This window comes from Chenopodium quinoa, unplaced genomic scaffold, assembly GCF_001683475.1.
Source record: "Chenopodium quinoa cultivar QQ74 unplaced genomic scaffold, ASM168347v1, whole genome shotgun sequence".
Classification (NCBI taxonomy): Eukaryota; Viridiplantae; Streptophyta; class Magnoliopsida; order Caryophyllales; family Amaranthaceae; genus Chenopodium; species Chenopodium quinoa.
In genome coordinates, this window is record NW_018742738.1 from 3568403 (window position 1) to 3640491 (window position 72089).

At 38.5% G+C, this 72089-nt stretch overlaps 1 protein-coding gene and 1 long non-coding RNA gene across 3 annotated transcripts; one reads left to right on the forward strand and one right to left on the reverse strand.

Moving 5' to 3' along the window:
* Positions 1–13770: 13770 nt before the first annotated feature.
* LOC110724147 lies at positions 13771–17771 on the forward strand. Of its 2 annotated transcripts, XR_002511865.1 has the most exons (4): positions 13771–15198; positions 15288–15431; positions 15512–15840; positions 15911–17771. It is a non-coding gene; the product is annotated as an uncharacterized LOC110724147 (long non-coding RNA). The 2 variants fall into 2 exon arrangements; XR_002511864.1 differs by having other exon boundaries at positions 15512–17771.
* An 18503-nt stretch (positions 17772–36274) lies between these two features.
* LOC110724148 (probable L-type lectin-domain containing receptor kinase S.7) lies at positions 36275–38032 on the reverse strand. Its single transcript, XM_021903538.1, has one exon. It carries the CDS (start codon positions 37679–37681, stop codon positions 36584–36586), a length of 1098 nt encoding a protein of 365 aa, XP_021759230.1. The 5' UTR covers positions 37682–38032; the 3' UTR covers positions 36275–36583.
* Positions 38033–72089: the final 34057 nt, after the last annotated feature.

A 72089-nucleotide genomic window follows, 5' to 3' on the forward strand; every position in this document is an offset into this window, starting at 1 on the left:
ATGTCGGTGGCCACACAATGCTATTATGGGGTTTATTTTTTCAAAGTTACAGAGGTTACCCGTTCAGTGTTATAGGGGTTACTCGTGTTACTCAGTTAGTGTCATATGAGTTAGTGTCTTGCTCTAGGAGTTACATACTTTGTTTTGTTGCAAGTAGTTATTCGCTGAGACCAGTTGCACAAAAAGGTGTTGTACATTTTTTTTTGATGATTAAAGAAGTGGAAAATGTTTGGAGGGTAGTCCGTAAAAAAAATGCATATAACTAAAGGGTTGGGGATATTGAGTAGTATAGTGAAATGTTGATAAAGGAACTGTATACTCGTGCTAATGCATGACATATATTATACTATGTACCAAAAAAAAAATACTCGTAAAACAAAGTGAAATGTTAGTACGTAGTGGTTAAAAAAAAAGTGAAATTTTGGGGATTTTGAGTGATATAGTGAATTGTTGATAAAGGAATTGTATACTCGTGCTATGCATGTCATATGTTATACTAGGTACAAAAAAAAACACACACACACACACACATAATGTGAAATGTTAGTAGTAGTCCTAAAAAAAATAGTGAATGGGTATTGATTTTTTTTTTTTTTTTTTATTTTTGAAAAATGATTAAAAAAAATAATAAATAAATAAAGTAGTGGGATTGGTAGTTATTTTTTCCTTCAAAAAAAAAAAAAAATCTCAAATACATGAGAGTTGAGGATTTGGGATTTGGAGGCCTCTCGTTAAGTGACTCTACAATTATAATATAGATTATGATGTAGAAATCATGTTTGGGTTGTTATTTTGATTCCTAGTATCATGATAGGATGCTTTCCTTAGTATGATGTTTAGGGTAAAAAATAAGTTCCTTATATCAATTATGATTTATGTGATGTTTCCTATTTTCTTTCCTAATATCATGTTAGGGATAAAGCTTTGATTTTTATTGTTTAGTGAAATGCTAGGGTTTGTTATTAATCTTGTTAGTATCATGCCTAGGATCTTGCTATTATTATGCTATAACATGACTATGTTTGTTATTATTATTATTATTATTATTATTATTATTATTATTATTATTATAATTATTATTATTATTATTATTATTATTATTATTATTATTTTGATGATAATTATTATGATTATTTTAATTATGATCATGATTATGATTTTTGATTATAATTATGATTATTATGTTGCATGATGCTGATTTATTGTTATTGCTTGATCACACCTTTTATGCATGTTTAAAGGGAATTTGTACTTGTAATCACGCTTAATAAGATAATTAATAATCTTGTTCAGGGTTAATTTGATTATAATTCAAGTGATCACCAATAATAATTTTATTTGTGCATTAATATTCAACCAACATAGATTAAACAGGTTTAGGGTTAAACCTAATGATTGCATGTTAGTCAGAAAGCACACATGAATACGAGCAGAATAAAGTAGAGGCCTATTATTAAGGCAGGTTCTTTCTCTTTGAGATTGGATTTGTACCTTCAATCCCCTAACTTCCAGTCTTGGTTCTAGACCTATTGGAGTTAATGATCTCCTGGATCGTTAAGGGGTGTAACCTTCATCCTGTGGATGGTTTACAAGTTCCTAAAACTTGTTGGCGACTCTTTTGCTCTTGCTACCTTCCCTTTGGACACCACCATGTTTAAGTGTATGATCACAGTGGGGTTCAAATTTGGGGTAATGGTTGAAATATTCCCTACAGTTTTTGGAAACTCCAAAGGGAAATTTGGGGTAATGGTTGAAATATTCCCTACAGTTGAGGAATTTCAATGGTTATTGAGAGATTGAAGATTCAATGGTGACAATTGTGTTGGAGATATTCTCTATTATCAATGAACATTCTTAAATCTATCTCATTTTATTGTTTTGTTTAATATTCAAGTTTGTTTGGATTGATTTTGATGTTTGATTGTTGTTTAGTGTAATTGTTCTTCATAGATTGTTGATTCTTAATTTCTTTAGTTTTTTGTTGGTTAGATGATGATGTTAGTGTATTTGTTTGCTAGGAATTGGGTGAAACTTGTATGATTGATTGATTGTGCTTAATTTGGGAATTATGTTGATTAATTGTTGAGATTAAAGTGATTAATGGAAGTTTGCATGTGTGTAATTCGATTAGGCCTTGAGAATTATGCTAGATTGCATTGCGAGTCTACATTGATACGGACCATTGAGTTGTAGCTTACATTTGTCGATTGAGCTTGATTAGTGATGCTCCTACTTAGAGTCTCTCGTAGTTGGCGCTAGTTTGACCTCTAGGAGATAGCTTGTTGACTCTTTTGATTGAGATTTCCATTTGTCTTCACAACCATTGAGTTGAATGTATTTTCAAGTTGCTACAATTTTCATGATTACTTGTTGATCCCCGTTCCTAGTGCTTTATTTATTTGATTTCTTAGTTTGTTAGTTGTTAGCGGTCTCCTTTTATCTTTGTATTCGACCTAGCTTAGGCGTATAATTGAGAGCGCTTGAACATTACCTTTCCTTTGGGTTCGACCCTTGAATTGCCTTAGGTTTGTTAAGTGTTTATAAATTATTTTTGATCGAGGGAGGATTAGTTTCAACGACCTAGTTCCACCCCTCGTCAAAATGGCGTTGTTGCCGGGGAGCGGTGTCTATGTTTGAGTGTTTTTGATTGCTTGAATCTAGGTCTTTGTATATACATTTCTTTGATTTGATTTTTGTTTTCTTTGTATAAAAATGGCATGTCTATCTTTTCCTCAATATAACAATGAGCCTTTTTATGAATATTTCCATAGACTTGAGGAATTTCCTGACTATAATTGTTGTAGTCTTTGGGAGGCTTGTGAGATTTGTTATTTTGGTTTGAATGAACAAACTAGGAATGAAGTTGAATGCATGCATAATGGTAGATTTAGAGCATTTTCAATTGATGATGCTTGGGATTTTTATGTTGGTTTGCTTGGGAAGTCTATAATAGGGGTAATCGTGCTTCAATTTTTGATGTGCAATGTGTTAATTCTTCTAATGCTAGCAGGATTTCCCATGATGTGTCACATGTTCCCATAGTTGAATCTAGAACAAATGCTTCCAATTCTATTTCCTCTTTTGTTCATGATAATGAATTGCATGCTCAAGTTAACAAATCTCATATGTTTGAATGTGCCCCTACCCCCAATGTGATGTATATGCTCATGTTTTTAATGTTGAATCTTCCAATCTTGGTTGTACTTCTTTTTCTTTTGTTGATCCTCAATCTCATACATCTTTTGAATCTCTTAATGCTAATTGGGAAGCTCTAATGGAGGAGACAAGAAGGGTTGGTGAAGAGCTAGAACACCAAATATCATCCTTGACGCTTGCTATTAAAAACTCCAAATCCAATGTGTGTGTTGAGAATGATAATTAGGATATTCATGAGAAACCAAGAGTGTGTGAGAGTCCTATTAGTAAGTAAATGAGTGAAGGAAAGGGAGTCGAGAGTGATGATGATTTTGATGATATTTTTAATCTTGACATCTCTTCCTTTGTTGATTGTTATGAGTCTCAAGTGTATGTATGTGACTCTTCTATTCATGAGTATTTGGACTTGTTTGAGGTTATGTCCAATGTGTTTATTGAGTGCCAAAGGAATTCCCATAGCCTTTTAAGTAAGTTCATTGAGAATGCTTCATGGGAGAGAGATGATTTTGAAATGAATTAACATCCATTCATGCATGGTTATGAGACTTTGGGCTTTAAGGAAGTTGAGGGAGTTGTTGTTCATGAATGTAGTGGAGGAGATTATGTTGTTCCTCTTGGAAGTTGGATGTTTAAAGGAGATGATGATCATGAGTGTTCTTCTTTTGAAGGTTCTATGATTGATTTTTATGCCCTCATTGGCGATGTGAGACCTTGTGGTGAGGGAGTAGCTACCCCTTTTCCCTTTTCTCATACCCCTATTTCAAGGAGATTTAACTATATCCCTTACACACCTATTTCTCTCCCTTCTTTTGTCAATAAGCCTATTGGAGACCCCATTGTCTATGAGGATTTTAATGTCCCTCATTTGTCTATTATTGAGGAAAAGGGTATTGTTGCCACCCAAAAATATTGTGAGGAGAGTTTGCCATCTTTTTCTTTTTCTTCTTATTTTGTTGAGTTTTCATTTAATTCTTCTTCCTTCTCTTGGAATCTCTCTCCTCATAGGTGTGCGCTAAGCTTGTTGCATGCCTTATTTTTGTCATGTGCACACTTACTTTCTTATGAAATGTGTAGTAGTGCATTTGAAAAGCTCTTGCGTTCGTTGCAATATTATTTTACTAGAGCGGTCAAGCTTGGACCTTAAGCAAGCCTTTCTCGGGAAGTAACTCGTGTTTTATTTTCTTTTATTTTTAGAATAGATTTTCTCTCATGGAAATGTTTGTGTGCCTTTTTCTAGGTACATGACTTGATATAATTTGGTGCTTCGATTTGGTTCAAGAATCAATGAAAGTTGACTCCTATTTTTGCTAGCATATGGAAGGCAAGGTTCAATTCTTGAGGAAATTAGCTTTGAAAGGTTTAATTGGGTCATTTGCGGGTATTTACACCCACCTAATATCCGACAATATCCTTCCTTGCTCTTTCTCAAGTGGATGATGACTTGTTGGATATATGTTGGTTTATTGGATTGATCTCCTTGTTTTTCCCTCCCATGGTTTCTATGATTTATGTTTGAGTGTATTGTCTCATTTAAACTTGGGGGAGGGTATTCTATCATGTTTTATGGGATTTTGATTAACATATGTCATGCACCTTTGTATATGCTTTTCCATTTCTTATATTTTGAAAAAACTCCAAAACGATTTTTGTTTCTATCAAGGCAAATTTGCAATGTATCTTTGTTTTGTTCTTGTTTTGAACATAATACTTTTGGACTTGTATAGTTGAATGCTTTTCTTCTTAAATGGTAACGATGTGCACGGTTTGAGGGTACGCTTGGTTGATTCTAGGATAAAGCATGCTAAGGTAGTTGGTTAGAACTAGTGGGACCTTGAAACCAGATTCTACTTGTTTGTGGCATGTTGGTAGTTGCTTCCTATAGTCGAATTGACACCAATATTGAGTTTTTGCTACATCCATGTGAGGTTCATTATTTTTCAAGCCTTCAACATATATTTGCATGAGCGGCATGGATCCTTGACTATTGCGGACCTAATCTAGAATCATGACTCACAATTCTCAAACTCGAGACCGAACCATCTAGGGATGACAAAGGCATCTTTTCGGGGTGGTAATTTTTCTTTTCTAGGTTTATTTTCTTTCTTTTTAGTTCATTGGGATTACATTTTCCTTCTTGTTAACCGTTTAAGCCTTTTCCCTTCTTTTCAAGCCACATCTTTAGAATTTTGTGTCTTTTGTTTCTTTTTGTTCCAATTTTGGTGTTTGTGAAGCAAATGGTCATGTTCTTGGAGTTTGTGGTACATAAGTATGGATATTGGTTCCTTTTGTAAGCAAGCTTGTCTTGTGTACGTTTTGTGAATAATGGCAAATGTATGATAGAAAAAGCCGTCCAAAGTTAAAAAAAAAAAGGCAAGGACATAATAAATGCAAGTTGTAAAAGCCGTCTTAAGTTAAAGAGGCATGGAAAATTGCTTTGAAAGTAATGAAAAAAAAATGAAAATAAGAAAAATCAAAAATATTTTGATGAGATTCTTTTCCCCTTTTCAAGCATTAAGGACAATGCTTCCTTTAAGCTTGGGGGAGAAGCGTTTACGCTTTTTGTATATATGATTGTGGTTATAGCTTTGAATAAGCTTGGGGGTGTTAGTTTGTTTTTGTTTGGTGACTTCTTTATTATGGTGTTGAAGATTGATCACCCTTTGCTTCACTAATTAGGAATACCGCCAAATTTTAAAATTTTAGCCTACCCCTAACCCTTTTTGCCCTTACGTTAAAACCATTGGGAAAGACCTTTCGACCTAGAGGTTGAGTCAAATTTCGGGGGAGGGCATTATGAGTTAAAGCCAAAGGAAAGGGGATGCATTGTTAAGACGTCGAGTAGCCCAAAATTATCTCTTTTCCTGGTTCCTTCGTGGAACTTTTGAGATGCTCACTAGGGGAAGATATGAGACTAGTAGGGAGAACTTGGTAAGACCATTTGGGATGAAAGTGGTTTGCGTTTCTCTAGTTACTATGCTTAGCATATTTATGTTTCAATCAACCTCGGGTATCTTGAAACGTGCACTTCCTTACTTGTTTAGAAAGATTTGCATTCATTTATGCTTGTACATTTTTAAAAGTCCTTTCATGAACATTTGTTTGCTTTTCTTGTATTTTGGTTTCTTTTTCATGCTTTGTCTTGTTTGTATTATTATGAGAGTTATAGGTTAATCTCTTAGGAAACCTTTATGAGAGCATCACTCGTCCTCTAGGGCGGTCTAGGGGTTTAAATTGCTTGTCTTTAGTTGCTAAAATTGACTGTGATTCCTACAAAAGTGAGTTAGTATATATTCTTGTCTCTTCTCTTCCTTTTGTTTGCTTGAATAAGCTCATCATTTCTCCCTTGGTTTTGTTTTGCTTGAGGACGAGCAAAAGGTAAGCTTGGGGGTATTTGATGGGTGTCATAAATGGCACCCATTTGATGAGCATTTAGGTTGTTTTCACCTTATTTTCATGCCTTTCATGCTTAATAAATGCTTAGTTTTATGCTTTTGGTCTAGTCTTACCTTTCCTCTCTTATTTTGTAGCTTTTGTGCATTTCTATGGTTTTTCTTGTCTTTTCTCCTTTATTTACTCTATTTTCGTGGTTGTAGGTATTATACGAGGTTCGGGTCTTGATATTGGTGATTTACTAAGGTGGAGAAATCTTTTGGAGCAAGCTCATGGCAATTGGAAAGCTTAAGATGCAAGGAAGTGGATTCTCCAAGTTGTAGCTCTTGCGCTCTCAAGCCGTGCTCTCATGAATATGGGGTGTTGAACCCACAATCATGGTGTTTAGGGACTGCCTACTTTAGTGATCATCATCATCATAATCGTGCGACCTTAGTAAGCGCACGAAGCCGCGAGAAGATCCAAAGAAACCCAGAAGTGCGCGGGTGCGCAGGCCTGATGCGCGGGCGCGCACTGTAGTTGCACGGGCGCTCCTCTACAGGTTCCGGCTTCGATCTTCTTCATTTTGCGCCACTTATAAATACCCTTTTGAACCCAATTTTTGAAAGGAAGTTTTTTTTTTAGATTTAGATCATATTCTTAGCTTAGTTGAGAGCTTCTCTTTCTATTTTTAGGGTTTGTTTAGGAGTAGATTTTAGAGAGAGAAATTGAGGAATTTCAATGGTTATTGAGAGATTGAAGATTCAATGGTGACAATTGTGTTGGAGATATTCTCTATTATCAATGAGAATTCTTAAATCTATCTCATTTTATTGCTTTGTTTAATATTCAAGTTTGTTTGGATTGATTTTGATGTTTGATTGTTGTTTAGTGTAATTGTTCTTCATAGATTGTTGATTCTTAATTTCTTTAGTTGTTTGTTGGTTAGATGATGATGTTAGTGTATTTGTTTGCTAGGAATTGGGTGAAACTTGTATGATTGATTGATTGATTGTGCTTAATTTGGGAATTATATTGATTAATTGTTGAGATTAAAGTGATTAATGGAAGTTTGCATGTGTGTAAATCGATTAGGCCTTGAGAATTATGCTAGATTGCATTGTGAGTCTACATTTATACGGACCATTGATTTGTAGCTTACATTTGTCGATTGAGCTTGATTAGTGATGCTCCTACTTAGAGTCTCTCGTAGTTGGTGCTAGTTTGACCTCTAGGAGATAGCTTGTTGACTCTTTTGATTGAGCTTTCCATTAGTCTTCACAGCCATTGACTTGCATGTATTTCCGAGTTGCTACAATTTTCATGATTACTTGTTGATCCTTGTTCCTAGTGCTTTATATGTTTGATTTCTTTGTTTGTTAGTTGTTAGTGTTCTCCTTTTATCTTTGTCTTTGACCTAGCTTAGGCGCATAATTGAGAGCGCTTGAACATTACCGTTCCTTTGGGTTCGACCCTTGACTTGGCTCTATACTAGTATATAGTTTTTTTAAGTGTTTATAAATTTTGTTTGATTGAGGGAGGATTAGTTTCAACGACCTAGTTCCACCCCTCGTCAGCATGTAAGTCAGAAAGCGCACATGAATACGAGAAGAATAAAGTACATGCCTATTATTAGGGCAGGTCCCTTCTCTTTTAGATTGGATTTGTACCTTCATCCCCAAACTTCTAGTCTTGGTTCCAGACCTTTTGGAGTTAACGATCTCCTGGATCATTAAGGGGTGTAACCTTCACCCTGTGGACGGTTTACAAGTTCCTAAAACTTTTTGGCGACTCTTTTACTCTTGTTTTCTTCCCTTTTGACACCACCATGCTTAAGTGTATGATCACAGTGGGGTTCAAGTTTGGGGTAATGCTTGAAATATTCCCTACACTACCCCTCCAGGAACAAAGTCATATAGCCCAGACTCTGTCAAAGGAGAAGACCCTGTCAAGTCAACAGACATCGCAACCACAATCTCAGGAATAAAGTAACACATCTACAGGTCTAAGGACCCCGTCGTTTCCTCTAGATAACGCAATGTCCACCTCCTTTCTAGCTAAAATCCCTGACCAATAACAAGCATCAACAAGATTATTACGAATAACATTATGCCGATGTTTAATGCCTACAATGCTAGCACAAGACACTGTATGATCACCGAAAATATCCCTAGCAAAAACCCTTGAACAAGCAGAGCACGACGTTGTGATAGAGGACAATGGAACACCCAATCGGTAGCATAGCACAGTGATAACTGATAAGTCTTGGCGTTCATCGTCTGATCCAATATTGAAATAGGACAGCCTAAAGCCAAGCAGAGATGTGATCTCTGTGCTGTGATTTCCATAATGTTTATTGTTGAGGAGTTAAAGAATAAGCAAATTCAGCAGAAGCGGTAACCTTTGTGAAATGTATATCTGCCAATCTTTTCATGAGTTTAGGGGAAACGACCTCACTAGGATTACTCAAAATGTCAGACTCCACAGTTCTATTAAACAGACTCAATGCATCCTCAAAGGCTCGTCCAAGATCAACAATTCCAGCATGCCGTAGAAGTTGTGTCTGCAACCTATCAGACTGCAACCGAGAAGCAAGAAAAGCATAGTGATGAACATCACTTGCAGAATAAACACCAAGCCCACCAAACGCAAATGGTAAGGTGACAAGTCTCCATTTCCAATCCACAAGCCCAGACCCCGAAGCAGTAACAATACGCTCCAAGGAAGATCGAAGAGCCCCATCGAAAGTGCGCTGAGCCGCCTCAAAAGTTCAAGGAGGAGAAGTATGCAATGCAAAGTAGAGTTTAGAAATTCTGGCACATGCCCTAAGTAACAACAACTCATATTAAGGATCATCCAGCATAGCAACCTTATCCATAAGGGCAATAGTCTTGGTCACCTTCTGCATCACAAGCTCACCACTAAAACAAGAACCGGAACTAGCGGGACAACTAAGCAACTTAACACCATGCAAAGGTCGAGCAATATTAGGTAGAAAGACACCCACAAGCCTGCTTCGAGGGTCTTCTGTAGGACAGAAAACTTATGTTTCTTCCACGTTAAGACATAACACAGAACGAGGTCCTTCCACCATAATCAACTATAAAACCTGCCTTACAACCAACGTGTCACCAATAATCGTGCCATCATCTAAATTTCAAGCCTGAAGACTGATGAGTGCCATTTATGGCACTTATTTGATGAGTATTTAGGTTATTTTTACCTTATTTTTATAGATTTATTTCTTAATAAATACTTAGTTTTATGCATTTTCTCTTTATTTCCCTTTTCTCTCTTGTATAGTGTTTTTATAGTTTTTCTTGTGTTTTTTCCTTTACTTTTCCTCTTTTTTTGGTTGTAGGTATTGTACGAGGTTCGAGTCTCTATATTGGTGGTTTTCTAAGTTGGAAGATGCTTTTGGAGTAAGCTCATAGCATTGGGAAAGCTCAAGATGCAAGGAGTTGATGCTCCAAGTTCTAGCTCTTGCGCTCTCAAGCCATGCTCTCATTAAAATCGGTGTTGAACCCACCGTGGAGGCCCTTAAAAACTGCCATTCTTAGGGTCTATCATCATCATACTGCGTGCACTCGAAAGACCCAATTGCGAATGCACGAAGTGGCGATGAAGTTGCAAAAAACCCAGAAGAGCACGAGCGCGCAATCCCATCTGCACGGGTGTAGGCGTCGTTTGAAGTGCGCCTACGTTAAAGCATGTGTGAATATGCTTGGCACTCATAGGAAGTGGGAATTGACATTACGATTATGGACAAAGAAAAGTAGGGAGTCGCCAACAAGTTTATAGGGAACTCATAAACCGTTCACGGATCATTTAAGGCAACCACAAATAAGGGACAACGAAGGCAACAACGATTGACCCGTGAAAGTTACACCCCATTCATAATCCATGAGATTACTAATTCCATATGGTTCAAAACCATAAAAGGAAGATTGGGGATGATGGTACGAAGTGAGTCATGGAGTCACATTCGCCCGTAAAGGCCTCTACTCCATTCTTATAGTGAAAAGTATTCCTACGATCTCAAAGGCATGCAAAAAAAAAAATCAATTTTCTCCAAACTATTATTATGCTAAATTGGTTAAATATTAATGCATCACATAATTATAAAATATCGTGATCACTTGATTAAAAACCAACATTGAAAAGGAACCTAAATCGATTGTCCAAATTATCTTATTAGTCGCGATTTTCAATTACATATTCCCTTTAAACATGCAATATGGTGATCAATAATAATAGAATAAACATTAGTATTGGATGAAATTTAATAATAATCCAACAATATAAAATTGTTAGAAAAATAATAGAAATAAAAGGAACATGATTCCTTACTTTTGCTTGCTTCCAACAACTATAAAACAATAAACAAGTTAGTAACTTCAAGGAAATAAATAAAATAATAACTAAAATTAAATTAAATAGAGTTGATTTGGGGCCAAACCCTCAAACAGTTCTACCTTTCACGCCTTGATTTAAGGACGGAACCTCGGCTAGAGTACAAACTCTTTGAAATGCTTAAAAGAAGTATTTTTGAAGAATAGGGTATGCTAGTGTTTAGGCTAGAGCATAGAAGAGAAAAGAGAGAATTAATTGATGCCCTGAACTGTAGAAATGAGGGTGTATTTATAGGGAAAATGAGATGAGGAAACACACGGAACCCTAAAAAGAGAATACCCTTACAAAAATGTTGCGACACGTCAGAATATTGCCACAACACAGCAAAATATGTCGTGACACGGTATAATTTGGTGTGACGCGAGAAAGAAACAGACTTATAAAATAAAACGCGTGAAGTCTGACACACGGGGAAAAAAGTATCATCTCGTGTCACGACATGAGCACTGTGACACAGTAAAATATTTCGTGACACGACAGATTTTCCTGTGTCGCGGCACCTATTGCTGTGACGCGGTGGACTTTGTTTCCATTTTTACGTCCACATTCATCTTAACCCTAATTACGCTCGGCATTTTTAAGTGTCGTTTCATAATTTCAGGCTATTAAGGTTTATTATTTATAAATTGGGCTAAAATAATATATAATATGAAATGAATAAAAAGAAAGTTTGGGCCAAAATATAAATTGGACTATGCTTTAACTAAACATTAGGACTAATCCGTTGACTTTTTTTATGAACTGAGTTTGATCGAATATGAATTTTAAGCACTCCTAAGCTAGGATTAAATACTCAACCCGACCAATAATGGCGGTGAAAGATTATTCATTATTGGGGTTGGTTCCGGGGAGACATTTTTAGTTGTCTACAAAAGCCCCCACTTTGACTGAGTTTGTAGAAACATCAGTTTCTAAAATGATAGTCAAAGTAGTCGATAGGGAGGGAGAATGATTTAAAACATCCTGCAATCCTAAATCATTTTGCATACGCCGATACCTGCAGAAAAGTGTTAGTTTTACAGAAAAAAGAGTAAAGGGATAGAATGCGTATCTGACACCAGTGTATCGGTGACAAATGAATTTGTAGCTTTCTATTCTTGAAGAAATCCACCAGATGATATTTTTTGAGAAACTTTCCGTGCTTGAGAAAAGTCGACAAATGAATTTGGCAGTTTTTTTGTGCTTGAAGAAATCCACCGAATGATACTTACAATGCTTGTGGAAAGTCGATAAATGAATTTGGCAATTTTCCATGCTTGAATAAATTTACCGGATAATACTTTCTATGCTTCAGGAAAGTCGATAGATGATATAATTGCTGACTTCTTCGCCTTGAGAGGTGGCAACGACCGACAAATTTCCATGTTTGAGGAAAAGCTTGTCTAATGATGAGATTGCAAGTCTCTATGTATCGAGAACCTTGCGCCGTGAATAGTCTTCGCTTAAGAGAGGATCACTTAAAATGATGATGATGATTTGATTGTCCCCGAACGTGGGCTGTAGATGGTTCACTTGTCCCCGAACATGGGTTGTAAATGGTTCGCTTGTCCCCGAATGTGGGCTGTAGATGATTACACCTTCAAGTCGACTATCTGACCGAATTAGGTGCTTGAAATACGACTTCGATACTTGATAGGGGTAAAATGGTAATTTTGGTACCATTTAAATATCAATTTAAATTTCCCTCGAATTTTCGATGAAGACATTACAATTAAAAAGCTGCGGAAAGCTATTTAAACTGGTCAAAAGATGCCTTGAATATTTGCTGACAGTCTTCCAGGAGCGTGCAGATCACGCGCGTGTACCGTTTCACGTGGCAGGGCGTCGTGACACGACAAATTTTGCCGTCATGCGACACTATTTTGTGTCACACGCTGCTTCATTCCTGTTGTTGAATTAGTCAAAAAGCTGCCAGGAATATTCGCTGACAGATTTCGCAGGTGCAGGGAACGCGCGTGCACTGCGCCATGCCATTGGGCGCCGTGACACGGCAATATTTTCCGTCAAGCGACATATTCTTGCCTGACACGGGATTCCTTTTCTAGCTGAACTAGTTAAAGTGCTCGAATTCCGCGCCCCTGACGTGTAGTTTGGCCGCGCCACGTGGAATTGCACCGTGTCACGGAGTGGTTTACCGTGTCACGGTGCATTTCGAGTGCTTTTAAATTCGAAAATTGCAGCTTCTTTTACCTCATTTCATTTTTGTTGTTGCTGCTCAAGTTCATTGCTACGCCGCTGTGGTTTTCAAGCTTGTTCTCACTCGTTTCTTCATCGTTTTCGCTCAAATTTCTTGCAATGTTCCTCATTTTCAAATTCCCACAAGGATCGATGTAAGTTCTCTTGACTTTTGTCTTGAATTTTGCTTCAAATGAGTAATTTCATGTAAACACCCTTAAAAAATCAAATTGGGGATTTTTTATTTTGAGGTTTTATGTAAAAAAATTTTGCCATGAATTAGCTGGTATATAAATTTATGTTGGTTTGTGAGCAATTTGAGACCAAGTTTGCATGATTTGGTCAAGAAATGAGCAAATCACCATTTTTGGTACTAATTTGTACGTGAATGCCGTTCTTGTTGTTCCTTTGCTCCTGAAATGAAGATAGAATTGTTGTAGATCTTATAAAATGTGCTATGATGTGCCGATATATTGTTTTTGTGAAATTTCGAACATGCTCTATTTTTGTGTATATACTACATTTTCATGGAGAACATAGTATCATGCGATTAGGAGAACTGTAGTATTAGTTTGTCATGGAGAAACTTAGTACTAGAAATAATTTTATTATTTTTCAAATTTCTAGCCTTGAGGTAAAAATTTAGTGTATAACAGAAAATGCAACTTGAGGTAGTTGTTAAGCTGTTTTTGAATAAATAACTAAATAAGTTAGGAAATGATGCTAAGTATTTAGATTTTTTTTTGAACATAATAGCATGCCTAGACAACGAGATTGAGATATTTCTACTCGTGGCCGGCGTCAAGCTTTCTGAGAGGACACTCTCACGTTTCTTGAGGATATAGATGATGCCTTGGGGACCGAGCCTCGCCCTTCTACAAGTAGGGGTAGGTGGACCCCGCCTTTGTGGACATCAGACGAGTTGGTTTTCTGTTGTGAGAATCATTTTTCTCACTGTCCACTTACCGGCGTAGTCGATGGTGTGCTTCACCATCATGGTTCAGGAGCTAGAGACTTGATTCCCCGACTATACAGGATCATCACATGGGATCCTACCACCAACGCCTTATGGGGGTCTGCTGGTTTGAGAGATTATTATTCAGTAGTTGTGGGATTTCACAGCCCCCAAGGCTGTGGTTTGATAGTTGTCCGAGCGCTGTTGGAGTATTTTTGGTATACTACCAACACTTTCCACTTCGCTTGGGGGGAGATGATGGTGACTCCTCTTGATTTCAGCATGATCAGCGGCTTGCGCTTCACCAAGCAGCTTGTTCAGCAAATTCCTGACTTCACTTAGAGGGAGAATAAGGTATTGCAACTGTTAGGTCCTGTCGTTCACCATATTAGGACTCGACTGGTGCCTTAGGGTGGTCCTAGGAGTGGGTGATCAGAGATGGCTTCTATTCTTGCCCATGGTTTTGATATACCTAATACGACGCCTGAGCAGCGAATACGAATCTTTATCTTGATTCTTATTTCTAGGACTCTTTCTCATGATAGGAGTTCTCGTGCGCTTGTTTGTTACTTGTCGTCTCTAACCGTGATTGGTGAAATAGGATCCTTAAGTTGGGCTAGTGTGGGGTATGCTGATCTACTCTCGTCGCTGCGTCATAGCTATAGGCAGCTGAACGATCAGACGCCTGTTGCTGTTTGTGGTGTGTGGAGAGTCGTAGAGGTGATGATATTTTCCTCTTCATGTTTAGCTATTACTGGTTTGGCTTATGTGCTTATAGATTATTCTTGGTGCAGTTGTGGTTCTATGAGTACTTTCCGGGATTAGCCCCTCGATGTTGTCGCAGAGCGATCCATGATTTTTCTGTCGGTTTCAACTAGCGTGACCGAGGCGAGTCACGGGTGGAGTCTGTATCGAGTCTGCGCGGGTTGTTGCATCGGGGTACCTCTAATGTTGGCGTATGGGTTTATTTCATAGTGTAGTATTTTTTTAACTTTGATGTTATTTTTTGGCATTTATTGCAATCTCTTATGGTATTCAGGTCCTTGTCGAAATCCACTATCGGCCTTGCGCTAGCATGACCATCCTTCCCGAGGCTTTGGAGCTTTTGGCGTGCCGTACTGTCTTCTTTGGTACATCACATTTTTTTTGGTACGTTAGAGAACGTGTTGTTCAATAGCACATCGTTGATCGTTTTGTGGTGTCATTGCCCCCACCTTAGTGGATGTTGCACTCACGCTTGATGGGGGAGCTGCTGGACAGGAGAGTGCGCTATAAGTTTCCTTGGCAGGAGTTCGTGGGCATGGACGTCAATTATTCTCAGGACTTGCTTTCTTACTTGGCTCCTTTGTCTCATCTTCCCGAGGTTTGCTTTTGTTTTAGAATTATATTTTGCTAGTCTCTGTTTCAACTGTCGAATAACCTGATTATTCGATCATGTTTTAGACGACTGTTCGTCGTAGGGGGAAGGTCAAGATCTCGCCTCAGTCCGTTCGTTATTCGGGGCCGATTAGCATGGTTTAGGATCATATTGCTGATGCACCGGAGGGTTTTAGACAGGCGTAGGAGTCCTTGCTCGATGAGTTCGAGCCGGTAAGTTTTCTGACAGATCTTTCATTCTTCTTAATATTTCTTGTTGTTGATTTTTTTTTTGCTTCCAGGTCACGCACTCGGATATGATGGGCTTTATGAAGTTGATTGATGCCCTAAAGTATTGTGTCATCAAGATACGACGCGGTGCGAGTTGTCAGAGTGGTTCAGACGATGTTCATGAGGTATATTCATCTATTTTCCTATGTTTACCTTTTTTACATCACTAATATCTTTTCATTTTGTCTATTTCAGGAGCGACGAAGGCGACGGAGGTCTCGCTTGAGCTCCAGGCATAGAGGCTCGAACGATGGGGAGCCTAGTCGCCGCAGACGATCCTTTGAGGTTCGTCGGCATTCTCAAACACAGTGGTAGCAACCTAAGACTTTTCAGCCATTTCAGGGGCTTCAGACTCAGTGGAAGTAGTCTTAGTCTTCTCAGCCATTTTAGAAGACTCGGTGACAACAACCTTAGCCTTCTCAACCATTCCAACACTTTCAGGCTCAGTGGCAGCATCCTCCATCTTCCAAGCCATTCCGGCCTTCACAGTTTGAGTCTAGGTCGGTCATTACTCCTGCAGACCAGGGCATATTTTCTGTTCCATTGTCTGGGACGATGCCTCCATCGACGCTTCCTACATCTTGGAGTCAGCCTACACAGTTTACCAGCTAGACAGGACCTACTTTGAGTATGTCTTCTGCTGGAGCTGTGGGGACTAGTAGGGACACTACTCCTTGTACTCGGATGATGGAGGGTCTTTTTGGTCCACCATTCCCTAACTCGCGGTCTCATGATGATAATGATCGTAGTTATAGATCTGGAGAGTTTTGACCAAGGGTTTTATTATGTACTTGGTTGATGACACTTCAGCAAATTCGGACATAACATCCGGATCAGAGGATCCGCAGGAACCCTGGGCTCCTCGAATGCAAACTGCCAGCGGACACGCTCGCCTAAATACTAAGTGTCTGTCCTCTAGAGGACTGGAAGTCCCTGATAAAGGGCCCGAAAACGGCAACAAATCATGTCAGACCGGACAGCCTCAAGGACTCCGACGATCAAACTCCAAGGACGGAGGTTGATCTATAAACACAGCCACATGAAAAATCATCAGAAAATGAATAAAAAAAAATCAAAACATGCACATGTGGTTGAAATACTCATCAACGCATGAATCGCCGAAAGGATGCTCTGGCGAAAGTCGCCTGCTGAAGTGGCTCGTTTTTTCTTAATCGTGACCAGTCGATTGCCGATAGGAAAACGAGCAGCCCCAAGCATCCTGGGGGCCAAGAAAGGCTGGTACGAGTATCACCAAGCCTAAAAGAAAACCGAAAAATAATAAGCTTAAAGGGGAAAAGAAAAAATAATGATTGTAATAAACTTAAAGCACGTACCTCAAGGATACGATCGTGCTACGTAAGGGAGATCCGAGGAACCTCAGTGGCTGCCGCGAAATCCATCACCTGGGTCGCCTTGCCCATAGCTGTAAGCATACGGGCATATGACACCTCCGCCCAACTCAGGTTACCTACTTACCCCAAATTACTAAGGCAAATAAGTAACCCGATAGCAAAACGTTCTCCCCGATCACTCAAGATAGTGACGGAAAGAACGTGAGCAATGTATATCCGAGCCAGCTGCTGATCGAGGGTTAGATAGGCCGTTAAACTACTACCCTAATCAAATTAATCATTTATATTCCTAAACTACCCTAATACAAGTATAGGGTCATGTAAAGATTCGAACCACTAAGGAAGCTCACTCATTCAACATCAGTTTTAACTAATACAAGAGTAAAAAGGGGAATGTTTTTGTTGGTTTTTGAATAAAGAGCACTAAAACTACAAATAAGCAAAGAAAATGATGATTAAAATCAAGAGAGAACAACGCTAGGGATACGGAGGTGTCAAATATGATTAGAAAGAGGGGAACAATAATGGTTATCATGAAGAACATGTCAAAGAACACAAGATTCTACCTAAACAATTCATTCTCATGCAATAGTCTAGGAAAATCAATGAAAAAGGCCTATACTAATAAGGATTATTCTCATGCATCCTATTAGTTACAATCAAATCAAGAGAATAAAGAAGCACAAAGTGCCACAATAATCTCAAGCTATCAAAAATCATGTCTTTCATCAATTTATGGCATGAGTTCAATCCAACCATCATCATTCATACAATATCAACTCATATTTTCCACCCCCTTCCCCTAGCTAAGAAATTAGCCTAGGGAAGGGAGATTAAGCTTAATAACAATACTAAACATGAATTCAAGAAGCACAAAACTAAGCATGATTAAGAACAATGAAAACAATACCAGGCCAATTAGTTCAACTAAAAAGATGAATGAAAATAATCAACAATAAAGCAAATAAATAAAGCTAAAAGAAGGGATTAGAGATTACTAAAAATGAACTTGATCAAAGATGAAAACTTGGAAGAATTGCTTGATTGAAATAAACTTGACTAAAAGTTGAATACAATAGAGAAACTTGAGCAATAATCTACTTTCTCTCTCTAAAATTATCTAATCTAACCCTAAGAGAGATAAACTCTCCTCAAAACTAATTAAGAAAATAGCATCATAATTCATGTATTTAATTACCCCCAAAATGGGTATTTATACAAAGCTGTAAAAAGAAACTAAATAAATAAAGAGAAATAAAATAGGAAATAAGAAAGGAAAAATAAAAAGGAAAGAAATAAAGTAAAAGGAAAATGAAATTAAAAGAAAAAGAAAATAAAAATAAAAAACAAATAAAGTCCACCAAAACCAAAGTCAGACCCCCCCTCTAATTCCCCTTCTTCTTCGAATTGAAGCTGCTTAAAATGGGGTTTTAATCCCCTACTTCACACCCCATCAAAATCCATCATCAAGCTTCATCATGAAATCGCCACCGTTCATCTTTGACAGCACTCATCGAGCATCAATTCAAGCCGTTCGATCTTATTAATTACCGTGTGCGCAGCTCGTGAGGTGTTTCCGTCGAACCATGGGTATATTCGGCCGAATAATGGGTTGGTTCAGTCGTGTGTTCGACCACACCTCTTCAAACTAGAAAACTTCCAATGTTTCCGACTCTTTTAGCAGTTCGACCGAGCTCCTCAACGGTTTGCCCGAACCCGATTAATTTGTGATTTACTCTTATTTTGGTTGTTGCTTGATTGTAATTGGTGGTTTGGGGTATGCTGGAATTGGTGCGCAAAGGTGGTTTGGTTTGGTTTAATAGGTGAAGGAGGCAGCAGTAGCGGTGCGAGGCAACTGTTGTTGCGGTTTGTACGGAGACAAGTGGAGTTGAGGTGGTTTGGTATTCTGTTAGAGTGCGCGAAGGGTGGACGGAGAAGGTGATAGATGGCTTTGACTCTTGGTGATTGAGAATGGTGGTGCGGCTGGTGGTGTGCTGCAGGTTGTTGAGCAGGACTGCCGCTATAGCTGATATTGGTGGAGGTATTGCTGTTGGCAGGGACTGCTGGGGTGTGCGTGAATTGGTGGGCTGATTTTGTTGTGGTGGTAGACGGTGGTTGCGTGGTTTGGTGGTGTATTGGTTGTTGGATATGCGTGGTTTTTGGGTGATGGTGGAGTTGTGTTTGTTGTTGTTGCTGTTGGTGTTGATGTTGTTGAGGAAAGCAGGGGAAGTGTTTTGGGTGAATTGAGGGAGCAGGGGAGTGTGGTGTAGGATAGGGAGATGGAGTGGTGTATGGTAAGAATGGCAGCAACTTGATGCTTGGAAGCTTGTTGTTTGTCACATTTTACTCGAACCCGGAATTTCAAACTTGATTTGAACATGAAAATCGAGCATCAACCCGAACACACCTACAACCAAAAACCAACACGAGGGTAGAACAAAATATAATAAAATAAAACGAAGTAAAATAAAATAAAACTATTAAAACAAAATGAAGGACTAAATTAAAACAAATAAGAAAATGAGAGAAACTAGGAACTTATTATATAACAAGAACTAAAAACATAAAATATAAACATAGAAAATAAGATAATTTAAATAAATTAAGAAAATAAGCTAAAAACTATTAAAAACTACTAAAATACATAAAATAAAGATAAAAGATGAGAATAAGCAAATAATAGAAATAAAGGACAAAATGAGCTAAATTATTGGAAAATAAGCCGGAAAATGACTCAATAAACACCCTAGAAGTCACATAAAAGTCACTTATCAGCTGCTCAGGTGTACACTGCCGATCAAGCTCGTCGGCCGACAACTCATCGGCAAGAACCGACTATGGACAAGACTACGCATACACGTGAAGGGCCCCCGCGAGACGATCCCCTACAAGGTCACGCAGTCTCTCGTTTGACCCCTTAACGATATCACTGGCTACGGGCTCGCCTCCAAAAGGAAAATCTGTAATTATAGAGAAATCGAAAGGGGTAACCGTCATCTCCCCCGATGGAAAGTGAAAAGTGTTGGTGGAATCCTACCAAAACTCCAGCAATCCACGGAGGAAAGCTGACGACGCAGGCTGACTCGATAAATTCCAAAGAGCCGCCAGCTGGGAGCTGATCCTCGAAAGCTCCACAATCTCCCTTGCCACCTCGAGCAAACTCTCGAAACGGGCTCGCAGGTCACTAGAGCCGTATAGGCGCATGCTAGGCTCACTCTAAGGAAAAGTAAAAAGAATAAAAAAAAACGGTTATGGTTTAAAAAGGAAAAAAAAAGGAAAACGAAGGCGTAAAGAACTCACGATGCCGCGCCACCCTCTGATCGAAACATGATGGTCTGGGTCCCACTTAAGGACCCTAGGGTCACAGTTGGGAGGAGCCTCCCAAACCACATCCTCCTGGTGACGTCGATCAGCTGCAACGCGTCGCTCCCAAACCTCCTCATGAGGACGGGTCACCCTCTTTCGAGGGCGGACCACCTCGTCAGGACCCTCTAGAATCTCCTCAGCATCAACGAATGGAGGTGAGTCCATGCTATGATTGGATAAGGTTTCTTTATTTTTATTTTCTTTCTAAAACTAAGCTAATATACGTGTTCTAGACCCATTTCAGCAGCATAACGGCTGCCGATAGGGCAAAACATGAAAATCGAATGCCACCCATACTTGGAGGCTACGATACCTACAGTTAAACTCAGTAAATCGGGCTTCTAACACCCACAAAAGCCATCCTATACCAGTTTCAACTAAGCATTCAAGGGATTGTATTTCAAAATCTCAAAAAATCAACTACTCCTAGACAAATAACTGTAATACAAACATGATTATCGTCTACCAAACAATTTTGAGCTTTAAACATGGCAAAAAACGAGCTAAGAGTATGCTTTGCGCCATTTTTAAAAAATTCAAAATTTGCAAAATGTGAATTATTCCACTATTATAATTTACTTCATAATCAGCAAATGTAACCAAAATGAGCAAGAAAAAGCAATAGATTCGAGCAAAATTCAAAGAAAAAGAGCAAGAACGAACTTAAACAAAGAAATGCTCATACAAGGTTTAATACTTAACCATTTTTCATGAAATTTGTTGCAAAACACTCCTTGAACATGGCATAAAAACATGGAACAAACAATTTCAAGAATGATGGACCAAATAAAAATACCCCCAAATTCAAAATTTGGGGTTTAACGATTCGAAAATTGCCCAAATTCAGCTAAAAACAAACAAAATTTAGTAAAACAACTTACACTAGATTATGGAAAAAATGAATAAGGGACGAGATCTACTTCCTTTAGCTTTAAAAATTGCAAAAAACCGAGCTTTTTAGAGAGAGAAAGGGTCGAAAATGGTGAAGGAAGAAGTGAGAGAACGCGAACTAAAAATCGTGCTCAGCGATTTCTTTTTGCTGATTTAAATTTCGCGCGCAACTCAATCAGTTGCGCATGACAGAACAGGGCAACTCAAAATGATGTACGCGCCTGGCCAGCGCGACCTACTGAGTTGCGCGCGGATACTGGTCATTAAAATAACCAATAACCAGATTTTGATCCGTTTGATCATTTTTCAACGGTTTTTGCTCGTTATTAGACGTAATGGCGCGCCAATTATCAAAATCATTTAATTTCTTTACATATTGTAGTTTATTTTCTTCTTTGTTAGTTTTTCGCATCATTCTGCATGCACACCGTGCTTTGTGCCTTCCCTAAGCATACATTTTGAACGTTTTTCGTAAATGTTTCTTAAGACGTTCCGTAGTGGTGCTTATGTAAAATCTCCCATAGACAGGTTTGTCATTTTACTGTACTGACGTTATAAATGTCCAACTTTTCTTATTTTTTTCATGTCCAAAGCAAAAAGGTAGGCGTCGTCATGCAACGTAAAAATGCAAGGCGTATCGTACAGCGTAAAATTGTATGGCGTAGGTGTTGCGTAAAATTTCACTTCAGCCCAAGCTTTGCGAGACCTACCTCTCATAATTAAAAGGTAAAGAATTACTTTACTTTAGGCGTTAGCTCACGAGTCAACAGGCGCGCCGAACCATCAGGAACAGACACTTCTTGATTGGAAGCAAATACAGTAGTTAGTGAGCTTACTAGCTTACCAGACATTTAGGGTGTCCGTCCACCCCCTGTATAAAGAGCGACATGACAATGTCGCACCCATGTAGTCACGTGCCCCTAGTCTTGAGACACGTGTACTCATCTTGTGGATAAAACTGCTGAGAGAGTTGCTAACTTTCTTCTCTCTCAATGGATTTGGATATGTGCCTCCAGTTTTGAGACACGTAATTCTATGTTGTGGACATCCGGTTTGAATACTGATGAGGCTCGAATTCCAAAACCTTTAGGCTCAAATGCCGAAACATTGAAGCTCAAATTCCGAAACATTTAGGCTCGAATGCCGAAACATTTAGGCTCGAATGCCGAAAACGTCTAGGCTCGAATACCAAAAACACCCTTTTCCACATTTTTACTTTGTTAAAGTCAGGCTAAAGTTTCAATGACATATTGAAGACTTTAGACCAATGATGACATGATTGAGAGGAAATCACCCCCCCCCCCCTTTTTACTCTATTTTTTTTAAACCGATCTCTTCCCATGATTTGACATCACCTAGAACACCTTTACTTGTAAAAGCGTTCTATAAAAGCAAAGGAATAATCTAGATTCTTTAACAAGTTAAGACTAGAAATAACTTTTTCTAGCATTAATAGCTACTTGTTTCATACACTTAGCGAATCAAGGATTGTTTCTACATCCTTACCATTTCTTAAAGATTCTGTACTCTTTAGAAACTTCGCAGAATGACTCTCGAATTTATTTCCTTGACTACTTTGATCATCATCTAATCTAGAATTGATCAAAGTAGGGGATAACTGTAGACACCTGCTTTTGGCCTCCTATCTCGACAGGAAGTGCAATGACGATAAATAAAACCATCTTCGTGTTGGATCAAAGTGAAGAATGCTTATGGATAAATGGTTAAACCACAAAACACAAAATACTAGCCCAAACCAAGAAACAAAGCCAAATAGAGTCCAATTAATTAAATCCGATCATAATTAGGCTTAAGCCCGTACTAAAAACCCAATAATGACGGATTTAGGAGTGCCTAGGTCAAATAGGCGCTGCCGTAGAAAATAACGCGTGCATCTCAAGGAGTCGCGCTAGGTTGGCACGCGCAACTAAATACGTTGCGCGTGACACTCAGTGTAACTGCCAAGTCGTGCTCGGGAAAGATTCAGAATTTTAGAAATTTGGAAAATCGAATCTTGCCATAAAGCCACGCGCAAGACAATTAGTTGCGCTGCCTATAGTAGCGCAACTCAATCACTTGCGCTGGGTGTCCGTTCGCAACAAATCCAGTTGCGCGCGACATCTGCTGTGGCAGAATGTTCAAAACCCTAAACCTACTCATTCCCTATAAATAGAGTCTTAATCCGAGGCTTAAGCAGACAGAAATTAACCCTAAACTCTGGCAAAAAACTTGTGAACTTGTGCTACCTAACCCCTCTTGTCCTAAACACTCACCCCTTTGATACTTTGTTACTACGGTAGAGGTTCCCCAACAAAAAGGAGTCCATAAGTGTTCTAAACGAAGATCTGGCAAAGAAAAGTGGTAAATTCCTAAACACTTATATAAATCTTTTTATTTTCTTGTTTAAAATAACTTTAATTAGTTAATTAGTGTTGCTTGATCAATTTAAAAGGTTTAATTAATCAAATTCCACATAGTATCTTGCGTTAAATAAGATTAGAATTGAATAATTAATTGTTGGTTGATCACTTAAGCCAAGGAGAATATTGTTTATTTCTTGTCATATATGTGAATTTGATTAAATAAAGAATAACGACGTTGCAATGTAATTCCTACATGAATTAATGTGTGTAAATAAAATCAACTAACTTAGTTTTAGGTATTGCATTGCATTTATTGTTTGGTGATGAAATTGTAAAAAAAGGAAGAGCTAATAGAGGTCGTACTAGGGCTAAGATAGAGATTCCCCCCTAAAGGGAACGTTATTTTAGTACCCTCGCTCCTGAACTCATTTCAGGTTAATGTAGACCAACTTTGGCATGGGTAAACTTACGATTCGTGCTAGTTATTCCATGAAATCCACATGGAAGAAAGGCATGAACGAGGTTTATGAGTTTTCCGAAAACTCATTGGCGACTTCTACTTGTTTCTTATAAAAAAAGCTAATGATATAATCAATTCTAATTCAAGGTCCCCCAAATAGTCAGGAATTCAAATCCTACTACACCTTAACAAGTGTAAAGTCCTAGGCTTTTAAATGGCCATGGGAATTTAAGGAAGGACCCCCTTACGATGGGATCACCCTCCTTACAATGACTAGTTGAGATTAGTGTGTAGTTTGATTTATAGCACCGTTTCTTGTGCTACTAGGACATGATCGTCATGAATCATTTACACAGGTATTGGTTTAGAACCATACTGGATCGACCTATGAAAATACTTTAAGAGATTAAAAATTGTCATAAGTATACTTCTCAGTATTGCTATCGGAACCTTTTTCCTTGACCGACCTATGAATATTGTGAGCTTTCTTGTTTGAGTACTACTCCGCTTTGATGATTGTCAACGTCTTTCGTAATAGGGGATTATAACGGCATCATTCGGGCGGCTAGGTCCTCTTAGTAAGAGAAACTACATTACAAGACCGGAAATGTCCCCCTACTAAAATAGGGAAGATGTCTTTGTTGTTTACAAGGCCTCTCGTAGAGCGAGACTGTAAAAAATGCATGGCCGTGCTCAGATGGATTTTAGAAATCATCTATTTATTGACAGTAGGACTCGAAATCAAGAAACACTTCAGGATGTAATAAGGATGACAAATTAATCTTACCTTATAGTTCATGAAGAGGCATTAAGCGACATAGGAAAAGGGCTATGCACTAAAAGCACACTTGTCCGGAAGGACAAGTGGGAGATTGAAAGGAATAGTGTCCTTCGAACAAGTGTATAATTCTGATAGTGGGTTCAGAATTATTGAAAAACTAATATATTTAGCAAGGTCAAGTGATCGGAATGCCTGGGTGGAGGTCGCTTCCGATCAGTAATATTAATGCATAATTAACATTACAGCTTCATCTTGACTGAACCCTTCGGGTCACACCCAAGCAATCAACGAGCTGAAGCGACGAATTAAATCGAAAGGAATTAATAATTCGAGCTTAGAGCTTCGGAAGTTGAGTCAAAAATAATAAAAGACGAGACGAGAAAATAGTCATAAATCAACTAATTTCCCAAAATACCCCTAGCATCGGAGTGCCCCAAGCAATCCGAGTGCAAGAGGCATAATCCATAGCATGGTGGCTAGCACGCACACCAAGCCGAGCATAGGCTGGCTAGTGCGTGTTAGCGCACCATTGCTATCAGCCAAGGACCAACCTTGGCATCTAAGGGTAGCGAGCTGCAGCAGCACGCACTCGGAGTGTGCGGCATGCTGGCAGCGAGCAACAGCAGCCCGCACTCGGAGTGCGCGGCTTGCTAGCCGCAAGCAGCAGCAGCCCGCAACTCCGTGGCACAGATAGTTGGGCCAAGTGCGCGGGTAGCTGGGCTGAGTGCGCAGGTGGCTGGGTCGTGTGCAAGGGAGGATTAAATGGGAGCTTTAAAAGGGAGGACATGTGGCACATGGAGAGAGAGAGAGAGAGTGGGGAGAAAGTTTGGTCCCCCATCTCCAAGTGGTCCTCACTTGCTCTCTCATGAATAGTTGACACTTGTTGATTTATTACTATCTTGCTTAAATAATTTTATTTTACCTTTAAAATAAAATATGAAAATCTCAATATCCCACATTGGTGGGAGAGACAATCATACTCTCATCATTTCCTATAAATACCCATGTAAGGGCATTGGAAATGATGCTTGAGTAAGAGTTGGAAAAGGGATCACAAGTAAGTGAAAACCTTTGAACTCAAGAGTTGAAAAAGGTATCACATTTAGTGAAAGCCTTTGAACTCAATTACTCGGGTTTATCGGTCGGGTCTTGATAACCCCAATACATTGGACCTTGTCGGGTATCGTTGATTGCGGGTGGATCAACATCGGAGGCTTCGTAATTTTGAAGCTAGCTTTCAAGTAAGAGCCCAAGCGGTCGGGCGAAGCACGCTCCAAAGGTAATCGTTTTATCTTAATCTTGTGATTAATTTAATTATGTTTATGGTTTTATTTATTGCGAGTGCGGTCTTGTTTTTGGGTTTGTTTCCGCAGTGAGTCGAACTCACCAAACCCTAACAGAGCAATCATGATGTCAAGCACAACAAACCTTAGGTAAACCTTAAGAAAAACATAAGAAAAGTCTTACAGTCCAAAACGTATATGCAAGTGCACTAAGTCCTAGACGGAACTTGATCTTTACAAAGATCTAAGACAGAAAACGCAAATTTTTTAAGACATGCAAAACTATCACTTCCAAGGCAAGGAGATGAGAAAATTTGAACAAGATGGCTCAAGGCGTAGTGGTCTAATTGAGGACATTCCCTAGGATGCGAAAGTCGTTACCCTATTTGAGAAGATAGCTCAAGGCAAAGCAATCTTGGGTGATGCTCCCCAAGATGTGGAGGTTGTCAAATAAAACTACTTTAATTGATTATGTCATAAGGCACGGACGACTCGCACAGCAAGTTTCTAAAGACGAAGAGACTCATAATTTTCGGACAAGTTTTTCCCGAGACGAAGAGAAATTGTTGATTGATGCACACTTCCCGAGGCGTAGAAGTTGGCGACTGCATCCCAAGGCGTGGGTACTTAGCAGAATTTTACTCAAGAGCTACTCAAGGCGTGGGAGCTCACTATAGGATTCTCAAGGGGTGGAAACTGTTATACTATTAGAATTCCTAAGGCAAGGAAAATCATCATTCGGAAGACTGCTCAAGACGAATGAGTCTACGACATGTTACTTGAGGCGAGGAAATTTGTCATTTGTGAGTTGCTTGAGGCGCAGAAGCTCATCATAAAAATCCCAAAGGCGTGGAAGACCGTTATTCAGTGAATCGCTCAAGACGTGGTGGTTTGGTACAGAATTCCCAAGGCATGGAAGATTGTTGTTTAATGGATCGCTCGAGGCGTGGTGGTTCACGATAGAATTCCTAAGATGAGGAAGGACGTCACACCAGGGCTGAAGATGACTACAAGCAGTCACCTTCGACGACATTCCCTAGGATGTGGAGAGTTTTCATAACAATATAAAATGGCTACAAGCGGAGTTATCTTCAATGGTGTTCCCTAATATGTGGAAGACTATCACACCTAAAATTAAAGGCAGCTACAAGCGGAGCAGTCTTCAGGAGATATCCCCTAGCTTGAGGAAGTCGTCGCAACAAAAATGTAGCAACAAATCGATTACTTCAGAGACGTGTGCTTGACGGTGCAAGATACGCGTTTCTTAACTCTTTTTATCTATTTAACTAAAGCTAGTTTACAGGTATCGGCGTTACAAGAATGATTTAGGATCGCATGAAGTTCTGAATCATTCTCTGTCCCTATCGCTACTTTGACTTTTGTTTTCGAAACATGCGTTTCTCCAAACTCAGTCAAAGTCGGGCTTCTGTAGACACCTAAATGTGTCTCCTCAAAACCAAACCCATTGATGAATACTTTTCACTTCATTCGATTATCGAACGAAGTGAAAGTGTGAAAAGTCTAGTGATGTGGATGTTTTTATGAAAATATCTCTCTTTTTGTCTTTGAAAATATTTCTTCTTACACTCTATTTATGTAAATAGCCAGTCCAATTTGGTTTGGTCCATGATAAGGGTCCAATAATATTGTAGTTGGATTGGGCTCGTAAAGAGCTTTCCAAGGATATATTATAAGCCCAATTCCGATGAATAATGAGGAAGTTATGGATTAAATTAAATTTGGCCGAAATGATTTTAAATATGGCCAATGATCTAGAGGAGGGTCTATTAATTATTATTCCCAAAGTTATTAGGATTGAATTTCAATCTTCTAGAATTACGTAGAAGGTTCCTTTTAATTCTAATGAAATTAGGATTAATAATTATATTTTAAAGAATTTTATTTTGAATAAAATATGTGATTTGTCACAAACATGATTTTAATCTGCTTAACGCAGAATTAGCTGCTTAATCGTGTTAAGAAAATGATTATGCGTACTATAAGGAGGGGGTTCCCATCGTAAGGGGTCCTCTCCTTAAATGCCCATGGCCACTTAAAAGTCTAGGACTTTACACTTGTTAGGGTGTAGTAGGATTTAAATTCCTGACTGTTTGGGGGACCTTGAATTAGAATTGATTCTATCATTACGCTTTTTTGTAAGAAACAAGTAGGGAGTCGCCAATGAGTTTTAGGAAAAACTCATAAACCTTGTTCATGTCTTTCTTCCATGTGGATTTCATGGAATAATTAGCACGAATCATAAGTTTACCCATGCCCAAATTGGTCTATAAACCAGAAATGAGTTCGGGAGTGAGAGTACTAAAATAACGTTCCTTTTAGAGGGGAATCGCTATCCTAGCCCTAGTGCGGCCTCTACTAGCTCTTCCTTTTTTACAATTTCATCACCAAACAATATATGCAACGCGATACCTAAAACTATGTAATTTGATTTTATTTACAAGCATTAATCACGTAGGAATTACATTGCAAAAGTCGCTATTCTTTGATTAATCAATATTCGTGAAAAGAACAAAATAAACAATATTCGCCTTGTCTTAAGTGATAAAACAACAATTAATTATCAAATTCTATTATTGATTAACAAAAGAATACTATGTGAATTAATTAATTAAAAGTTTGTTTAAAGTGATCAAACAACACTATTTATTTAATTAAAGTTATTTAAACATTAAAGGAAAAGTGATTTATCTAAGAGTTCAGGAAACTAACCGTTCTTCTTTTATGTTAAATCTCCGTTTAATGTGTTTATGTACTTTCTTTCTTCTTTGTACCTCCAAGGAATTCAATGGATTCAATTAGGGTTTGAAAGTATTTGGGAAGAGAGAAGAAAAAGTAGTATGATAGTAAGATAAGTTGAGAGATTAGGGTTTTGAGAATAATTGGGTTTAAATTCTGATTTTTCCCGGTCCCCGTAATGCTGAACGAAGACCCCTATTTATAGGCGTAGTGATCTAAGTTTAGGGTTTTAGAGCCGCGCCTTCAGGTTGCGTGTGCAACTCTCAGACTCGCGCTGGCTGCCATGCACATCTCAATGAGTCGCGCGCTCAAGGCCCGCGCAACTGATTGAGTTGCGCTGGTTTGCGGTTTTCCTTATACTAAAACACGTTTTTAAAACTTTCATACCTTTTTATTGAGTATTTGGATTAAGGCGTGTGATATATTATTGGAAATCTCTGAATGTCTACTTTTCAATGTCGTTATAATTAGGTTAAAATATATTATGGATCAAAATTAATGGCCGTTGGAGTGCAAGGGTATCGGTTTTAGGGCCCGGTTTAGTGTTTTGATCATAACTTCTTCGTTTTGGTTCGGAATTGGGCTTATAATATACCGTTGGAAATCTCTTTGAAAGGGCTATCCATCTGTATAGGCCTTTCATAAGAATTTGGTAGTTTTTCATCTGTTTGGCTCGGGTTTTCAACAATGTAGGTTCCATTGGATCCAATCATTACATTTGACGCATTTGGGTCCGTTATTAATTATGTTTAAACATGTATGAACATGTTTTAGGCCTAATTAGTAATCGGACAAGGCTCTAAGATAACTTGGTCTCAAATATGGGTTTCAACTTACTTCATAATTCTTTTATAGTCCATAAACATTTCAACTTTGATCTAACATGAAGAATGAATTTTTGTAACATCATCGCACTTCCTTTCGGGACAAGAGGCCAAAAGTAGGTGTCTACACGTAAAAAGTGCGTTTTAATTCTGATTTAGCGAGATACGACAAAGATATTGCCTAGCGCTAATAGTTGTCGCCTAGCGCTGATCCTGTCGTCCGGTGCTAACTCCTGTCGTTGGCGACAAGAGGTATTTTATTCTGAATATTACTTGATTTGATTCCAAGCTATTTTTTCTATAAATAGAGGTCGTATCTCCCTGTATTTAATCATTCACAATCATTACTTTCCCTCTTGCTCTCTCTCTAAAATCTAGAAGCTTTCTCTTTCTCTATTCTTTTTCTAAACCTTCCCTCTCACAAAATTCCACATTCACAAGTTCTAGACACACCTAGCCAAGTTCGAAGTTGCCTTCGCCCTAGACATAAAAGGTTGATAATTTCTTAGGGTTTGGTCCCAAATCTTATTTCAATTCTTTGATTAGATTTACTATTTAATATTTTCCTTGAATTACTAACGCGTGGATTTTGTTATTAGAAAGAGATACGAGGCATCCAAGTAAGTAATTTAATTGTTATTTTGATATAGAAATCATGCTTTGATTATTTTGATTCCTAGTACCATGTTAGGATATTTTTATTGCTTTCTAGTATCATGTTTAGGGTAATAACTAAAATTTCTAATATCATGTATGTTTCTATTATCATGTTTAGGTTGCTTCCTATTGTTTCTAATATCATGTTAGTATCATGTTAGGAATAAAGCTTTGATTTTTATGTTTAGTAACATTCTAGGGTTTGTTATTAATCTCGTTAGTATCATGCCTAGGATCTTACTAATATTATTATGCTTTGAGAATATTATTATGATGATGATGATTTGTTTTTATTATGTTGCTTGATTTTTTATTATTGTTATTGCTTGATAACATCTTTTATGCATGTTTAAAGGGAATTTATACTTGTAATCACGCTTAATAAGATAATTAATAATTTTGTTTAAGCTAATATGATTATAATTCAATTGATCGCCAATAATAGATTTGTTTGTGCATTAATATTCAACCAACATAGATTAAACAGGTTTAGGGTTAATCATTGATTGTATGTTAGTCAAAAAGTGCACATGAATACGAGAAGAATAAAGTAGAGACCTTTTATTAGGGCAAGTTCAATCTCTTTTTGGTTGGATTTGTACCTACATCCCCAGACTTTCAGTCATGGTTCTAGACCTATTGAAGTTAACGATCTCCTGGATCGTTAAAAGGTGTAACCTTCACCCTGTAAACGATTTACAAGTTCCTAAAACTTGTTGGCGACTTTTTTACTCCAGCTTCCTTCCCTTTACATGCCACCATGCTTAAGTGTATGATCACAGTGGGGCTCAAGTGTGGGATGCTTGAAATATTCCCTACAGAACTCAATGGTCAAAGCTTATTATGTATAGACCAACCCAAATCCACACCCCTTATGGAGGATACTCACAAATGCATTTGTGGACCTCACATGAACGGAAAAATGCTTGCTAAGATAATCTCACGACAAGGGTACTTTTCGTCCTCAATGGAACATGATTGCATACAATTTGTCATGAAATGTCCAGGGTGCCAAATGTTTGCTAATTTACAGTACCTCCCACCATCCAAACTATTTAATCTCACTTCCTCTTGGCCCTTTTCGATTTGGGGAATTGACATAATTGGAAAAATCTCTCCAACAGAAGCAGGAGTAGTAGCCATCGATTACTTAACCAAGTAGATTGAGGCCGCTTCTTACATTAACATCACTTCTAAACATGTCGTAAAGTTTCTCGAATGAAACATATTTTGTAGATATGGAGTTCCACATGAAATAATTAGTGATCAGGGATCTCAATTCAAAGCAAAAGTTGAGACCCTCTTAGCTCGTTACAAAGTAAAACATCATCATTTGTCCCCATATAGACCCCAAACGAATGGAGCTGTAGGATCGGCGAATAAAAATATAACAGACATCATTAAGAAAATGGCAAAAAATTACAAAGACTGACCGAACAAACTACACTTCTCTCTACGGGGTTATAAAACATCCATACGAACATCAATAGGAGTAACTTCACACTCCTTAGTTTTCAACATGGACGCAGTTCAACCAGTTGAACTAGAAATACCATCCCTATGCATCGTACTCGAAAGTAAGCTACCGAAAGCTGAATGGGTACGAGCAAGGTACAAGGAGCTTTTATTCCTCAATGAACAACGATTAAAAGCTTCAGATCATGTACAAGTCTACCTACGACGCATCGTGCGACACTTTAACAAACGGGTACGACCCCGTAATATTAAAGAAGGTGACTTTGTATTAAAAGAGGTCAGGGTTCTACCAACCGTTCCAAGAGGGAAATTCATACCTAATTGGATAGGACCCTACCGTGTAATTGAAATTCTATTAGGAGAAGCCGTTCGATTTATGGATATTGTTGGCGATGAAATCCGTCAACTAAACATTGATCAAATTTAGTAATATTACTTATAAAAGTCAGGATAAACTCGTTTATTCATAATTCACAATCATGTCTCTTAGGATTCACATAAAAGATTCAAAGTGTTATAAACTTTACCGAATCACACACTAAAGCTCATAACACTTGGGGGGTAATCACAAAACATGTCATTCAAAGTGTTCAGATTTTTTCAAACATCACAAAAAACTCTTCACACTTCGAGGGGTAATAATAATTGATTTTAAAAAAATTAAAAAAAACACTCGTAGCACAGGTGTCGCGCGCAACTAAAAGAGTTGAGCGCAGATGTCACGCGCAACTAAAAGAGTTGCGCGCGGATGTCACGCGCAACAAAACAAGTTGCGCGCGACAGGCATGCGAAACCTTGGACATTGTGCGCGCCACCTGGTGACGAAATACGAACCCATAATTTACACATTAATAGAATTTTAATTTTTAGTAGCGATAAAATAAGGGTGTTTTCAACACTACATATACTTGGAAGACAACAAAATTAAACTTTGATTTAAAATTATTAAACAAATTTTGATTATTTTTTCATTTAATTTGTACAAGTAGGATCAAAGAAAAAATATTTAAAAAATTATTAATTAAAATTTTTTCACAATGAACTACACAAAGACCTGATTTCATAATACGAATACGTATGCAATCTTTTGATTCGGTCATATGAATAAAACAAAAAAAAGAGCTCATTTTTATTCGAAGCAAAAAGTTATTCAAAACGAAATCATATAATTAGATAATACATCATTCAAAAAAAAATTACTACCTCCATTAAATATTATGTGCAACTTTGGAATATTAATACCCCAAAGTTGCACATAACATTTAACGGAGGTAGTAGTACTAATGATTACACTTTATTTAAAAAATTTTAAGCAAAGTATAGTTTCTGCTAGAGCTAAGGGTGTGGCTGAATGACATCCATCTATTTGCTTCACTATGGACACCATTGAATAATCCCCCATATTCTTTGTCTATCCTAAATAAACAATTAATAACAAGACAAAAACAAAAACCACGAATTTTAAAATGGTGTTTCGTCAAGTTGTTGCGAGGAGCGATGAAATGTTCAATATTTTGAATTAAATTCACGCCTTCTTCTATCCAAAAAATTTTCCATATCATTGTCTTTCAAACCAAAAAATCGTTGAAACGTAGGCTTCAAATTTGACAAGGTAGGGGCATATGTCACATTAGGGAATGTGTCATGGCTGCTTGAAGAGGGAGAATTCAGAAATTGCGTGGTCGCGTTTAAAATGCATTACTCAGTAATCATTTAGTTTTGTAATTCTAACTCAAATTTCAAGAAACGATTTGTAGATTAATATGATCTTGACATGTGATGCAATCATATTATCAAGTCGACACATATTGACTTAAGGAATTTGTATATTGCACACTTGTCTCATAAAAGTGGGAGATTGAAGGAATTATGTCGTCGTCGTGTGCAATTTCTAGATATATAAATGGATCAAATTATGGAGATAATTAAGTTCGTACATTTAGGTCGTTGTTATATCATAGCTAGAAGTACTAACGATTTTTGGGCTAGTAAAATAGGTCAAATACCAATTACATGGATCCTATAAGGTCACACAAAGGGCCTATATTGAGCATTAGAGGACGAGGCCTATCACGGGCCTCATCAGTCTCGGTGGCCGGCCATAGGGAGGATTAAAGGGGTTTTGGGCTTTGTGACTTAGTCTAATTATAATGGGATTATAAATAGACTAAGTGCATAGGGTTTTCACACATTGAATTCAGTGATTAGTTTGATCAAAACCCAATTTAGCAAACACAAAACCGAACCCTCTCAAACTCCTCTCTCTCTCTCTTTCTCACGACTCTCCCCTCCTCCTCGGCGCCGGTGGTGGTAGTGGTTTGTGTGATGGTCGGTTGTCCATTAAAGATGGTGATCGCGGTTTTCCTCTTTCACTCGGCCAATCTAGTATTGGTGGATGGCTCATTCGAATCTCGTGGACCAAGTAGAGGAGCAACACTTGGGGCTCTCCCTGATTTTCCTGTGAAATAGCTTCGTGGAATTCACACTTCAAAAGTATAATCATGTGTCTTGTGTGTTATGCATGTGATATTGGGATTAGGTGCTTTATAAATATAATTCATGTTTTTCTGCATTATAGTACTTGTAAACTCCTATATCTCGGCCATGATAGGCATGCTAAGCTTGCGGCCAAGCCTTTCCTTGCGGCAATGGCTTTGGCTAGCCATCCTAGCCTTCGGTTGGCTAGGCCAATACAAGACTAGGATTTTCCAAAGCAATAACAATTTGCGAAGATTTTCTAGTTTGAGGATTTTATTTCGATAGGCCAATCGCAGTCCGAAATTGGGAATTAACCCATCATCGCAGTCCGAAATCGGGATTTTCAAATCCAACAATGCTACCATTAACTATTAATTTCGATAGCATTTGTTGAAATGATGAAGTTGGTATTTTGTTGTGGTTTTTAATTACCCGGTCTATTTTGTAATTTTTTTCTATGTTTGTTCGAAATTTGAATTAAATTTGTGAAAATATACAGCTACGGTTTTGGTGAAAAAAAATTGCGAAGATTTTCTAGTTTGGGGATTTTATTTTCTTAAAAAAAACAAAAAAGGAAATGGAGAAAAAAAAAAACATGTCCTTTTCAAGCCCCTACCTTACTTTTTAGTTTTCCTGGCCTTGGTTTTGGGTTTTCCTTTTCAATTCCATTTTTTTCGTAAGTGAGGTAACAATTAAAGGATGATTGTGCATTTATTAGAGTCATCCATGACTAATTACTAGAGTCTTAAAATTTCTCTTTGTTGTTTGAACTCATGATAGCATTGATACGCGAAGGAAGTTCTAAAAACAACAACTCAAAAGTCTCATAGACTAAACTGAGAAAATACAAGTTTAACTTGATGATAAAAAAAATTTGTTTATCTAATGACATTTTTGTGAATAAATCATCAAAAAAAATCCCAGTCAGCTTGACATTTTCGTAAATAAGTCAACATTTGTGTAACCCGCATATTAATAAAAGTTGTTCACTTATTTTAAAAAAAAAATCATGCTGATTGGGATGAATTGTTGATATATTTACGAAAATGTCATTAGATAAACTAATTTTGTTTAACATCAAGATGAATGGGGGCTCTCTCGACTAAACTTTCAAAAACTAGCTAGCTACTTAGCTGGTTCCATGTGTTGATTTTTTTTTTTTTTTTTTTTAAGTTCACTTTGTTGATATCATAACTAGAGATAAGCTTATTCCTTTGAGCAATAATGGGAAAAGAAAAAAAAAAGGATAGTTATTGATTTAAGCCTATTAAGGATTTGTTGACAATTTCTACCTATAATTGTTGTTTTTTTTTGCAATTACCACCTACATTTTTTTAAAAAAAAAAGTTTTATTACCAACTATTTTTCAAAACATTAAAACTTCCCACCTATATGACTTGCAACTCAAATATGACATCATATGGGGCCCATTAACTACATTTTCCCTCCCTTCCTTTCTTTCTCTCTCATTTTCTATATGCGAAGAGATGAGGCAGGGGGACCATTGTAGCTGCTGTAAAACGAGTGAAAGCACGGTGGTGTCAGGTGTGTATAGAAGTTCAAGTTGGGGATGCTGCTCGCAAGACAGTTGGGGCACATGATTTCATTCAATTGTAGTCATTTTCGTAGATCGGGTAATACCTTAGCGTCTTCAGTAGCTAGATTCTATACTGGTGAAACTTCTTATGTATGGCTGATCTATTTTCCCCAAAGCTTTATCTTTGACAGAAAATGATCTTCACGGTTTATTCAAAAAAAAAAAAAAAAAAAAAAAAAAAAAAAAAAAAAACATTAATACACAATCACAAATATTAATAATCAAATTTGAGGATTGTTTTGTGAAATAATATTAGCTTAATATCAAGTCAAAATGTAATCAATGCTCAAAACATTCAACAGCAGACAACATTAAATCAACAGCAGCAACAGCACCTTAAGCAATCTGAGCACAATCTTAAGCTTAAACAAGAGTAGAAAGAAAGGCTTACACCTAAACATCAGTCTTACACAGTTAACTACCAAGATCAATACACTACATTGTTCAAACTAAACCTACATTACATCAGAGAATAATGAAAAACAGGCTAAAATACAACCTAAATCATACAAAACACCCAAAAGAAGAGATAAGATTACATTTACATCAACCCAAAAATACCAAAAAAATGGAAAATCTAAGCCTACTTCTTAGAGTTCTTATCATCATCAGACTTGTCAACTGCAAGTACATGAACTTTGTCATAGTCATACATCACAGGTTTAATCATATACTCTTCAGGAGCAACCGGCTTCTTTGAAACGAAAATACTCCATACAAACATCACAATGTAAGCTCCTAAAGCTCCACACGCAGTGCCAAGAATCAGAGCTGTAAGAACCTTCAGCTTACAGTCACTCTTTTGTCGAAACACGACCGACTCTGCATCTTTCGCAACGGGTTTAGGATCTAATGGATGCGAATGCATCCAATAAGGAACTAGTCTTAACTTGAAGCTCCATGAATATAACTTGCATACTTGACTAGAATTTGCATTTGATGAGCTTAAGCCAAAGAAAACCTTCTCACCCTTGAAGATTTCTGACAAATCAACAGGACAAGATAGCAATGGAGAAACAGGTCTTTCTTCACCCTCTTTACTCATTCGAACCTCGATTCGTTTTGAACTCGCTTCGTAATCGATCCAACATTGCAGCTTCTTCCCACTACTCAATTTCAATTTCAAATCAGACCCATTTGTTACTTTTATTGAAACCAAACTACCAACATCAATTCCAATATGATTATTGCTCAAATCTCCGAATTCAGCATCAAATTTGGTATCAAATTCAACAGCGAAAAATGCTTTATTCTTCTTCTCAATCAATTCATTCGACAACCCAAAAAGTTTCCCATTATAACCACCAGAAGAATACCCTTTTGGAAGCATTACAAACAAAATCCCGTCTCCATCTTCAGAGGAGAGAGAAAATGTAAAATAAGTCCCAAATGAAGCCTTCCTACTCCCATTTCTATCCATCAACTTAATGGGTTTTCTGTACATAACCCGACCCGAACTGAATGAATGAGATTCAGTCAATTTAACAAAAGACCCATTTTCATCAACCTTTGCTTCACCATAAAACCCGATTTCAGGGTCCAAAAACTTAGAATTATTTCCAACATTTTTGAACCCAAATGAAGTAGAACTCGAATGAACCAACACATCATCCATAAAACAGAAAAACATAGCAAAATACAAGATCAAAGAGTACCTTAAACTGAAAATCATCGCCATCATTGATCTGTAGAAGTGGGTAATTTGTGATTTATGATTTGGGTATTTTGAGAGGTGAGGAAAAGGAGGAATCTAGGGTTTGGTGAGTTGTTCAAGTAGAGTGCACGGGAAGAGTGGTATACTACTGAAAAATGTGTAAAGAAAAGGGCATTTTTTTTTTTTTGAGGGAAGTGAAAGAAAATTAAATGCACTTACTCGATTTCTGCAAAAAAAATAAACAGAGGACCTATGTAGTGAACTTTATTTCTCTTGGTCGTTGATAAAATCTGACTCAAATTATGATTTATCTTCTGTTTTAATTCTGTTTTGAATATAATAATCGAGAAAAGAAAAGGAAGATGGGGAAAAGAAGAGGGAAAGAATAAAAATAAAACATGCTTTATGGACAACTTTATTTTTGTCGTTGGGACCAATTTTGTTGCCAGCTGCTGTGTAGATGACATATCGTTCCAGATATTAAATGTTTTATTCCACTTGTTCTTAGTTTGTTACTCACTTATTACGCATGATGGACTGCTATGGTTAACCCTGTCGCATAGTTCCTATGACAATTCTATTAATAAGTTGAAGTTGGTGTAAGAAAGTGGGCCCAAAGATGCGAACATGTATAATGGAGCAAGTAGCTGATTTTGCTGATAACTAAAAACGAAATGGGGAGCGAAAAATTTAAAAAGTTAATTTTCATTTCCTCTTTTTATTTTGTTTTCGTTGTTCTCGAAAAACCCCAAAACAGAAATATAGGGGAGTTGAGGTGGATTGAAGGTACTGTACTGGGAGAAATGTGAAACCAGAATGGAATTTGATAGGCATTGATAAATCTGGTTAACCCCTATCGCATAGTTCCTATATATTTAGAATAAACATATAGGATGGCAATTCTGTTAATAAGTTGAAGTTGTTGTAAGGAAGTGGGCTCAAAGATGCCAACATGTATAACGGAGCAAGTAGCTAACTTTGCTAATAACGGAAAACGAAATGAGGAGCGGGAAATTAAAAAAGTTAATTTTCATTTCCTCTTTTTATTTTGTTTTCGTTGTTCTCGAAAAACTCCGAAAAGAAATAGAGGGGAGTGGAAGTGGATTGAAGGTACTGTACTGGGAGGAATGTGAAACCAGAATTTAATTTAAAGGCATTGATAAATCTGGAGTGGATTTGACGAATTATTAATTTGATACTCCAATTGATAAGATGCGAAATCGGTTAGAGGATATATTGGGGGTGGATTTAGCTGAAGCCATGCGTGATGTTGAGGAAGGTGGTCATGGATGTATAAGGGAGGTACAGTTTGATAGTGATGGTATTCGTAATTGGTGTTCAATAGAATTGTTATCGCTGTTAATTGTTAATTGATTGAAGGTATTTTTGTTTAATTTTTGTTGTCGAATTTTCATACTACTATACTTAAGTTGGTGGATTTGTTTTTAAGAGTAATGGATGTATAATTCTGCTCTTTGGGCGTTGAATATAGTTGTAGTAATGTAAGTAATTGGTGTTAATATGATCAAGATTTATAATTTTGGTAATTTGAATGTTATCGATAAATTTGTTAATGTTGGCTAGGGGAGTTACTATATCGCTATGTGTATGCAATGGGGCTTGAAATTATGAATTTTGATGGTATGTTATTGTTATAAGCTGATTAATATGTTAAAAATTCAAAGACACTATAAATGATTTTTTTTTTCTAATGGTGGTATGTGCACTAATATTTGTTCGATATAGATGATTTGTCACTGTGTATGTTATGGTTGTGTATTTATGTATGTTGTGGTATAATCATATATGTAGGGTGTTAGTGTTGGACTTGATTCCGAAGAAGATGAAGAAGAATGTGTCGGTGGAGAAGGAGAATTTGAGTATGTAGATGAGGTTGAAAACGAGGGAGATAGCCAGGGATTAGAAAATGATGAATTAGAAGAAGCAGAAGGGTTTGTAGGAGATGTAGGTGCAAGTGGATCAGGTTTTACGACTCCTAAGAGGAATAGGGGGATGGTGGAGACTGTTTTTTGGGGAGGAGGAGGAGGAAATACCACCCACTACGGTGGGTTGGGAAGAAGTAGATACCTATTTTTGGAGATATGGTAGACAGAGGGGGTTTGGTATTGTAAAGGCAGCAACTGGGTAAGGGAAGGTGAAGAAGGAATTGGGAGAAGGAAGGTGTTGTAAGCAGAAAAGGAATGCAAAGTGGACATGTTAGTGCTACGGGAAACCTTCAAGGAAGCGTAAAGTGGATATTTTAAAGGAAGGTTTTGCACAAGATGAGGAAACAGCTTTGAAGTGCAAATCGAAGAAGTGTGGATGTCCAGTTGAGATGTATGCTAGTGTGAATGAGGATGGGAATTGGGTAATTCGAAAGCAGAACTTGGAGCATGATGGTCACATTGTTACACCTAGAAAGGCGAAGGATGTATCAATGTTTTGGAAGCATGAGTTGCTAGAAAAGAACAATCACTTGGTGAAGCAGGTGCAAAATGCAAAGAAGTCTAGGGTATAAGTATCCCAGATGTATATTTGTTTTGCACTAGAGCGAAATGGAGTGGAGGAGATGGCCTTTACGCAGAAGGACTTGGAGAATGCAGTGGCGGAGAAGAAGAAACTTCATCTTACGGAGGGCGATGCCAATAGGATGATCGAGTATTTTAACAAAATGAGTGCAGACAATCAAAATTGTTTCATCCATGTAGGTTTGGGAAGGATGGTGCGTTGCAAGATTTGTATGGGTTGATGCGCGTAGTAGGGCAGCATATGAGGAGTTTTGCGATATAATGTGTTTTGATAGCACCTTCTTGACAAATAAATTTCATCTTCCTTTTGCGGTATTCCTTGGGGTAAACCACCATGGGCAAAGTATATTGTTTGGGTGCGCATTAATCTCTCGTGAGACTGCGGAGACGTATGAGTGGGTTTTCAGAACATGCACTGCATGGGGGGGTAAAGCTCCTATTGCTATCCTTACCGATTAAGATCCCGCTATTCGGAAAGATATACACCTGAGAATGTCTGATACGTGCCACAGGTGGTGCATATGGCACATTTTTTCAGCAATTTAGGAAGTACCTTGGTAAGCTTGAGGACTACAATTCAATAAAGGATGAGTTGGAAAATATCATCTATGGGAGTTTGGATGTTGATGAATGTTGGGAGGAAGAAATTTTGTGCTACGAGTTGGTAGACAATGAATGGCTTGAGTACTTTACTTAGTGGTTGTTGTTGAAAGATGTATGTTAAATGTCTTGTTGTGGAGTATTTGTTATTTTTTTTGTTCTAGATTGCAGGTATTGTTCTCCCCACACCTTCATACACACACACTCACACTGACATAGACTCTACAGAAAGAGGTATCTTCTTTCCCCCCCCCCTCCCTGCCCCAGTTCCTGTTGGCAATATTGTTTGATATTTTCAGCTTCATTGTTTCACAGTCACACACATACAGACACTCAGACTCTATAAATTGTATCTTTACAAGCTATTGTATGTGATTGATAGTTGGACACACAATTATTTGTGAGAACAGGGCTGTATCAGGAGAGGCACATGTGGATCCCTGCTTATTTGAAGCATTTGTTTTGGACTGGAATGAGAACAACGCAACGTTCGGAGTGTTTCAACCATTTTTTTAAGTATATGTTGACAAGAACACCACTTTGTCTGAGTTTGTTGTTCGGTATTGTGATGCTATGTCAATTAGAGCGGAAGCTGAAAGAATAGCTGACTCTAACACACTTCATTATGTTAGGCCAGTAGTGACTGATTTCCCAGAGGAGGCATTGTTCCAAAAGTGCTATACGGATTCCAAATTCAAAGAAGTGTAGCGGGAGTACCGTGATTGAGTTTTTTTTTATTAAGGGTCGTGTTTGGGTAAGGCCTAAATATGCAAGGAAAGAGAACGTGATGAAAGCACGGAGATGCTTTAGGGTGTGTTTTGACAGGATCACATATGAAGGTGTATGTGATTGTAAACACTTTGAGTGTCATGGGATAATTTATAGGCACATGATCCTTGTGTATGACCTTAGTGGGGTCTCCATTGTTCCTGAGAAGTACGTTCTGCGTCGTTGGCGGAAGGACGTGCAACGGAAACACACACGAGTAAAAGTGGCTTACCATGATCCATTGAAAACAGATGAAGTGAGATAATATCACAAACTGATGGGTACTTATGAATCCATTTGCTCTAAGGCTTCCACTTGTAAGGAAGGTGTTGAGGCTGTGATAGAACTATTGCAATTGATGGATGTGAGAGTTGATGAGGTTTTAGCAATAGTAGCCAAAAAGCGTGAACAAGCGGCGAAGGATAGTGCTGACGTTGCTCACACTGAGATCGAACCTGGTACTTTTCGCACACCCTCCTAAGTTGGAAAAAATAGCAAACCTAATGGCACAAACACACATGATGTTCTACGTTCAGGATTGACAACCAGTTGCACACCAAGTAGTGCTTTTCCAAGACAGTTATGAGGCTTTAGCCCTTGGGAGGATTAAAGACTCACCTTTGCCCAAAAAGAAGTCAAATCGAACTACGAATGTACGGTATCCCTCTTGCGCAGAGAAAAAGGGGAAAGAAAAGGCTGACACACGGGAAAAAAATGCAGTAATGGAAAGAGCAAAGAAGGCGGCAGCTGCTACGGCTGCCCAAACAACTATGTCAATGTCAAGTAATGAGTACATTTGATATGTTGGAGGAATTCAAATGAGAGATGTTGACGGTTCCTTAGGGTACTTCACTACTCGGAGTAGAAACTCTAAAGGAGTGTTTGCAAGTCTGCTAGGAGTAACTCCAACTTACAACAGTATGGGTACTCCAAGTTCCCATCCCATCCTATAATTTAGCTTAAATTATGATTGCACTATGTATTTTTCACCATAATGTTGTATTAAGATTTTACTCCTGATTTATATTTATTATTTTTGGGTATTTATCCTGATTTGCGGAATTTGGATTTGAATTTTTCTTCCATATGTTGTTTAAAATTCATTTCCAGAATAGGGGGGTATTCAATGGTACCTTTGCGTATGAATACTGTACCATAAAAACGCAAATGGCACAATTTTGTCGCAGAAAGTACCAATTAAGTTAAAAACGACTTAGAAAGATAACATGAATGAGAATTATGATAAAAGTAGAATGTCCAAAATATGATTAAACTAATAAAACGTTCAAACAATCTAACCAGAGACTGAACTACACTCAATCTAATCTAAGCCAAGTAAATTAAAAAGATGAAACCATTTCTTAATAAATCAGATTTTGTTGGCTTAGATTAATTAACCTCCATCAGTTGAGGTTTTCAATGGTTGAAGTTGAGTGACTGTAAGCACCGGAATCTTGGCCAGAAACCTCTGGAGACCAGCGTTCACGGACATGGTACGGAGCATAGGGAACTGTGTCACCGGCGGCTGCACTCCTCCCCTACTTGCTCCACCAGCATATGTGGCTCCTTGTCCATCACCAGTGGCCCCTTGTCTTGAACCATCACCACCTGGTGCTTGGCTTGCTGCACCCCCCGGCCAGAAACCCTTTTTATAGCCGCCGACTTCGCCACCTTGGTGGGTCTCTTCCTATCCCCCAACCTTAAAGGACTTTTGTTAATGCTTGTGCTCTATGCCACGTTGCACTGTGCCTTTTGCTTTTGAATGTTAGCACTGGCCGTAGAAAAATCATTCAACTAAGCTTGCAAGCTGTTGCATATGAACTAATGACTTGTTAATTGCTTGTTAATAACTCCTCCTTCAACTTAAGGTATTCTAACTCTAATTACTTGGGTTTTTCTATGTCTGATTGTACCATTGGTTGTTTGCCGTTGTTTTGTCTCACCATTTTTGGAATTAAAGTAAGGAACAGGAAGAAAATTTGTGAAACCCGAGAACAAGAGCAATGAGAAAGACAGAGAAATCGAAGACAGAGAAAGTAATCTGAGAAAGAAACATAAAACGGTAGTTGAATAAATATAGTGGGAGGAGGAAGATATATGATCTTGGGTGGAGGAAGTTATAAGACCATCGGATGATGTCACAAACCGATCAACTCCCTTTTTCAGTTTCCCTATGTCTTCGCGTCAATTTATGTGACACAATTAAAAACGTACCCATTTAATGTACTGAATTTCAAGATGGCACATATGTTTGTAAATAATGTACCACTCTTCCATTGTTTTAAATTTTTGGAATAATTTGTTTAATAAATGGATTCATAAAATGGAGGGATGGTTTTTAAAATAAGAACTTCTCAACTGACTCTATTTTGAACTTTATTGGAGGGAAAAATTGTAAATTCAGAAGTGTAGACACCTAAAAATGTCTCCCCAAAACCAAACCCGATGATGAACAACCTTTCACCGCTACTATTGGTCGGGTTCAGTATTTAATCCCGAGAGTGCTCAAAAAATCGTATTTGATTAAATTCATATTTTTGAACAGTCCATGGATTAGTCTTGATGTTTGGTAAAAGCATAGTTTTAATTTCAACCCAAATTTATTATTTAATTTTAGCCTAAACCTTTTTTTTATTTTATTTAATTATTTTCTTATTTTAGCCCAAATGATAATAAATCAGAAAAGGCCCGAAATTGTTAATCGACACTTAAAATGCTGAATAAAATTAGGGTTAAAAATGTATTTAGACGGAAAAGTGGGCTCGGAATTCCCACGCCACGGTAGGTACCCACCGTGTCACGGGAATCATTCCCGTCTAACGGTGGGATTTCCCGTGACACGGGAAATTCCGTGTCTTTTCCTCGTAAACCCTTAACGCGTTTTCTTTCTCGTTTACTGAAAATTTCCCGCGTCACACTAAAAATGCACCGTGTCACGGGAATGTTTCCCGTCTGACGGTGGGACTTCCCGTGTCACGGTACAGTTTGCCGTGTCGCGGGATACTTGTTTAGGGTTTTTATCATTTTAGGGTTCTGTGTGCTCCCTCAGCACATTTTCTCTATAAATACCCCCTCATTTCTGATGTACGGGGCATCAATTAATTCTCTAGTTTTATTTTTCTCTCTTCTATGCTTTAGCCTTAACACTAGCCTACCTTTCTCATTTCAAAATTCCTTCTTCAAGTGCTCAAAGGAGTCCATACTTTACTCGTGGTTCTGTCCTTAAGCCAAGGCGTGAAAGGTAGAACTGTTTGAGGGTTTTGCCCCAAATCAACTCTATTTTGTTTAATTTAATTTAATTGTTTTTTTAATATTATTTCCTTGAACTTACTAACTCGTTTATTATTTTGTAGTTGCAAACAAACAGAATCAAAGTAAGAATTATGTTCCTTTTATTTCTATTATTTTTCTAACGATTTTATATTGTTGGAATTATTGTTAAATTGCTTCCAATATTAGTGTCTATTATATTTATATTTATTGATCACCATATTGCATGTTTTAAGGGAATATGTAATTGAAAGCCACGCCTAATAAGATAATTTGGACAACCGGTTTAGGTTCCTTTTTAATCTTGTTATTAATTGAAGTGATCACCAATATTTTAGAATAATGTGTGCATTAATATTCAACCAATTTAGCTTAATAATAGTTTGGAGTGAATTGAATATTTTGTTTGTATGCCTTTGAGATCACATGAATGCTTTTCAATATAAGAATCGAGTAGAGGCCAATACGGGCGAATGTGACTCCATGACTCACTTCGTACCATCATCCCCGATCCTCCTTTCGTGGTTCCGAACCATATGGAGTTAGTAATCTCATGGATTATGAATGGGGTGTAACCTTCACGGGTCAATCGTTGTTGCCTTGGTTGTCCCTTATTCGTGGTTGCCTTTTATGATCCGTGAACGGTTTACGAGTTCCTAAAAAACTTGTTGGCGACTCCCTACTTTATTTGTCCCTAATCGTTGTCCCTAATCGTAATGTCAATTCCCACTTCCTATGAGTGCCAAGCATATTCACACATGCTTAACGTAGGCGTACTTTGAACGACGCCTACAAGAAGCTTTTGTAAAAAGTTTACTATATCGTGGTACATTATAACGTACCATTATGTACCATTAAGCATGTATAATGTACCATTATAACGTACCATTATGTACCATCAAATAAAGGTAATACAAAAAGGAATTCATCACCCAAACACAGGAGTCCGACCAAATTCCTATGAATTGCTTGAGTCTAACAATGATTTGTATTACCTTATTTGAAGGGTTGTCACCAAAAATGGTATTAACCGATCTTAAAAGTAAATTATGAATTATGTTTGGTCATAAGATCTTGTATATATATATATATATATATATATATAAACATAACTAAAAATTAAAAGTAACAAGTTAAGAGGTGCACTCAATGCATGCACGACTATCCCCCTCTTTATGCTTCGTACATAATGGTATATACTTTACTTATTTGCGTAAATGGCATATTGACATAATTTATTACTCTGTATTATTTATAATTAGTAGATGTAAAAATTCATTTAGGGATGAGTTATAAAATAAAACCATGGAAAAAAAATCCTAGATTTACTATTACATGGGCTTAAATATTTTTATTTTAAGGATTGCACAATTCAAATATTCATACATTTTTTTTTGTAAAGACTATATTCATACTACTAATTAAATTATAGTATGTTGTGTTATACTTATGAAAGTTGAAATATAATATGCAAAATTACAAACACTAACTATTACAACATTAAGTGTCAAATTTATATCGTAAAAAAAGTATAAAATAAAAAACTACCACGAGAGAAGTTAGCTTTCTAAATTTATAAAGCATTTTAAAATGTAAGTTATTTTTGTAAGGTAAAACTTTAAATCAATTTTAATTTTTATTAATTATAATATATTTTTAAAGAGGGTAAAATAGTTCATTAAAGGGACATTAAATTAATTAAAAACGAACCACTTATAAGAAAACACTCTAGGGTACCACTGTGCAAGGTAATTAAACATTAGGGTACTGCTTATTGCGTAATGGTACTTATAAAGCTGTAATGGTACTTATTAAGATGTAATGGCACATAATTAAGGTTTTGAGAAAATATAAAAGTAATGCATTCGAAATATTGTAATAACCAGTGATTTAAAAAAGAGAAGATTCATTTATTTCATTAAAAAAAAAGATAACATGACGGGAAAAAAAAAAACACAACAATAACACTAATTGGTCTCATTTTCCTTGAACTTGATTTCATTCTCCTTCATGTACTTCTCTAAGGCTTGCCTTCTGTTTCACACGGCGCTTATCAGATCCATAAGCAACACCATGGGCATGTTGCAGTAGAGACACAAAAGTGTAATACTTGATCTTCTTTCCCGGGCAAAAGGGACACCTCAATCCCAACGTTGTTTTGCGAACTTTACACTTACCCTGAACTAAAGCTTGGTATGGCTCTCATAGCACTCCTCAAGCTCAGAGTCATGATGAGTGTCATTTATGGCACTCATAGGGTAGTCTTTTAGGATGTTTTTACCCTATTTTCATAGCTTTCTTTTATTTTTTTGGCCCTTTCTCCTTTAGTTTATCTATTTCTTTCTTTCTTCGTGTTTCACATTCCTTTATGTGGTTTTCTCCGTGTTTCTCTTTTATTTGTCTCTTTTTCTCTTCTATTTTCTCTCTTTGTTTACATTTGTAGGTGCTTAAGGAGTTGGCTTTGCAAAGGGATCAAGAAGAGCCAAAAGGGTTAAGCAAAGAAGAAGCAAACTTCTTAGAGAGGGCTTGGACAGGGCACGGAGAGGACACACAGCCCTTGCCAAAGGCTACGGGCGCTAAAAAGTGCAAGAAACTGGAGATTTTTGGCAGGAACTCTCCGTGCCCTGGGCGCGGATATTTTGGAAGGACCGTGGGCCCCTGATTACACTTGGGAGCAGAGAATTTTCCGCGCCCTTAGCCGTGAGCGCAGGTTACAGTACCCGCGGGCACGGGTGTTGCCCAGATTACCCGCGGAGTTAGTTATGGGTTCCGTACCCATTTTTCCGTGCCAGCAGGATATTCTTAGAGAGGGCGCGACCGATAAGATTTTCTTCTTTGTCTATAAATACTCTTGTAATTCCTTTTCTAAGGAAACTTTTAGATAGTTTTTCATTTGCTTAGTTTTTAGAGAGAGAAACTAGAGAGAAGTTAGAGAGAAAGTAGAGATAGAAATTCTTGGATTTTGATTTGTATTACAACATTGCTTCAATCAAGTTTGGATTTCTTCTTCATTTCAATGAAAGTTTGTGAGATTTCTTTCCTTTAAATTTACTTTTATTGCAATTTCCTTTAATGCTTGAATGTTTGATTTGAATTTTGATTTAGGTTTGAGAAATTGTTGAATGATTGAATTCCTTCTTGATTAAACTTGAAATGAATATGTTTTGGATTGAATTTGTTTTGTCTTTCACTTTCACCATGATTAGCATGCTTGATTTATGATTTTTTCTAGTTGATGATTAGTGATTGATTGAATAGTTTCAACTAAATTGGTTGACATAGTTGTGCATGTGATTAATTAGACTAGGAGTGATCAACCTATAAGATTATTCTAGACTGCATTGCAAATTTCAATGACATGAACCCTTGATTTGAGAATTACTTTAATTGATTGAATTTGATTGTGATTTTCCTTGTTAGCAATTCATAGTGAACCCTATCTTGCCTTATAGGAGATAGATTTTGGATTCCTTTGATTGCAACTATTGTTTGTCCCTTGTAATGTTTGAATCGATTGAGTGATCTATCAATTAGCATAATCATTGAGCTTGCATGTGGAACCTATATCCCTAGTGTTTAGCATATTAAATTTCTCGATTTATCTAGTTTCTCGATTAAATTTCTCGATTTATATTCTTCCAATTAGCTTGACTTAGGCTATAGCTTGCACCTACTCATTCCTTTGGGTTCGACCCTTGACTTACCATATACTCGTATTAGGTTGGTCGAGTGTCTACAAATTAGGTTTGGCTCTAGGGAGAGGTAAATAATGACCTACATTTTCCTCTTGTCAAGTCACTGTACTCGTCATCACTTGAGCTCGACAATTTGTTGATGAGTGGCATTTATGCCACGATTAAGGTTCATTTTGATGGTCATTTTTCCCACATTTGCGGCTTGTTTGCATCCTTTTCTTTGCACTTAGTTCCCTTTCCCTTTATGCATCTTCTTTCCTAGATTTTTCCCCTTTTTCCTACTTTTTACTTTGATTTCCATGCTTATGCTTTGTAGGAACCATCGGGGTTTTCAAGAGGAGGAAGCTAAGCTCAAGGAAAGCTGAAGGAAGCAAGATTCAGAAGAGGTTCGGCCGAACCTCCTGAAGGTGTGGCCGAACCAGGGTGTGGCCGAACCTGCTCAGTGGTCCGGCCGAACGTCGAGGCAGAGTCAAGAAGCAATTTGGCAATTTTGCAGGAGTGGTCGAACCTCAGAAGTTCGTCAAAACTAGGATCAGGGAGGTTTGGCCGAACCTACCAATGGTTCGGGCGAACCTACCCTGCAGTCCGGCCGAATCTACCCTGTAGTCCGGCCGAACCTACCTTGTAGTCCGGCCGAACCTTCCCAGTGTTCGGTCGGACCACTTCTCTATTTCAGCTGGCTCTGTACGGACTATATAAGTCCCATTTTAGAACGTTTTGATGTAATTAGATTAACTTAGTTTTAATTTTCTACACATTTTTAGCTTAATCTAGAGAGAAAAACCACTATTAGTCTTCATTTGGTAGAGAGAGAAAGTGTGGATTTCTTCATTGATGAACTTGGATTTTGAAGAAGAATCTTGTTTAATCTTTTGTAGATCTTCAACTTCAATTAATGAGCAATCTCTTACTCTTTCTCTTTACTTTTGCATTTAATTTTGCTTGTTTACTTTGATTTTCCTTCTTTGCTTATTAATCATGTTGATGCTTATTGATTTGATGATTGATATTGTTCTCAACATGATTTGTGAGTAGTCTCTTAGCCAAGGGTGTGGGGATGGTGTAGTTGCTAATTGTTCATGCTTTTAATATTGAGATTTAAGTTAGTTGTGATTAAAATCTTTGCATGCTTGATATTCTTTGATCTTCTTGCAAGTGCACATTGTTAGTTGATTAAAGGTGAATCTTTGCTAACATGGAACGGAAGTTGACTTAGTTAAGGTTCATTACTATAGATTGTTCTTTGATTGCACCTCCCAATATATGGTTCTAGTGTGGAAACATAGAGGCTATGTTAGGAGAAACCGATTAACCCCGGAAGGCAGTTGGATTGAACCTTATATCGATATTCATGCATGTTTAGTTCACTATTGATTTGCTTTTATGTTATTGCATGATCAAGCGACATCTACATCTACCCATCTCCCTTGGTGTTTGGTTATATTGATTTTAACTCGTTTTATCCTAGGTTTAATCTCTTAGTCATTCCTATCCTTTGTCCCGAGATAGCTTAAAGTCTAGTGATTAATGCGGTGTTTATGTGCTTCTCCCTGTGGTTCAACCCCTCTTCTTGCCATATACTTGTATTAGGATAAGTCGAGTGTTAAAAATTGTATATGATTTAGGTGTAGTTGCCTAACGACGCAATTCTTCCTCTATAAAATTGGCGCCGTTGCCGGGGAGACGACTTCCATTGCTATTTCATTGCTTGTTTGAGACTATCTCATCTTTTATTTGTTAGTGTTTGCTACTTTTGTTACTTGTCAGTGCTTACGTTCTTCTTAGCTTTGTTGTATGAACAGAGGATAAACCTGCTCAAGATCTTTGATTCCCATCGATCCAGAGCTAGAGAGGTCTTTGTCCCTACTTCGAAGAGAAGCAAGAGAAAGGAGTAGAAATTCTCACACCCCGACGAGAGGAGTAAGAGAATTAGAAGATACTCCATCCTATTCACCCTCAATTGAAGAATTAGATAGCCCTAATTCATCATCGTGTCCGGAAATCAACCCTTTCTCAACCTATAAGTTCAAGAGTGAAGAAGGTCCTAAAATGGGAGAGAATACGCCTTTGAGTCGTCTTGGGGCTCCCGAAGCCTTTAGAGCACAAAGTGGGATCCTAACTCCTACTACTCAAGCTAACAATTTCGAGATCAAGCCTAATTTGATTGCTTTGATTGAGAGAAAACAGTTCTTGGGTGAAAGGTTTGAGAGTCCTCTTAAGCACTTAAAAGAGTTTGAGAAATATTGTGACACAATAAAGGCCAATGGAGTGACTCAAGAATATATTTGGCTCAAGATGTTTCCATTTTCACTAATTGGGAGAGGTCTAGAATGGATAGAGAAGGAGGTGCCCCCTAACTTTCTCACAACATGGGACCAAGTGACTACGGCTTTCTTGAGGAGGTTTTATAACCATAGGAAGATCGTCGAGGCTCGGTATTTGATTCAAGGTTTTCGCCAAAAGAGTGGTGAGTCTCTAAGTGCGGCATGGGAACGATACAAAGAGATTCAACGTCAATTCCCACACCCTGGGATACCCAAGTATCAACTCATTCACACTTTTTATGGAGGTTTCACACCTCAAGGAAGAACAAGCCTAGACGCCGCGGCCGGCGATCCAATCATGAACAAAGGAGAGGATGAAGGGGAGTGTATTATAGAGGAGGCCGCAAAGCACTATGATGATTGGTATGAAGGAGAAAGGGATGATACTTCTAGTAAGGGTGTTTATGTATTGGAGCAAGCCAACGCAATCAACAACCTCTCTACCCAAATATCCAAAATGACCAAGCAAATGGATGAATTGATGAAAGAAAGGTCCAATCCTCATGGTAATACCTCCCCTTCAACCAAGGGAGGCAATGGTATGGATACTTCCTCCTCCTCTTCTTACAATGCAATGCCCCAAGGATGCATGTTTTGTTCTAATTGTGAAACCTATGATCATGATACCTCCCATTGTGTATATGCTTGTGAAGTTCAACCCCTTCCCCATGAACATGATGATAATATGGAAAATGTCAATGCTATGAATTTTGCTCCTAGAATGGGGAATGTATGGAACTTGAGGCCAAACTCCAATCAAATGGGGAATTGGAATCAAGGTGGAAACCGTGGTTGGAACCAAAGTGGTGGTGGTTATGATAACCAATACCATGGTGGGGGAGGCCCTTCCAATTTCAATGGAGGAGGCTACTCTAACCAAAGGGGGTATGGTAATAAAAACCAACAACCTAATCCCCGATACCATGACCATCAAAATCAAAATTTTGGTGATCAAGGTAACATGGGAAATAATCAACAAAACAATGTTCCTAACCAAGGCACCGGAGGCAATAGGGGTCAATATGTTTCTAATTATGCCCAAACTAATAGGCCTCCGGGTTTCCATCAACCCCAACTTCCTCCACCTCAACAACCTCTTCAACTTGAAGCCCCTCCAAATGATCCCGTGATGGCTAAATTAGATGCTCTATTGAAAATGCATGAGGAGGATCAAAAGAAACATGAAGAGGCCCAAAAACGCATCAATGCTCACATGAAAATGCTTGAGACCCAAATTGCTCAACTTGCATCTAATTCATCCCCTTCTTCTTCTTCTCACATTCCAAGTCAAGGAGTCAACCCAAAACCTTTGTATGCCGTGACATCTAGGAGTGGGAAGGTAGTAGGGAGTGACCCTTTAGTTGAGGAAGAACTCCAAGAAGAGGTGGAGTTAGAAAATGAGGGTGAAAAAACCAATGAGCCATTGAGTGTTGAAAAGGAAAAAGATGTTGAGGTTCCAAAGGAAAAAAGAAGCCACCCCCTTGCCCCTAAATCGCCAACTTAGAGAGGAGAAGCTACCCTTTCCACAACAATTTGTGAGAGCTAAACTTGATGCCCAATTTGGGAAGTTTTTGGAAGTCATTAAGAATTTGCATATTTCCGTCCCTTTTATTGATGCTATGAAGCAAATGCCCCACTATTCCAAATTATTGAAATATCTTTTGAGTGGGAGAAGGGAGTGTGAGATGGTGATTTTTACCGCCAATTGTAGTGCAATTCTTTCCAACAAACTTCCTACCAAATTGAAAGATCCGGGTAACTTCTCCATCCCTTGTTCTATTAATGGCAATGAATTTAATAAAGCCTTGTCTGATTTAGGAGCAAGTGTGAGTCTCATGACCTATTCCGTCTACCAAAAGCTTAGTGTAGGAACCCTCTCCCCCACTAACATTACTCTCCAACTAGCGGACCGTTCCATTAAGTTCCCCACGGGAAAGGTTGAGGACATTCCCCTTAGGGTAGGAAAGTTCACATTCCCCGTGGATTTCTTTGTGCTAGAGATGGATGAGGAAGAGAGGATTCCTATAATTTTGGGTAGACCATTTCTAGCTACATCTAGAGCTATCATCGATATGAAGGAGGGTAATATATCCTTGAAAATTGACAATGATTCCATTGAGTTAGATTTGAATAATGTTATGCAACAACCCTCCTCAAGTGGTGAATGTTTTAGAGTAGATGTTCTTGATACCGTGCTTAATGAATTTTCTCGCTCCCACTTGCATGCTACTAATGATCCTCTTGAAAGTGTGTTGTTGAATGAATCAAAGATAGGTACTCACAAAGAAGACATACAATTCTATGAGGATTTGCTTGAAGAAAGAAAGAAGGAGTGCAAGGATGCGAGCATGGAAGAGGAGGCTCCTTACATTCATGACCTCTTTCAAGTTGAAGAAAGAGAAGAGAGCCCCAATGGTAAGGGAGCACCAAAGGTAGACTTGAAACCTCTCCTTTTGGGCTTGAGGTATGCATTTCTTGGTCCTGATGAGTCTTTCCCCGTGATTGTCAATTCTAACCTAACGGAGGAGCAAACCTCCCTCTTGATCAATGTTTTGAGAAAACAAAAGAAAGCTTTGGGTTATACAATTAATTATATCAAAGGTATAAGTCCATCTTTATTCATGCACAAAATTGATCTAGAGGGAGATGCCAAACCCGTTAGACAAAGGCAAAGAAAGCTTAACCCTTCCATGCAAGAGGTTGTGCGGAAGGAAGTGGCTAAGCTTCTTGATGCGGGAATTATTTACCCAATTGCTCATAGTGATTGGGTATCTCCCGTGCAAGTTGTGCCTAAGAAAGGGGGCATGACGGTAGTGAAAAATGATCATGATCAACTAGTGCCTACTAGGCTTGTTACCGGTTGGCGCATGTGTATTGACTATCGCCAACTTAACACAAGTACATGCAAAGATCATTTTCCACTACCGTTCATTGATCAAATGTTGGAAAGGCTTACAAAGCATTCCTTCTATTGTTTCCTCGATTGTTACTCGGGATTTTTCTAAATCCCGATTGACCCCAAGGATCAAGAGAAGACGACTTTCACTTGCCCCTACGGTAATTATGCGTATCGTATGATGTCTTTCGGGCTTTGTAATGCCCCCGCAACATTCCAACGTTGCATGATGTCTATTTTTAGTGATATGATTGAGGATGAGATAGAGGTCTTCATGGATGACTTCTCCGTTGGAGGAGCCACCTATGAAGATTGTTTATCTAATTTATCTCGTTTTTAGAAAGATGTGAGAGGGCTAACCTCGTGTTAAATTGGGAAAATTGCCACTTTATGGTGGAAAGTGGGATTGTTCTTGGGCATAAAATTTCCCATGCCGGCATTGAGGTAGATAGGGCCAAGGTAGAGGTCATTGAAAAAATTCCTCCCCCCACCAACGTGAGGGAAGTGAGATCCTGTCTTGGCCATGCCAGGTTCTATCGGCGCTTTATAAAAGATTTTTCAATGATCGCTAAGCCTCTCACATCCCTATTGCAACAATATAAGGAGTTTGTGTTTGATGATGCTTGTCAAGAGTCTTTTTGTAGGTTTAAAGAAGCCCTTTGTATCGCTCCTATTGTTCAAGGTCCGGATTGGTCTCTTCCATTTGAGCTCATGTGCGATGCAAGCGACAAGGCCATTGGATCGGTTCTTGGGCAACAAAAGGATGGGAAACTTCATGTCATACATTATTTGTCTAAAACTCTCAATGATGCCCAACGAATCTACACAACTACCGAGAAGGAGTTCCTAGCGGTTATTCACTCATTTGAGAAGTTTAGAACCTACCTCATTGGTTCTAGGACAATTGTGTATACCGACCACTCGGCTCTCAAATATTTGATAGGAAAGAAGGAAGCTAAACCGAGGATGTTGAGATGGGTTTTAGTCCTCCAAGACTTCGATTATGAGATGAGAGACAAGAAGGAAGCCGAGAATGTGGTGGCGGATCACCTTTCAAGGTTGGGCGGTGCAAGGTTTGAAGATGATGGTTTGCCAATAGAGGACGCTCTAAGGGATGATGTTCTATATGTCCTTGAAGTGAAGTCGGAGCCATGGTATGCTGATATTGTGAATTACTTGGCTTGTAGTGTCGTACCTCCGGATTTCACTTCACAACAACGTCGAAAACTCAAGCATGAGGCCAAGAGATACATTTTGGATGATCCCATTTTATTGAAGAGAGGGGTCGATGGTTTGTTGAAGAGATGCGTCCCCAATGATGAGGTTCAAAGTGTTCTCCATATGTGCCACTCTTCTCCTTGTGGTGGGCATATGAGTGCTCAAAAGACCGCCTCAAAGGTCCTACAATCTATGCTCTTTTGGCCTTCTCTATTCAACGATGCTTGGATTTTTGTTAAGACTTGTGATAGATGTCAACGGATGGGGAATATTTCTAGGAGGGATGAAATGCCGCAAAACCCCATCCTTGAGCTTGAAGTTTTTGATGTGTGGGCTATAGATTTCATGGGCCCTTTTATTTCTTCACATGGGAACAAGTATATTTTGGTTTCCGTTGACTATGTCTCAAAGTGGGCGGAGGCCGTGGCTTCCCCTACGAATGATTCTAAGGTAGTGGTTAATCTTTTCAAGGAAGTGATTTTCCCGAGATTTGGTATTCCAAGAGCCATAATTAGTGATGGGGGGTCACATTTCAAGCACCACACCTTCGTTCGACTTCTTGATAAATATGGAGTGTCTCATAAGCGGGGGCTTGCTTACCACCATCAAACGAGTGGTCAAGCGGAGATCACCAATAGAGAGCTCAAGGTGATCCTGGAGAAGACGGTTGCTAGAACAAGAAAGGATTGGTCTTCTAAACTCATCGACTCTCTATGGGCGTACAAGACCGCCTTTAAAACTCCAATAGGGACCACTCCCTATAAGCTTGTCTATGGGAAAAATTGTCACTTGCCCGTAGAAATGGAGCATCGAACGCATTGGGCAATCAAGAAAATCAACTTTGATCTCCATAGTGCGGGTGATCAAAGGCTTCTAGAGCTACATGAGTTAGAGGAGTTGAGGATGAATGCCTACGATAGCGCAAGCATGTATAAGGCGCGGACTAAGGCTTGACACGATGCTCAAATTGTTAAGAAGGAATTTGTCAAAGGCCAAAAAGTCCTCCTATTCAACTCCCGCTTGAAGCTTTTCCCGGGCAAGCTTAGGTCAAGGTGGAGTTGGCCGTACATTATCACGGAGGTGTTTCCATATGGCGCTTATGAGATTTCCCAAGATGGGCATACTCCATTCAAAGTGAACAGTCACCGGCTCAAGCCCTACTACGAAGGATTCCCAAGTGATGAACCAATTTCTGTGACTCTTCTTGATATGCATCATCAATTTGACCGTCCTTGATTGATTCAAGGAGCGTCGAGCTAACGACGTAAACCAAAAGCGCTTCCAGGAGGCAACCCGAGTCTCTAACCCTTTTCTCTTTCTTCCTCTCTTGATACTTTGTTATTTTCCTATCTACAATGTTGGATTGTTGGATTTTTGAATTTTGATTGTGTTGGAATTTTTGGTATGCTTTGCCTTAGCATGCTGGTATGGTGTTTAGTGTGTTTTGAAGAGGGGTGTTTGTGTTTTGTGTTGCAAAATGAGCATTTTTTGAAAAAGCCAGGTGGTTCTACCGAACTCCCCGAAGGTTCGGTCGATTCTTTTGAAAGGTTTGCCCGAACCTTCTTAAGTTTGGTCGCACCGCCTCTGGAGCATAAATTTGAAAACTTTTTGCCAAAATTGCAGAATTAAGAATTTAGAGTAGGTTCGACCGAACCTTAGGGGGGTTCGACCGAACCATGGTTCGCCCGCACAGCACTGAGTTCGGTCGCACCTATTCTGCAATCAAAAGCTGGAAAGTTTCTGCCCATTTTGTGAATTTGGAGTTAGGGAGCAGGTTCGACCGAACCTTGAGCAAGTTCGGCCGAATCATTTCAAGAGTTCGACCGAACTTACCCAAGGTTCGGCTGAACCTTTGTCGAACTTAAAATAAAAAAGGGGGCTACTCTTCATTCGACCCTCATTTCATTCGACACTCCCTCTCTCTATTCTCCTACTTCTCACTCTAAACTCCACTGCAATCCCCTCCTACAACCTCAAACCTTCATAAAAATCACTCCAATTTTCTCTTTTTCTCACTTATTTTCCATCCTCTACTCCATTTCTACAATCTCCACCAAAAATTCCTCACAAAAGTCCCATCTTTTCATTTTCCCCAATTTATAGGGTTTGAGTGTTTTGGTGTTTTTGGGTTTCTACTTACTTACAATCAATTGTGGTATGGTTTTTCTAACTTTTGCAAGTTCATTTCTTCAATTTCTCATAGTTTTACCATGTTTTGCATGTTTAAATATGAATTGTGGTATTCTTGAAATTGTTAGTAATAACTTGTTTGATTCTTGTGGTTCTTTGGATTTACTTGCTGCAATTGATTGGTAATTGATAGTAGAACATGTTGTTATCATGATTATGCATGTATACCTCGGTTTTATTTGATCTGAATATCTTTGCTTAAAAATGTTGATTTCATGCTAGCGTGTTCATGCTACTATTTGATGATTGAGAAATTCATGAATTGGATGTTGTTGGAGATTGATTCTTGTTGTTTTTGGTTTGATTTTTTTTGATGGTTTAGTGAATGATTATCACGTAATTAGGAGACATCATGCCAAATTTCACCTAGACTTTGTTAGGACTTATATATGAATGTCATAAGGTTTCTTGCCCATGCCTTGGTTTAAATGTGTCCATTTATGCCTTGAATTGTATTGTTGTCATCCTCTACATCTATTTCACAACTCAAGGCAACTACTTTTACGCATACACTTTTACCGTGGCTAGCTTCTTATGTCATCTCTTATCAAATTTTCCTAATAATAGCTCTTGGTAATTTTGTAGAATCATGGTATTCGGCAAGAGCAAGTCAAAGAGGAATAGAGTGGGTGAATCTTCTTCAACGAGTTTCCCGCCTCCTCCCGGCATAAATGATTATCATAGCATAATTGCTCCGAATGAGCACTTTTGGGACTCTACAAAGCCCTCATTAATCGTCCCATCCGTTCAACAAGGTTCTTTTGTCCTACAACGTTGAAAAAGCTCGTTATCTCGGATACAACATGCACTGTATGAGTAACCACGTAATGTCTTAATTTCTGCACATCCACAAGAGTGCAAGACACAACTTTTCAAGTACCGTGTACCTGGTCTCACAACCTTGAAGCTTTTTACTCAAGTAGTAGATTGCATTCTCCTTACTTTCGATCTCTTGTGCTAACATTGATCCCATCGTTTCTCTTGTGACCGTAAGGTAGAGTCGAAGAGGAAAGTCAGGCATTGCTGGTGCTAGCACGGGTGGGTTTGCCAAGTATTCCTTGATCTTGTCAAAATATTTTTGGCAATCATTATCCCGTGTAACTGGAACTTTCTTCTTGAGCTTCTTGAATAAAGGTTCACATATTGTAGTTAGCTTGGATATGAACCTACTTATGTATTGCAATCTTCCGATAAAACCTCGTATTTCCTTCTCAGTCTTGGGTGGTGGCATGGCCATGATTGCTTTGACTTTTGTGGGATCAATTTCAATCCCTCGAGAACTGATCACATAGCTAAGTAGCTTGCATGATGTAACTTCGAATGCACATTTTGCTGGATTCAATCTCGTATTATATTTGCGGAGTCTTTCAAAGAATTTACGAAGTGCAATGATGTGGCCCAGCCGATCTTTTGATTTGACAATCATATCATCAACATACACCTCTACCTCTTTATGCATCATATCATGTAACAATGCTGTGGCTGCTCTTTGGTAGGTGGCACCCGCGTTTTTTAACCCGAATGGCATTACCATATAACAATATGTACCCCATTGTGTGATGAATGTGGTTTTCTCCATGTCTTCCTCCGCCATTAATACTTTATTATATCTAGTGTAGCCGTCCATGAATGATAGGAGTGCATGGTTTGCTGTGTTGTTGACCAGAATGTCAATGTGAGATAGAGGGAACCCATCTTTTGGGCTTGCTTTGTAGAGATCCTTGTAATCAACACACATTCTGACCCTTCCATCTTTCTTTTGAACTGGAACTGCATTAGCTATCCATTCCGGATACTTACATACTTTGATGAAACCTGTAGCCAATTGTTATCTAATTTCTTCCTTGATTTTGAGAGCCACATCTGGTTTCATACACCGCAACTTTAGTTTGACCGGCTTCATATCTGGAATGAGTGGTATAGTATGTTGCGCTATATCCCTGTCAATTCCTGGCATATCTTGGTATGACCAAGCAAATACATCAACAAATTCACTAAGCAAGTTAATTAGCTCTTTGCGTTCGTCTTGACTTAGGATTAATCCAATTTTAACTTCTTTGATAGTCATAGCATTGGAAATATTAACTTTTTCAGTATCTTCGATGATTGCTGTTTTATTTTCATGTTCTTCCATTGCTTTTATTATTTCTTTGTCATTTTTATTATTTAGCAAAGCAATATTGATTAGAGTTAGGGGAATGACACGCATCGTAAGCAAAGGTACTCATTTCATTGAATTCAATGGTCATTACATCATGGAGGGCAAGGTTAGTTGCGACCTCGCAGAAATTATTTGGGATAGAGAGAGGAGACTCAAAAAGAGACTCAACATTAAGGAGAACTACATTAGACTCTATAGCAAAAAGGGGGTCGGCCTCAGATCTTAAAGACTCGATGTTGGCGTCGCTCGAAGTGCGCCTACGTTAAAGCATGTGTGAATATGCTTGGCACTTATAGGAAGTGGGAATTGACATTACAATTAGGGACAACGATTAGGGACAAAGCAAAGTAGGTAGCCGCCAACAAGTCTTTAAGGAACTTGTAAACCGTTCACAGATCATAAAAAGGCAACCACGGTAAGGGACAACGATAGGTAACAACGATTGACCTGTGAAGGTTACATCCCATTCATAATCCATGAGATTACTAACTCCATATGGTTCGGAACCACGAAAGGAGGATCGGGGATGATGGTACGAAGTGAGTCATGGAGTCACATTTGCCCGTATTGGCCTCTACTCGATTCTTATAGTGAAAAGTGATTCCTGCGATCTCAAAGGCATAAAAACAGAGATTCAATTTGCTCCAAACTATTATTAAACTAAATTGGTTGAATATTAATGCACCATATAATTCTATAGAATTAGTGATTACTTGATTAAACAATAAGATTAAAAAGGAACCTAAACCGGTTGTCCAAATTATCTTATTAGGCGTGATTTTCAATTACATAATCCCTTTAAAAATGCAATATGGCGATCATAAAAATAATAAAATAAACATTAATATTGGAAGCAATTCAACAATAATAGTGTTAGTCAAATCAAATAATAATAATAAACCTAATCATGGTATTAGCAATATTAAAATAAAACTAAGTAATTAAATTAATTACTCACATGCCGCGCGTTCCTTTAAATTAATACATCATGATTAAATTGTTAGTAACTTCAATAAAAAATATAAATCAAATAGAAATTAAATTAAATTAAATAAAAAGTAGAGTTGATTTGGTCCAAACCCTCAGTTATGTGAACCTTTCACGCCTTGGTTTAAGGACGGAACCTCGGGTTAAGTATGGACTCCTTGGAGTGCTTAAGGGAAGAATGGTGTAATTAGGAATATAGGTTTAAAGCTTAGAATATAGGTGAGAGAGAATATAATGATTTTTTGGTGTAAAAGAGAGAAGAGAGAAGTATTTGATACCCCGAACTGCAGAAAGGAGGGTCCTATTTATAGTGAAAATGAGCAGAGGGAACACACGGAAACCTAAAAAGATAAAAACCCTAAAAAATAACACCGTGACACGGCAGTGAACACCATGACACGGTGCCAAACACCGTTAGACGGGGGAAGGCACCGTCAGACGGGGGAAAATCCCGTTACATGGTGGAAAACTGAGTGACGCGGGAAATAATTAGGTTACGGGAAGTGAAAATGCGTTTAAGGATTACGCGGAGAAAACACGGAGCAATCCCGTGTCACGGGATGTGCACCGTGACACGGGAAGACATGTCATGACACGGTGGAGTTTTTACGTCCAGATTCTTATGCACGTGGGAAAGAAACGCGGAAAAGACACGGGAAAGCACTGTGACACGGTGAAAAATCCCGTGTCACGGTACCGTACCCCGTGCCACGTCATCATCTCCCGTGACGCGGGGAATTTTTGCGTGAGAAGTACGCAAAAATAAGCTCAAGAATTCCCGTGTCACAGCACCACGCACCATGACATTTTTAGAACTCCCATGTCACGGTACCAGGCCCCGTGCCACGTCACTTTGCCCCGTGACACGGTGGTTTTGTTGCCTGCGCGACGATTCCAATTTTTACGCATTTTTATAATTTCGATAACTTTTGATCCGTAACTCGGACTAAGGCATATAATATAGCACTGGAAATATTATCAAGTCTACTTTCCAACCCAATTAGAATCAGGTCAAAATGATATGTATATTTTAAGATATGGTCGTTTTAGTGGAAGGGTGTTTTATTTGGGCTGAGTTTAGTGTTTTGCTCATATCTTTTTCTTTATAGATTGAAATTGGGCTTATGATATATGGTTTGAAAGCTTATTTCAAGGCCTATCCAACTAAATAATAATTGGATCAAAATTATATATCCATAAAATCATTTCATCTTGGTTTTGTGACGTGGACACGAAAAGTGGATAACAAGTTATGGTTTAGGGAAATGACCTAGGAAATGGAATTGTTTATGAAATGTATCGGATAGAACATGGATTAAGTACTCCAAAGATTAAATACTCCACCCGACCAATAATGGCGGTAAAAGGTGTTCATCATTAGGTTTGGTTTTGGGGAGACATTTTTAGTTATCTACAGAAGCCCCCACTTTGACTGAGTTTGTAGAAACGTCAGTTTCAAAAATGATAGTCAAAGTAATCGATAGGGACAAAGAATGATTTAAGACGTTCTGCGATCCTAAATCACTCTATATACGCTGAAACCTGCAGAAAAATGTTAGTTCCACAGATAAAAGAGTAAAGGAATAGAATGCTTATCTGGCACCAGCGTATCGGTGACAAAAGAGTTTGGTAGCTTCCTATGCTTGAAGGAATCCACCGAATAACATTTTGTTGGAATACTTTCATGCCTGATAAAAGACGAGCGATGAGTTTGGTAGCTTTCTAAGCCTGAAGAAATCTACCGGATGATACTTTCCATGCTTGAGGAAAGTCGACATATGAACTTAGTGGCTTTCTATGCTTGAAGAAATCCATTGGATAATACTTTCCATGCTTGAGGAAAGTCGACATATGATTTTGGAAGCTTTCTATGCTTGAAGAAATCCACTGGATAATACTTTTCATGGTTGAGGAAAGTCGACAGATGATGAGATTGCAAGTCTCTATGTATCGATAACCTTGCGCCGTGAAATGATAGTGGTTTGATTGTCCCCGAACGTGGGTTGTAGATGGTCCGCTTGTCCCCGAACGTGGGATGTAATTGGTTCGCTTGTCCCCAAACGTGGGCCGTAGATGGTCCGCTTGTCCCCGAACGTGGGATGTAATTGGTTCGCTTGTCCCCGAACGTGGGCTGTAGATGGTTCGCTTGTCCCCGAACGTGGGTTGTAGATTATCCGCTTGTCCCCGGACGTGGGCTGTAGATGGTTCGCTTATCCCCGAACGTGGGCTGTAAATGGTCTGCTTGTCCCCGGACGTTGGCTGTAATTAAGACCTGCAAAATAAAATTTTCCAAGGGACTCGTATAGACTATGATTGACTTGACCATCTAACTTGACCAAGCTTGACTTAAAATGACATGACATGTGTATAAGTTGTGGTTGTGTGTGTATATAGGTGTGTGTGTGTGTACAAACACAAGCAACAAAAAATGCAAAAGAAAAAAAATTTCGTCATTTTTTTTCATGACACGAGTGAAGAGTACTGATTTTCATCTGAAAAAGAAAGACGTGAAAAATGAAGTTTTATTTTCGACCTTCTCTCGATAAAAGATTTTGAAAAAGTTTTTGAACTTTCCTAAAAGAAAATAATGAAAAAGGGAAGAAGTTTTGAACTTCCTCCTCGAGCAAGACAAAATGAATCGTATGGATTGAATTGCTTGTCTTAAAAATAATGTATGCATGATGCATGTTCTTAGGCTAGGAGGTTAAGGACAATCACATCATGTGACACGATAGATGAAGAACATAGATCATGGAGCTAAGTATCATATATGGTGTAATGAAGCGATCTTGAACGTCACGTAGGTCTAAAAGCTAAGCACGTATATAGATGAAGTGATTATGAGTGTTGCTTAGGTCAACGAGTTAGGCACGATATGCTTTTATGATTACAAATCAAGACGATATGCTTTATATGATTACAAATCATTGATTTATAAATGTTGCTCAGCACATTATGCGATGCATGAAACAATAAACATTGCTCAGGTAAGGAAGCTAAGCAAGTATACAATGTTTCTTGTAATGAATGTTGTCTTGAAAGATGATGAAACATGCAAGTGTTGAAACAAGATTTCATGATAAAGGGTTCTTAAAAGGAAGGATGATCGATATGGATATTGATGTGTGAGTGAAGTATGTGAATGTGATACAAAGGCTGGCTGCAAGGGTTATGGTGATGGAAATATATGTTAGAAGAATCAAAGATGATGACTCTTTAGGCTGGGTAAGATAATGTGATGTGGGTTCAAGCCCCCAAGTCTAGCTCTAAATGGATAGGGGTAAGCATTGGATATTCTTCAATTCGATCATGCATATGAATGTAGCTGCACCTCAATGTGAGGCTGCCTACGTATCCATTAGGAATCAGGCCGAACGTAGCTCTAACCAAACTTTGCACAAGTGTATGTACACCTCAAAGAGGTCTTTCAAGGGTTGTAATGTGGTTAAGCTGTATGGTTTAAGGAAGAAAGGGATAAAAGGCTCAAGACCCGTGAGAAGCCCCCAAGATGTGTAATTATGAATTTGAAAATTTTAAATTTTGCAAGTTAATTTAATTTAATTTTTTATTTTGAATTTTTTTTTGTTCTTTTGAATCAATGTAGGCAATCTCAGATCATGCGGTCCATCACTCAATTAGCATTCATGTTTCTCAGGCACGGTACCAAGCACTCGATGAGAGACGCAATTAGAGACGTGTTCATATCAAAGACATTGGAACAATTGCCTTTAGACATTGTTTTATTGTTGCTTTGCTGCTTTTTTGTTTTTTACTTGCTTTTTAAATGTTATATAATTATACATCTTCCAATCCTAGAGTTAAGTGAATGTGGGTTAAAGAAATGAAGGCCAAACGTTAGACGAGGCTTAAAGTGGTTGATGAAGAAATGGAATGTGATTGAACGGGTAACCAGGGAATGATAGGGTTGCAAAGGCGCCTCAAATCATTAGTGTATCTTGTGTTTAGTTCAACAATTGATTTTTTTTTTAGAATGAGTGAATGAAAAATGCTATGATCAAGATGTAAAGGAAATTGCTCATTTTATTAATGGAATAAAGGTGAACGAAACACATGAAACATATAAAAAATTGAAATGAATAACCTATACTAGACATGAATGGGAGAATGGAGATGAATGATAAAAAAAATCATGAAATATTGCACAAAGGATCTGCTCTGCGCCTTGTGTTCATTACTTCTTGCCACCTAGAAGGACAGGAAGTTTGTTAGCATCCACCAAGTCTTGAATGACGTCCTTCAAATTCCAACATTGCTCCAAAATATTGTGGCCCCTTCCTTGATGGTACCTGCAATGTAATAGCTCCCCCAAGCCGAGCTTGGGACTAGTAACCGATGGGGCAAAATAGGTTTATAATATGGCTAATAAACAATAAAAAGTCAAGGCAACAACATGGGTAGCAAGAAGGGAACAAATGTATCTACAATCATCTGGAGGCTACCTAAAAGAACATATGCCTTCGTCCTTCACAATGTGCATAATAATGAATCATATAAATATTACTAATAGATGCAAACCAATACTCAAATTCATTGACATACCAGGAACTGTGGAACTATCACACATTCCTTACCAAATCAACTGGTCAAGCACTATATTCACAAGTAGTTGGACAAAATTGACGCATGTTATGGTTTCAAGGAAATCAAACATCAAATCATGATCAACTAATCCACAATGCCTATCGTCAAATACCAAGAATCAAAACAATTTTCTCAAGTACAGGGCACAGGGAAGCATAATTTACAATTCATTGGAACGTATTTTTGAATTTTTTTTTGTATTTTTCATATATATGAAAGCAATAAAAAACTACACTAGGAAAGCAATAAATAGAGAAAAGAAAAAGAAGGTTACCATATATACAAGAAATCTCCCCCCAAGCCAAATCAAGCAATGTCCTCATTGACTTGGGAGGGTAGCTAGGAGGAGCTACTCCTCATCGTCATCAATCCTCTCACATCCTCCTCCATGACTCGAGCCGGAACCTCCCTGGCTCGGTCCAGCACCACCATAACCCGAACCACCTGCAAAGTAGTTAGGGTCCACATTCCCCCCATACCCCCAAAAGGAGCGTCACCCCCATATATATGTGGACTGAAGAGTAGTCCACATAAGTACCATACGGGGTGAGAATACCCTCCTTGGGGGTATTGGAATCAATCGGGAACAAGTTAATCGGGGGGAATAGCCCCCCGACGGGCATAATCATCATACATGGGGTATAGACCCCTCCCAAGGTTCCTCTCTATGTGACCAACCCGCCCATCCAAGGTGCTTAACCTAGAATCTAGGTTTTACATCATACTCTCAACTCTCCCTTGCCCCATCTCGATACGGTCTAATTGGCTCCTAAAAGCCGAAAAGTCATAAGGGGCATTGGGGTCGACGTTATAGTCGACCGAGGAAGTGGGTATGCCATAGGTGAAGGGTGGAGGTGGTGGGTAGTGTGGTGAATGGTGAGTGGGGGAATGGTCTAGGGGAGATTGGTGGGGTTGTGGTAAAGGGTGAGGTGGTTGAACCTCACCCTGACCGATAATCTCGAAAGTATAAGAAGGCTTCCCCTTCTCAAATTTGGTCAAGGCGGGGTTGGGTAAGGTGAAGGCTTGATCCCTCCGACCCGATTGTCGGTGGACTATCCACCAAGTGTCACCTCCCACGGGTTGCACCCAGTTCAAACTCCCTAAATAGGCTAGGTCCATGAGGTTTTATCCTACAACTTTCCTATGCCCATCCGGGTTCCAACCTAGGTGTTTTTTAGAAATGTGGGTCACTAACCCCCCAAAATAAATAGGTGCCCTAGACCTACCAGCCTCGGCCGCATTGGCCGCCCTTTTGAAGTGATTGGCTATCCTATGAGGTATGTTCAATTGTTCGGCGGTAGGAATTACATAGGATGTCAAAAGTTCCAATTCATCTCTTCTAACATTTGCCGGTTCATGCCTCCCAAAAATAGTGAGGCCGACAAATCTTTGCCAAAATTTTGGGACGGGATGTTGAATCCACGTCCCTTTGGCACGTTGGAGGTTAACTAAATCCTCCCCAGTTAGCCTCTTATAGACCACGGCGGTGTGGTCTTGAGAGGGTTCGATCGGTTTATCCGATTTCAAATCAAATAACTTTCCGAATTCTTTAAGAGTTAGTCTCACATTATTGTTTAATAATCGGAATTGTACACGAGTAATTAGTGCATTCATTTTAATAACATTAAAACTTGATATAATTTCTAATGTTAAATAGTCATACGTATCATGAAAGAAACCTAGTCTAGCTAGTGTGGGATGATGAATAAAACAGGTAGAGATTACCTGTCGATCAATAAGGTTCAACATCCTAGCCCGTTGCTCCTCCGAGGTAATGACAACCTCCTCCCATCCCGGAATTTGAAGGTCCGGGTTGACCGTTGGTTGTGGTGCCCTCCAACTCTCACCCCTTTGTGTCCTTGAACGTTTTGAGGCCATTATATGTGGAAAAATTTGATGTTTGGAGCTTTGTCTCTCTAAGGGTTTGAAGGAAGTATGAGAGAAAGTGGGAGAAAATAGGTGGGAAATGTAGAGGAAGATGTGAGGATTAAGAATATGTAAGAAATTTGAGGTTTTGATGGATGAATTAGAGGAGATCTTAGATTGAAGGTGTATTTAAAGGTGTGAAAATGGAGGTTTTAGAGAGAGAAAGTAATGGTGAAGAAGATGAAAGAAAAAGAAAGTGAGGAAAGAAAGAAGGGGAAAGGATATAGAGGACGGTTAAATAAGGCGCGCCCGATCGGGCAAGCCTCGCCCGATCGGGCGAATTATGCTGATTTCCAAAAGCTCGGTTGCGCGCCTGATCGGGCGAGCTCCGCCCGATCATGTGCGAATTCGAACGAAAATTTCGCCCTTTCACTCGCCCGGTCCGGCGAGCTTCGCCCGACATTTCTTTTCCTTCACTCGATGTGCGCCCGATCGGGCAACCTCGCTCGATCGGGCGAATTTAGCTCCAATTTCCAACTCTACATGCGCGCCCGATCGGGAAACCTAGCCCGATCGGGAGAATTTAAATCTTAAAATTATCCTTACTTGCGCGCCCGATCGGGCCCGTGCCCAGTCAGATGCCCTTAGCTTTTCTTCGATTTCTTTTTCGTCTTCAAATTTTTCTAAGTCTCTTGACCTCTCAAACCTATATCTGTACAAAAACACTTATAAATGGTAAAATTTCACTCTCCTCGCCTCTCTAAAATAAAAATAAGAATGAAGAAAAAGGAAAACTAGTTTAGAAATCAATAAATACGGGTTGCCTCCCGCAAAGCGCTGGTTTATCTAGGTCCCGCACGACCCTCTTACCACATTATAATAACTAGGATCCTTGGGCTAACGCTTGATCGGGTGGTTTCTCACCCGGTCCAGCGAAGTTTAGGCTACGACGCGGTTTCCTGACGTGCCCTGTGGGACGCCAATTCACCTTATCGGGTGGATCCTCCTTGACTTGGGTAAGGGGTCCTTCAATGCACCGCACCAAAGATCCTTCTTTGAACGAAGGTTGCTTTAAATTGTCATTGCATTCGATACTTGCAACATGATCTGGCGGAACCCTTACCGTAGGCTCAAATCGCACAACTTGCTTGATCGGTTCCATCTTTTCATCCTCAAAACCAAGACCAACATTGTAGAGTGCTCTTTCTATTGCATCAACTTCCTTCTGCCATTTGTCTATCTCATCTGAAAGGGATGCAACACAAGATACCGCCTCCAAGGGATCTTTTTCCAGAGCTTGGGGATTGTTAGAATAATTCTCAACCACATTAACACTGAAACATTTTTCCTCAGTCATTGAGCTTTTAGGGGTATTATTAAGATTGAAAATAACTTTATCATCCCTTACTGATACTGTTAACTTACCACTTCTTACGTCTATGAGTGCTCCTGCAGTGTTAAGGAATGGCCTACCCAAAATAATTGGGGTTTGCATATCCTCATCCATATCAAGAACAACAAAATCTACAGGTATATAAAACTTACCTACTCTAACGGGGACATCCTCTAAAACACCTAAGGGGTATTTGAAAGAACGGTCAGCCATTTGTAGAGTTATATTGGTAGCTTTTAATTTACCCATATTCAACATAGAACACACAGATAATGGCATGACGCTAACACTAGCTCCCAAATCACATAACGCATTATCAATCAAGAGATTTCCAATATGACAAGGGATATAAAAACTACCCGGATCCTTTAATTTAGGTGGAGACTTATTTTGAAGTACGGCACTACACTCTACAGTGAAAGCTATTGTCTCTACCTCACTAATAGACCTTTTCCTCGTCAATATTTCTTTCATAAATTTTGCATACGAGGGGATTTGTGTGATTAATTCAGTGAAGGGAATTGTTACCTTAAAATCTTTTACCACCTCCAGGAACTTTCCAAACTGCTTATCCAAGTTTGTCTTCAATTGACGATTGGGGAATGGAAGTTTGATAATTGTCTTAGGGGCATTATTGCCCTTATTTGGAGTAGCCACCTTCTCTGGAGTCGTACCCTACAATGTAGAATTAGATATGTTAGTATTATCCTTTAGCCCTGCAGGGCTATCAACTACATTGTTTGGTTTAACAGAATCAAGATTAACATTATTTAATAAAACAGGATCATCAACTCTGGGCATAGGGGGCCCTTCATAGTTTGAACCACTCCTTAAAGTAATTGCAAATGCTTGATCCGTAGGCCGGGTAGGCTATGCCGACAGAGCTCCCTGTTGGCGGGCTTGTAGAGTAGCGGAAAGGTGCGCAATCTGATTATCTACAATTTTATTATGTGCTAGAATTTGATCAATTGTCGCATCTCTACTCTCCATGTGCTTTTGCATATTAACCAACATTGCTCTTATTTCCACTAGAGAAGGGTCAGAAGGTGCGGAGGGTTGTTATGGTTGGTTCTTCTGACTAGCATTGGGATGGTAATATTTCTGTTGCTGTTGTTGTGGCGCCTGTGGTTTTTTGTGGTGGTGGATTATGAACATTAGTACTCCGGTAGTAAAGGTACGGATGATTCCGATACCCAGGATTGTAGGTGTTGGAGTATGGGTTATTCTGCCTATAGGCTTGGAAGGCATTAACTTGCTCCACGGAACTCCTGCAATCTTGTTCCCAATGACCTATAATACCACAATTTTCACAGAAATCCTCATTAGAATTATTATTAATTGCAAAAACATTAGCTACATTAGCAGTGCTCAGATTATCTAATTTTTGGAAAATAGAGGTCAGTTGAGCTTGCAAAAAGGATACAGAGTCAACATTATGTTTCCCCTCGTTCGCAAATCCTCTAGGATTCCCATACTGGAAATTGTGTATCGCCATGTCTTCAATAACCTGACCTGCATCTTCAACATCAAGATTCATAAATCTCTCACTAGCTGTAGAATATAAAATTATTCAAGAGGAATTTCCAAGGCCATTATAAAAGGCTTGGATTAACTGCCATTGTGCTAGATTATGGTGGGGGAAATCTCTTTGTAGATCCTTGAACCTCTCCCAAGCCTCATATAAAGATTCATCAGCTTCTTGGGCAAAGTTCTGAATCGCACTCTGTAGTACGGCTGTTCTCTCTGCAAGATAATACTTATTATAAAAGTTCAAAACAAGAGTTTCCCAGTAAGTTATACCAAGTGCAGTTCTATTTAAGCAATTAAACCACAATTTAGCTTTTCCAATTAAAGAGAAGGGAAAGAGAATCTCCCTGATTTGGTCTTGAGTGACCCTGGCTTGCCTGATGGTATTGCAATATTGACAATAGTCGGCAATGTGAAGATTTGGGTCTTCACCCTTGGCTCCACTAAATTGCTTCCTCTCTATCATCGTTACAAATTGAGGCTTAATTTCTAATTGAACCTCATCGGGAGCCGCAGTAGGGGTGATATGTGGAAAATCTGTAAGCTTGGGTTGTGAGTAATCACTAAGCTTCTTTGGAACCGCCATCTCTAATTCTGCATCTGATGATGCCTTTGAGTCGCTAGAACCAGTTGGAGGATCGCGGTGATTATTATTATCACCAGAATCCGCCAGAATTTGCTTGTAGAGATTTTTCTGTCTATGGAAGGAACGTTGGATCTCAGGATCGAATGGGATGTACCCCGATCTGGAACACCTGGGCATAAACAAAAACTAGAAGCAAATATGAGATTTTCCTTAGAGAACTGACGCTCTCTGAGATAAAAGGAAAATAATCTAGACTACAAAAATAATAAGAAATAAAAAATAAAACCGTTTCCTTGGCAACGGCGCCAAATTTAGACAGGGTAAAGTCGTATCCCCAAATCAAAAGTAATACCTAAATCCTCTAACTAATGCAGATAGGGAAGTAGGGTCGAATCCACAAAGAAACGAGTCTTTCTATTCCTAATTAATTAATAGAATCTAGATTATTAGGTAACCAATATAAAAGTTGAATATGAAACTAAACTACGAGAGTTAAGAATAGGGAGAAAACAATATATGGAAGGATCTAGGGCGTAGGTTCACCAATAAATAATATTCCAAGGTAGAGTATAATAATCATTCATCAATGCATATATTAATCAGATTATAAAGGGCTTTCGCTACGCATTGACAATCAACAACAATAACTTACCCATTAATATTATTCATGGATCCCCATAAACCCTAGAAAGAAAACTACTCACACATAATAAAAACTAAAATAATCAAAGAAATAAAATAAATCATGATGAAATGAGTAAAATAAGAAACTAATATTAAGAGAAGAGAAATAGTTACGAAACTAATCTGTATTAACGGAAATAATTAAGAACAAGAGTTGAGAGAAAAGTTAAGAGAGAGAAAAATCCTTAGTAGAGGGAGAAAGTCTAAGGAAGAAGGTCCTCCAAAATTACGTACAAAACTCGTACTTAAACGTTTTTAAAACAAAAATTAAAACTAAACTAATCAGGTCTTGAGAAAACACGCGCCCGATCGGGCCCGCCTTTTTCTTCAGGGTCCATCGGGGCAGCCGCGCCCAATCGAGCTAACGCTCACCCGATCGGGCGCGCCTTCTTGCTGGTGCTCTCTTATGCGCGCCCGCCCGATCGGGCGCAACCTTGCCCGATCGGGCCCGGTCTTCTTCTTCGAGGCTCGGATTTCGATTGTGCTCGATTCCTCGACCTAATCTAAGTTTCCTCATCGGGTCTTGATTAAACGATGCAATAGCCTCGGTGTCTCATACCGAGCCCTTAATCATCGGCTCTCACCGATCATGGGATTCAAAAGTGGTCGTGTCCTTCTAGCTTCCGTAGTTGATCCATAAAGCTAGGGAAAAATGCTCCAAGAGTGCAATTTCCTGTAAAATACAACTAAAACTACGAAAACACTAGAAAACACAAATTAGTAATAAAAGTGGCTCGAAAGAGCCAAAAACACTACTAATAATGACCAAGGGACGGGGGTAAAATACTATATAAATTGGACATATTAAATGGACATATCACTCATTCCTATTACAACGGAAATCGATGCATGCATGATCCTAATATACGATCATTAACAATATGGTGTATGACTCAGAGAAAAAGTGTGTGTAATGAATCAACATGTGTGATTAGGTGAGTTTATTAAGACTCGTGGTATGATCGCATGGCTAGACATGAGGAAGTTATGAAAAACAAAGGACCCCATGACCAAATAGAACGGAAGACTAAAAGACAAACTAACTTAATTAATTTTGTCCAATTTTAATTTTTATGTTATTTACTAGGTGAAAACGGTCCATTGGCAATCGTTAATCATAAATAAGATCACAATCAAAGA

Bases quoted from the DNA above. Each gene is read 5' to 3' on its own strand.
- LOC110724148 (XM_021903538.1), bottom strand. From the start codon at position 37,681: ATGATGGCGATGATTTTCAGTTTAAGGTACTCTTTGATCTTGTATTTT.